Raw genomic sequence first — 72,089 nt, forward strand, 5'->3', positions numbered from 1 at the left:
AGTTAAATGAGCACATCAAAAGAATGTTGCAACTTGCGAAACAAAAATAAAGAAACCGTGAGTGGAAGGTAATGATGAAAGACGTTTCAAAATTAACTGAGCGTCAACGTCGAGTTGTGGAGAAAATGCAAGAGGAGCTTATGAAAAAATATAAATTTGACAAGTAGCATTATGTCAAGTTTTTAAGTGTTTAATTTTAAGTCTAGTATTTAGTAATTATAAAACCTTAAATTAGGAAAGATATCTCAAAATTTCCCATAATACCCCTGGGACTAAAACTGTCCCAGATTTTGAATTACTCCAACAATAAGAAGCTCATCTCTTCTAATTATCCCTCCGCTTATTGAAACACCCTTTTGATGTGTTTATGTAATGTGTTCATAGTTTCTAGAGCAATAAGGTACAACTTAGTGAGTGTGTGGTACAACATCTTTCCGATGCACGATGAAGAAGCAATTTCTTTCAAACCTAATCATTCAACTTGATTATAACATCAGTCTTTCCATCGAGTTTCTGAACCAATATATTCTTCCATTGGATTTGAAGTTTGATAGTCCTCCTCCACCATGGTACCAGAAGTGAAAGGGTTGACTGGATCAATTCCCCTGATTTTCGTATTTTCTATGTTGCTGTTAAACTCGTGACCTAGTTGTGGGGAGTTATTTTTCCTTTAATTTCTCATTGTTTGTTAGTGTGTAGGGTTATTAAAAGCCAAGGATTATGTCTAGATGAGTCGAAGGTAAGTCAATAATTCAACAATATATCCCATTGTTCTTCTCCTTATTCATCTTATTCACCTTCTCTATGTAATTGTATCAGTAATATGATACCATTTGTTCTTGTTCTTGTTCATCTTTTTCACATTCTTCTCTTTCTAATTGTATCAAAGTTGTGAAGGAGAAGGATTTAGCAAAGCCTCTATCGCTCATCCATGGCATCCACGGTGGTCGAGGTTGAATATGATCAAGATATGGGTTTGAATTTCATTTTTCTTTTTTGATTTTAATTTAAGAAAAAAATTATCTTAACAGACACGTGGACCAAATATGATGTTTAAGATGCCAACTAGATGCCATTAACCGGTTAACCCCTTCACATTTTGAATAATGGTCTTTTTAACACATAAAAATCAAGTTTATTCCCTTAGAAAGTCAAAAAATATCATGAGGGACCTCTTAAACCAAAACTAGTTAGTTCGTTGAGCTATAATGACATTATCCCTTTGCATCATCAAATTGTTGCAAAAAGTATGTGTTTTAGCCTTGTGTTTTTTTTTTCGATTTTCATATGTTAGTTTTGTTTCATAAAGTATGTTGCTATAACTAGAGAAAATGTCATAGAGTTATAGGTTGCATGTACCTATAAGTGTTTATGAGAAAATCTGTTGTGCAAATCTCTTTGATGTAACCTAGAAAACTCATCACGTAGGATGTCACGTAATAAAAACTTAAAGAAACTCATCATAATGATTGAATTTGTACAAAAATAAAAGTAACTTATTTTGCAAATAATAATAATAATAATAATAATAATAATAATAATAATAATAATTAAAGACTAAATGTGTATAAAGCGATAACTTAAGCTAAATTAGTCGGTCGTGAACGTGTACAAAAACAATAAATTCAAAGGTTTATTTAAAAATAATAATAATAAATAAAACTAAACATATGCAAAATATGTATATAAAAACTATATTACATTTTAAGGTCATTTTTATATTACAAAAATAGGATGACGATTACAAGTTTACATTTCCGGAAATAGTAAGAAACATGGGTCCCGTAATATCAATTGATTATTGTATACTTTTATGTCAATACTGCCAATACAAAATAGTAGGTACTGCCATTTTTTCTGTGCCTTCGAGACTAGATCATCATCACCGCCCCGACTATCATTCCGTTCGCTCATTTGCCTCTCATTCTGTAGTTTCTTCACAATCATTACCACCACTCCACCAGAATTACACTGTGATTCTCACCTTCATCTGCATCACCAAACATGAACAACTCTGGTTTGTCTCATCTATTCTTCATCGAAGCATTTCAATTTCACTTACCTGCTCTACTTTCTTGCCGATTCATTGTTGTGCAATTTAACTTACACTAAGTTCTGCTTTGCCTGTAATTCGTCGTCTATTCACCTTTTATGACCGGATTTATATGCTTTTTAGGGTTTTCTACTTGACGTTTGTTATTTATAAGTTACGTGAGCTTTAATCACTCGCTATTCACCCTAGCGTAGATGTGAATTGTTGTTTTACTTTGATAATCAGAATTTGTGTTGGTAATTTGTTGATGTTATGAAGATGAATCTAGTGCAATTGAGTTTGGAGATTGGCTGATGTTTTACTTGTTTCCCCTTTCGAAAATTATTGGAGATGAAGTGGGATCTATGGTGGTTTGTCCCAAATCGGGCAATGCATTACAGGGGTTTCAGAACCGTGCCTTTAATGTGTTATTTTTATGTATGCTCTTTAACATAATGCTTTTCTGTTTATGGTTGTTTGATGTGTTATATTTGTGCATACTCTGATACAGAGAGTCCCCAAGACATGGTTCCTCCAGTTGAAGGCGTTGCTGGGGGTGGGACAGCATATGGATGGGGTGATGGCAGCTTACAAGTACAGGATCAAAGTCTACTGAGAGGGACAATTGATCCTACCAGAGTTCCAACTTCTGAATTAATACATGTATGGAGTATGCCAAACACTGCAAATGTAGGACCTCAAGAAATGCCTCGACCATTAGAGCCTGTAAGTTTCTAACCACTGCTGATATCTAAAAAGCATTTTAAGTTTCTTTTTCTTCATAAATACTGTTATCTTGAAGGTATCTCTTTTAGCTGCAAGAAATGAGAGGGAAAGCATTCAAATTGCTATACGTCCTAAAGTTTCTTGGAGTGGAACCAATATTGCTGGGGTTGTACAGATTCAATGTACTGATCTTTGTTCTACTTCTGGTGACAGGTTAGTATTTCTTGAAATGTATATTTTAATATTAATCAATTTTTTTTGGATTAAAATTATTACTAATATTGGTTGTAACCAGGTTGGTCATTGGTCAATCAGTTACATTGAGACGTGTGGTCCCTATTTTGGGTGTTCCAGATGCACTTGTACCAATTGAAATGCCAATCTCACAGATAAATCTGCTTCCAGGGTATTGATTACATTTTTGTTGACTTTTTTTAGTCAAATGTCTTTTGATTCGACTATTATTTATTTATTTATTTTTCTGCAGAGAAACATCTGCCATTTGGATTTCTATTGATGTTCCAAGCACACAACCTCCAGGACAATATGATGGAGAATTTATAGTTACTGCTACCAAAGCAGATGCAGAGTGATTGCCTACCCTCTTTTTTCAGTTAATTATTAGTTGTTGAAACTTGAATGAAAATCTATGGAACTTACTATCTTTAATGCTAATACTAATCATGTAGCCGAGTTTAATCAATACTAGATTTATCTATATTTGTTTGGTTTAAATCTTTGCAGATATGCAGCACAATTTCTTGGTAAATCTGAGAAACATCAACTATACAGGGAACTAAAAAACTGTCTTGATGTCATTGAGCCAATTGATGGGAAAACAGTGGAAGAAGTGGTGAGATTAAGATTGTTTATCATTTGTGTTTAATAATTTTTGTAATGAACTGTTGATGGAGATGGAATCTTTTCTTTTTGTCAGGTAGAAAGAGTAAAATCTGCAAATACAACTTTGAGAAGAGTTCTTCTATCACCTTCATTTTCTGAATTCTTTTCAGAAAATGGTCCCCTAGATATGATGGATGAAGATGCAAACCTTTCGATACATGTGAAGCTAAGTTTGACTGTTTGGGACTTTGTTCTTCCAGAAACGCCCTCGCTTCCAGCTGTCATTGGTGTATCCTAAACTAAATTCCTTCAGTTTAGTTTCATGACTAATTTTTTTGCTAATGTCTACATCCTTAATGACATGTAAGATATCGGATACTGTAATTGAAGATCGTTTTGGTGTTAAACATGGAAGTGCTGAATGGTATGATGCATTAGAACAACATTTTAAGTGGCTTCTTCAGTATAAAATCAGTCCTTACTTCTGCAAATGGGGTAACAGCATGCGTGTTTTGACTTACACATCTCCATGGCCTGGTATACTAATCTTTCATTTAATCTGCTTTTTTTTAGTGTTATTTGGTGTTCATAATACTGATCCAAAACTATTTTGTAACTCTATTGTGTAGCTGATCATCCAAAATCAGATGAATTTTTCTCAGATCCTCGCCTTGCAGCTTATGCTGTGCCATATAGTCCTGTAGTCCCTTGGTATGTATTTAATTATTTATATCCCTGAACTGGTTTTTGGTGTTTCTTATCATGTATTATTGATGAGATTTTTGATTTTTAACAGTGGGGATTTGACAAAGGATTATCTGCAGAAGGAGGTTGAGATTTTGAGATCAAAAAGTCATTGGAAGAAAGCCTACTTCTACCTATGGGATGAGGTATTAACACTTGAAGCAGATATATATATATATATATATATATATATATATATATATATATATATATATATTTTAATGTTTTTGTCTCATTTTGGAATACGTGTGTTATTGTTGCAGCCACTGAATGTGCAACAGTATGATGCTATTCGCCACCAAGCTAGTGAGATTCATGCGTATGCACCCGATGCCCGTGTATTGACTACATACTACTCGGGTAGACTATTTGATAATTGATATAAAGATTGGTAAATTACTGTTCTACCCTTATGCTAGCTAGAGAGGATCTGAGACTAGTTTCTAGCTTTATTCAGGTCCGAGTGATGCCCCTCTTGCTCCAGACAACTTTCTCAAGGTACCAGGATACCTACGCCCTCATACGCAAATATATTGTACAAGGTAATTAATTAATAACAACATTCACTTATTTCCATTCAATTATATTCAACAAAATTGAGATTTTTTTTTTTTCAGTGAGTGGGTGATTGGTAACCGGGAAGAGATGGTGAAGGATATACTTGCAGAGATACAGCCAGAAAACAATGAGGTAATATAATATTTTCCAATTATTTGTATTGTCCCAACCATTTATTTATTGATGTTTTTTATTATTTATTATTAGTATGTGGATGATAAGATAATGATGATGAGTAAAGTAATGGGATGTATAATACTATATTAACAGGAATGGTGGACATACGTGTGCATGGGACCACCTGACCCTCATCCTAACTGGCACCTGGGTATGCGGGGCACACAGCACCGTGCGGTGATGTGGCGTGTATGGAAAGAAGGTGGGACCGGGTTTCTCTACTGGGGTGCCAACTGCTACGACAAGGCAACTGTCGCCAGTGCCGAGGTATGATGTCGGCATGCCACATCATCGCTAACCCTTTGTTATTTTCGTAAAAAAAGCACTTATTTTGTGTATATATATCTATCTACAGATCAAATTCAGGCGTGGACTCCCTCCAGGTGATGGAGTATTGTTTTACCCTGGTGAAGTTTTCTCATCCTCACATGAACCGGTTGCTTCTCTTAGGCTAGAACGCCTTTTGAGTGGCTTACAGGTAATAACAACAAATAACAACAGTATAATAGTGATAGTGACAGTGACAGTGAATTGTTTTTGTTGTTTGACAGGACATTGAATATCTAAAGCTGTATAGTTCAAGATATGGGCGGGAAGAAGGGGTTGGGATTCTAGAAAAAACAGGGATGTATTTAGGGCCAGAGAGATACACTCTTGAGCACACCCCAATAGACATGATGCGGGGTGAGATTTTCAGAACATGTCGTTCTTAGTAGTTGGTTAGTAGAGAAGATAGTCATGAAAAGTGTAGTCATATAAATAATAAATGTGAAGAATCAAAATCACAGCCTAGTCGCAGGTCATGTTGTTTTTGCTTAAGCCATGACATGCCATATAACACACATGTTAATTTTGATATGTCTTATAGATCTTCATCTTCATCTTCATAAGTGAATATAATCTCCCCATGGTTATTACTTTGTAAACCCATTTTCCAACTTTTGAGCTAGACCATACACTTTTTTCAACCGTCTCCTCACTCCTCTCAGTTTCTTTTCTGATCTTCTTGTTGCAAGTTGTGTCTGGATTTTACATCGTATTTATAAACTCACAGCTCTTGATCATAAGTCATATTTTACATACATAAAACATTTATTCTAATTAATATGGGCATAACTCTACATAATTAAACCTCTAGACATTATGAAAGAGTCATTATTATTGACACAAATCCATATGATAAAACTTATAGACATTTAGCAAAAATTGTATGCATTTTTTTCCATCGATTTTGCATGACCTCTGAGAAAGCTAATATGTTAATTATATTTGAAACTTACTCTAATGCCACCGTATATATATATATATATATATATATATATATATATATATATATATATATATATATATATATATATATATATATATATATATATATAAAGTGGTTCATACTTTCATACTCTTTCTATACGAACCAAGCTTTTAATTTTCCCAATATTAATTTCAAGCACAATATTTTGACGATAAATATCTTCTTTACGCAAATTCCATTTTACGCGTACAAAATATTAAAGTAAAGGTATTGTGTCCATAAACCATTTAGACCATAAGGTGTGGGCAACTAGATGCAATACCATTTTGGTACCACATCATCAATGGTGTTATAACACCAAGTGAGGAACTAGATGCAACACCATTTTGGTGCCACATCACATGCCACATCATCAATGGTGTTATAACACCAAGTGAGGAAATGAGCAACATGTTATATCTTGTTATGACACCAACTTTTTTTTTTCATTTTATAAATTATTTTATTTATTTCGATTTTTTTTTTAAATTGAGACAAATATTTTTTAAATTAAAAATAAATAAAACATAATGTTTAAAAAGTATAAAAAACAATTAAAAGTTTCTAAAAATTAAAATTAACATAAAGACTAAATTACACATAATATCCAAAAAAAAAAAAAAAAAAAGAAATAACATCCAAATTCAAAAAAAAAAAAAAAAAAAAAAAAAACAACGCTATTCGTTATCGTTATTGTTACCATAGAAGATATTATCCGCCAAGTCCTCTTGCAGTTGTTTGTGTTTATTTGCGTCCTGAATATCAACAACGCGATGCAAATAATCTGCTGTTCCTGGTTGAAACTGAACGTGTCTGGGCTCCGTTGGGATATAGTGTGCAATATTTCGCTCTTTATCTTCTACTACCATGTTATGCATTATGATACACGCATACATGATATATCGTAAAGTTTCTAAATCCAATGGTCGTGTTGCATGTTCGACTATATGCCACTTCGCCTTCAGCACCCCAAAAGCACGTTCCACATCCTTACGTGCTCCTTCTTGTCTTCTCTTAAAAAATTTGTCTCGTTCTTCAACCGGGTGGCGGAATGCCTTCACGAATGTGGAATACTGAGGATATATTCCATCTGTAAGGTAATACTCATATTTGTATTCGTTTCCATTCACCGTGAAAGGAGCATCTGAGGCTTTTCCGTTCAAAAGATCATCGAATATTGGCGACTGATCAAGAAAGTTGACGTCGTTGTTGGAACCCGCAACCCCAAAAAATGCATGCCAAATCCATAAATCTTGAGAAACGACAGCCTCTAACACCAATGAAGGTGATCCGTGATGACCACTTGCGTATTGCCTTTTCCATGCTACCGGACAATTTTTCCATTTCCAGTGTGTGCAATCAATGCTTCCGATCATTCCGGGAAACCCATGACGTTCTTCATGCGTCGCATACAATTCTTGCAAATCATGCAACGAAGGTTTCCGCAAATACACGTCTCCAAAAGTTTCAACAACACCCCTTGACAATGTATACAAACTCTATCTTGCGGTTCTTTCGGACATTCTCATATAGTCGTCCATGGTGTCGGGTGACTCCCCTATAGCCATAAAAAAAAAAACGAATGGCCGCAGCACATTTCTGCAACGTTGTAAACCCCCGTCTACCTCTAGCATCATATCTTAATTGAAAAAATTCGTACCTAAACATAAATTAACTATAGTTTAAAAATATATTGCATATGTTGTAAAATTAAAGAAACATGTAGTACATTTTTATTTATTTGGTATAAAAATATAGTAAAGAAATGATACCGGCTTTCCAAGGCGTTGGCGATTCGTAAGAACACATCCCTACTCAAACGAAATCTTCTTTTGAAGTCCTTCTCCCCGTATACACAATTATCCGCAAAGTAATCGCGATATAGATGTTCGTGTCCTTCCTCGCGATTTCTGTTTAACATCGCACGTCTTGTTAGTAGCGGGGCTGGGTCTGGTTGTAGCAGGTCGGTAGTGTAATAATGTAATAATGATATATCATCCTAAAGAAAATATCGTCATCTTAATCATCGGAGGAGTCGAAAAGATCCATATTTTTTTTGAAGATGATTGAAAGTATGTAGAGAGGATAAGAAAAAGTGTGTGAAAATTTTAAATAAAATGAGAGTATTTATAGGATAAAATGTTTTTTTTTTAATAATTAACTTTTTTTTTTTTAAACCGTTGCAAATCAAACGGTAATTTTTTTTAATTTAAAACGGTCATTTTTTTTTAATTATCTTCGTTTCTTCCCGTCGCCATCGCAACGAGATTCACCTCGACAAGAAGCAACGAGCAGGGGGGCGGTGTTCCCCGTGTTATAACGGCATTGAGGGGTGCCACCTCACCCCGCCGCTTCTCGTTGGACCCATACCCACTAGTCTTATGAAATATATAGCTAGAAATCAACTTTGTTTTCGGGTCCAACAATTAATTTCATACAAACTAAAAAAGCGAAAGCATAGCAAATATCATATAATTCTAAAATCGTTCATCTATTTTAATGGAATTCTATTTCAAATTCATAAATCATAACAAAAAATAAGGAAATCTCAAAAAAAAAAAAATATTTCGACTCTATTGATAAAAAAAAGTCACATCTCTCTCTCTCTCTCTCTCTCTCTCTATATATATATATATATATATATATATATATATATATATATATATATATATATATATATACACACACATACACGCACAAGCCGTTTACCCGAGCCAAACGACGGGCGCAAAATGAAAATATGTGTTCATGTATATATGTGTATATTGAATGACACCGTATTCGTAGAAAATATTATTTAATTTAAACATTTTGAATTAAAAATAATATTTGATTTTTTTATTTATAATCTTGACTTTAGTTGCCAAAAATATAAGCAATTTAAATTTCTCTCTCCTAATAAAATATAATATTTTCTATTATAATTAATTAAGTGTAATTATAAATAGTAATCCATGTTAATAACATGCACCTTAAGATCACATCCTTTCATTTTTTTAATCTGACAGTTAGAATTTTATCATACATTCACACAATATTTATAATCCACATTTAATCCTAACCTTTTATATATATATATATATATATATATATATATATATATATATATATATATTACTATTATTAAATTATATTATTAAGCAACTTTAATAAATACAAAAATCACATATTTATAGATTTATATCAAATATATCTTATCAACAAAACAAATTTAACAAAAATCCAAAGGTTTATTGTTTGATCAAAAGAAAAGAAAAAAGAAGAAAAAACACAAGTTGAAAAAACCTCCCCTGCCATAACGTTTCTTGGCACATATTGACTGACCTTGGCACACACTAGACATAACAACACAATCGCGTTTTTTTTTTGGACATCAGAGTTACACCTTGCCACTATGGAACGTATTGACATGCATTTTAGATCAATTCTTTAAGCCAACATAAAAATTAAATAAGTGAATGGAGATATATGAATTATGGTGTTAGATTTGATTTCTTAAAACTTAAGTAACACTTGAAATTCGTCACTAGAGATCCATTGGAAAACATGCTTTTAGGCAAAAATAACAAAGTCACAGGTCAATAGCAAATAAGAAGCTACAAGTTGTTGGATATTGAAAGCTCAAAACTTAAAAGACTTAGTTTATAAAATTTAGTTGACAATTAATCAAGTTCAAATGATCAAACTTAAGAATTTATTACAAAATGTCTTTATGTTAGATCAACGAAATAAATGGAGGTGGGAGTTAAAAGCAACGAGTAATTACACTGTGTTTTCAATAATACGGTTGATTGGAAGATCGACGTTAGTTATGGGAGAATATATGACTTGATGGAACAACTTTGTTCATATTAAGGGGGATGTGTTGACTTGGAGAATGAAGTTGAAAAAACTACAAATTAAGGCAGATTTAGACAAACGTAGAATTGGATTCGATTCTCTTTTATTTGTCACAAGTGACTCGTAAATCGAGAATTTGCATCATATTGTATTTTCGTGCCCCCTCACAGTCTCTACTTGGTCTCAAGTTGTTCGTTGGTGGAATATTGATCCGCCAGTTATTTATAATTTTATAAAACAACTGTATTAGGAGAACAACTAAGAGATGACTTCAATATAAAAAAAATTATAGTGTAGTTATATACAGGGTTTGTCAGGTGATATATAAATTTCAAAATGACTTAAGTTTTGAAACGACTAAACAAAGGAAAACCATTATATTTTAATACATAGTGTCACAATCATTCTTTAGTTTTTGCCTTTTTGGACAAGAGCATAAAATTGAACGTTAATTGCGTTTGGTTGATTTTAAGGATAGTAGGTGTGGACAACTAGTTAATGGGATGTTATCATACCTAAAAGTTATCACCTCCCATATCATGTCAATATGGTGTTATAACATTAAATTGAGGAAATGACCAACTAGTTAGGTTTTGTATATGTATTTACACATAATTTTTTTAATTAAAGGTAATTGTTTGAAAACAGTCAAAAGAAGCCTCGACGTTTGAATTTATCGCGTTGCCTTTCGTTACAATGATCGCAGACAATAATGTAACGTGCAAAAACGGGTAGGTGGGCGGTATTCACCCGTTTCCACGCCGTTATAATGCATGCCACGTCACAATAACGAGTATGGGCATTGCTCATACCTTCCCGTCTAAAATTCAATTAAATTTGTTACATCTAAGTAGTTTTCTTGTTATCTAGCATCTCACTAGATTATTCTTTCATAAGTTACATCGTTCCACAAAAAGTCACGTCTCGAGTGGTCATTTTCGTTTGACCTTTTAGATTTTAGAGGTCAAAATTGCATTTTAAACATGTTTTCAAACTAGAAAATACTGACATTTTTGTCTCATCATCTCTTATAAACAAATATTTATTATTTTAGAAGAACTATATTTATATAAGGATTTCAATTTTTATATTAGTATGTAACTTAAATATTTCAATAAATATTAACCGTTTATTCGTGCCAAACGACGAATTCGAATGTATCACTATTTATATTCAATTAATCGATTAGTTTTTTTAGGAAACATATCGTTTCAATAAAAGGCTACAATGTATTACCATGCATCACTAAACATTAGTTTTAATGTAAAGATTCGTTTTTTTTTTTCGAAAGACAATTTTTATGGTCATTTTTTGTGTATGTTGGATTTGTTTTCTTATGTTGGATCCATTGTATCGAAAATATATCATTTTGAATTCATGATAATATGTTAAAAAACCATTTAATTCATTAATGTAAATTTAGAAAGAAAAAAAAACATAGTTATTCCAACAATGCAACACATTTTTAAAGTGAATATTATATATATATATATATATATATATATATATATATATATATATATATATATATATATATATATATATATATATATATATATATATATATATATTTGTTTAAAAATGAAAATACATTGTTTTTGTTTAAATATAGAAGTATATTGATGTTTTGAAATTACAAATAGATGCTACATCAACAAATGTATCGACATAAAACAATGTGTTTGATTATTTCATTTTCAAAACTAATTATCTTTTTACATATACTTTAATGGCTATTACCATGAGGTGAAAATCCTTTAAGGCCATAAAGTGTTTGTTCTTTATCTTGTCAAAAATATATATAATTTTTTATAAACAAATAATATTATGGATTATTTAAAAATAATTTTAAATTCTAACTTAAATTGTACATTTCTTTAATTTTTTAAAATTATAATATGCATTTAATATTAAATAAATATAAATAAAAAAAACTAATTAAAGTATACTAGATGTATGCACAACGATAAATAGTATTTTTGACGAATAGTTTTTTTTACGGGAAATAATTATTAGATTTCATTATTAGTTATCATGTAATAAAAATTAACATTTTTAAATAAAATATGTATGTTTATATTGTCTTTTTATACTATTGATGTAAATTATTTAACGTTAGTGCTTAGTTTAAAAAATATAAATTAATTTATATACATGAATTTAATATTTTCAAAATTTTATTTTGCTCCAAATTGAATTTCATAATTACTTTCCTTAATTTAAATCTTCAAACTTTTGATAAGTATTAATAAATTATTTATAAATACTTGATTTGTATAGAAAACTGTATAACTTATAGATCTTAAAATTCAAGATATTACTGATATAGTATAATATAATAGTATGATATAAAATCAGGGGAAATAATAACATCCGCGATTATTGATGAAAGAATCTAAGGATGGCAGGACATCTTCACAATATTCATTTACTTGAATTCTTATGGCACATATATAGATGCAAGGACATGTTACCGAAGAAAGTCTTTAATCCTAAAAGATATTCGATATGATATCAGAGTTATAATCTTTATTGTTAAACTTCGTAATCACTAATCCAACAAAATATGCATTCAAATGAATCCAAACGTAATACATGGTATATATGGAAGCATCAATTTCTCAAATCTTTGTCAATTTATATTTTATTAAATGGAAATCTCCGATAAAGTTTTAATATTTTGGTTCAGTTTACGGTTTAATCCGATATTTATTTTTTGAACAAAAAAGTTCTGATTATCTAATTTTATTAGAAAATATGTCATTTTTTGTTGAAAAATAAGAGTTATTTCGTTAATTTTGACAAAATATAAAATAATCAAGACTTTTCTGTTTAAAAGATAAAAATTAAAATTAAACCGTTTATCAAAGATATTCATTTATTAAAACCTTTCACACTAGAATAAATGATTATTAAACAATAGGATAAAGCATCAAGTTTGCATCTTCAAAACAAATATGATGTAGAATGAAGCATTAATATAAGTATAAATATGCCAACAACCTTATATAAATCATTTAATGTAGCAATGTTATCATTATTTTAGTATTTTATGTAGATTTTCTTAATTAATGTAATCAACTCATCAATTTCACCATTTTATAAAGTTGTGTAATCTGGTAAATATATATTAAATGATAAGTTTGTAAACCCACTTAAAAAATTATATCTAATTAATAAACTACAAAAATATTATTTTGAGTAAATCATAGTTTTGGTCCATGCAGTTTATATTCATTTGTTGTTTTAATTAAACTTTTCAATTTGACATGGTACATTCATATAGTTTTTAGGAATTATATGTATGGCCTTTGAGATTGTTATTATCTAATGAATTTCGTTAATTACATATGAAATGACAAGATTTCTCCTTTTGTCTTTTCGTTTCTTTGTTTTTTTTTTAATTCTTTTTTCTCATTAAAAGATAACTGCTTTAGTAACCACACATACAACTTTTGGAAACCATATAGACCTATTATGAAAAATTAAAATATTAGACTAAAAATACAAATAGATGTAAACGACAAGGACCAAAACTGTAATTTACTCTATTATTTTTTTTTTATCAATTATGGTTTTGTCATAAATTAAGAAAGAGTGTTAAATGATAGGAGTACCTGAATGTGGGCTCCATTTCCATATGGAGATAGAATCATGATCTGCTTCTTTCCAGAAATGTATCAAGTACTCAATCTAATCTGCTTCTTGTCCACACCCTTAGATTTCACTCATCATGAATCACCAATATTATATAGGATTCACTAACAATCAAATAAATTAACATTTCAAGAAAACCACCCACCTCGTTAATATAACATTTATATATATGAATAGAAGTTTTGCGGTTTATATGAATTTGAAGCTTTACATAACATTTTTAAAATTATGAAAACTAAAGGTCGATATATCATGATATTCAGAAAGATTATCAAGTAACGATTACATAAATTTAATGTATACAAGAAATATTGATTTTTTTTTTTTTAGATATTGGAAAAGAAAAAAATAAAGTTAAACATTTAATAATCATAAATATGCATTTTATTGAAAGAATAATATATAATAATATTTAAATAATGTTATTTGTACAATACCCTAAACTTTAAAGAGTCATAGTCAAATAGTCATTTACTTTTTATTTCACTATTTTGATCATTTTTAAATATTTTAACATGTATATGAGAAGCTTGACACAATTCTTTATTTCTCTTCATTTATTGTTTGTAAAGCAAACAGCAACATTAAATTTGAAATATCTGTGAAAAATACTTTATTGTAAATTTATTAAGTTCAATTTACGTATAATATAAGGGTCCTACTTTACTTATCCTTCTCCTACCCCCATTCACACATAAACACATACTAACATACTCCATTTACTCACTCTTTTACACTAAAAAGGGGTACGTAAAATCAATCCATAATGTAATTAAGCATTAAGCAAATAATATTTAAAAGTAAATTTTTGTCAAATTGTATTTTAAAGAACAATATTTAAAAATATTAATAATATGTTAGAAGTTTATAATGGAATACGTTTCTGATCAATAAATAGCTTCTAAATATATCATAGTTTGTTATTTATTCATCAACTAATTAAAATCAAAATTGACATAAATATATGTTTATATATAATTTAAACAGTAGCATTTGTAGACTATAGTAAAATATATGTGTTATGTATTATTCGTGATAAAACCAAATAATTCAATCTTTATTTTAAATGAAAACAATACATGATTGATTTTTTTGTGTGTTTGACAAAAATAATTTATAATTGATACGTAGTAGTTAAAAACAAATAGCTGGCAGGTGAAAGTTGAAAGTTAAAAGCTATAAATTTTATTTGTATAGAATTGTTCGCTAAAAATCTAAAATTATGTAAAAATCATAAGCCAAAAGCTCAAAAAAAAAAAAAAAAAAAAAAAAAAAAAAAAAAAAAAAAAACTATGAAGTAGCTTTTGTCTTTTGGAATTGGACATTTTCCTTTAAAATTAAAAACTAAATATTTTATCGTTGATCGAAGCTTTTTCTTTTTCTTTTTTTTCAAAGATTTTTTTAAAACTAAAAGCTATCAAAAGCTTTATAGAGTTTACATATATTTAGAAAACCATTAGCCCTTTGATTCAATATTTCTAATTAAATTCTCTAATTTTTTTATAAATAAAATGTTATGATGAACTTGGTTTGAAAGAGTATTGTATTTCGTGAATTTTTTCATATGAAATTATTGATAAAAGTTATTATTGTTTGTAGATGGGATAATGACTTGTATCGTTAATAAACTTTGCCCTGTATATGCATTTAGTCATTTAAAGGGTTTTTTGTATGCGATTTACCATTAACATTGTTTGATGTATTTAGAAAACAAATACCAATATGACAGGTTATTGTATGTTTTTGATGATTTGACATCTTACTATGCTTCTGATGATTTGGCATCTTACTTGGTGTTTGAATGATTTGATAGGGTAATGTATTACATTCATTGTACACATTTAATAACAAAACTATCATTTGTAAACAATTTATGAAAAAACATTCATTTTGTTCAATTTCTTAACATTTTCAAAGTTTGTTTTACAACATATTTACAATGTTTTTATATCCCATTTATAACTATTCGGGAAATCTTCAGAAAAATCCTAAAATTTTAGTCCAATTTATGAAAAAGTCTCAAACTAATTTTTGTTTACAGAAAAGCACAGAATACAGGCTAAAACTTCGAAAAAACCCTTTTTGGCCGGTTTCGTAGATTTAGCCGGTATTCTGTCCTTTTTCATTAGTTTGTTCAAAATATTAGGACTTTTCTGAAAATTACTCGATAACCAAAATATTGGGACTTTTTTGAAAATTACTATGGAATTAATGGATATTATTATTAACAAATCATTTATAAACATAAAAAATATTTTTTTAATTATAAACAAGGAAAATACATTTGTTGTTAATTTCTAGAAATAGAATGGTCGACTATGTACTTCTCAATTGTTTGTTGACCACTTCAAAGTCTCTATGTTCTTCATATGTATCGTTGTCGGTGTCATAGTGAGAAGTACTCTATTAGGCGTGACCAATACAAGAGTTGATAATATTTATTAATACACAATCAATAAGTTTCTACTTGCTATTAAGCATGATGCTATATGATCATGTGTTATTAGAAAATATCATTACACGAACATATAGATCTTTCATTATGTTCTTTAATCTAACTACCACCTAACCTCCAAACATTACCCGGTAACAACCATAAAATTACACACATCTATCGAGAGTGAAAAGTAAACTTTGAATGACAATTTAAATAGATAATCACCCTTCACTTGTTTCCATATAAATTATCATTCAGGGTTCACTTTTCATATTTTATAGATGTGTGTTAGCCGATGATTGTTAACATGTAAGGTATGAATGTTGGTTGGTAGTTAGGTTAAACAACATAAGAAGAACACCAACATTAGAGGAATGCTAACTAACTTCATCTCACCATCATACCCACAACAATGCATAGGAAGAACGTAGAGAGTTTGAGTGGTCAATAAACAATAGAGGAGTACTTAGGCCACCAATATTTTGGTTATTATGTAATTTATAAAAGATTTGTTAATAATAATATCCATTAATTTCATGGTAATTTTCAAAAAAGTTCCAATATTTTGGTTATTATGTAATTTTTGGAAAGTCCCAAAATTTTGAGCAAACTAACGAAAAAGGATAAAATACCGGCAAAATCTGCGAAAACGGCCGAAAAAGGTTTTTTCGAAATTTTAACCTGTATTCTGTGCTTTTCTGTAAATAAAATTTATTTTGGGATTTTTTTATAAATTGAACTAAAATTATGAGGCTTTTCTGGAAATTTCCCTAACTATTCTTGTAACATTTTTTCCATCTTTTTTACATATGTATATACATATGTTTTTCACCTAGATTTGAATACTAGAGATGCATTGGACATCTAGAAGACTGCATATATTATGTAAACTTCTTTACTTAACTTTTAAAAAAAAAATCTAATTATTGCACCCTTGTATATGTGTGAGCATGAGAAAGATACTTGATTTTGGAATTAGAACCTGTTTTGAACAATTAAAAATGTTATAATTTTAAACGATTAAAAAAATTAATAATAAATCGTAGAAAAAATTTAATAACTAAATGTATATAACGATAATAAAACATTTCTCTATCAAGTCAACCTACAACAAACGATCATATTAATAAATGTGTTACATATTAAACAATGCAAATTCCTTTTCAATAACTAAATATGTACACCAAACAAAAGTTTATTTTTCTTAAAAAGTCATTATCCATTTATAAACTTACTTTTCTAAAGCACAAGGTAAAATGGTAAATACCACAGTGTAGTGTAGCTGTGTATTGGTCCTACGTCTATCCGACATATGCCAACCTGTCGCCGATTCAACCAGGTGGACGATCAGGATTTTAGACCCACTTCTGATGATGAGACCTCCTGTGGGCCAATGGCAGATTAAAATTAACCATAGTTAAATCCCTTTCTAACCATGGTTTACATCCACCGCTTTCATCTCTTTTCACTCCTTTCTCTTCGCACACAAGTGACTGACCACACAGTCAAACAACAGACGTATTAGACTTGTCTCCGTCGTCCTCCAGCCACGATTATGAACTCTCAAATTACCTGCAGAGATTGCAGTTTTATTTCGTTTTTCGCCGGAGGATTGTTTACTTTTGTTTAATTATTCATATTTACGCAATTGTCTGCGTGTCTATCGATTTTGTTGCGAAAATTTGTTGTTTCTGATTGATTTTAGCTTCCTGAAAGAGAAACTACAAACGACGAGGTGTAGATATGATACACAATTGAATTAGTGCTTTTATGTCGATAAATATGTTTGGTGTGAGGTAGTAGTTAGTAATCTACTGAGCTATTTGGTTTTTTTACTTTATTGTGCTTATGGTCATCGGTTTTGAGCATTCGTCGGCGATGGCGGTTTCTGGAACTTCAGTTGAAGCTACTGAATGTGCTTCCGGAGGAAATCAAGCTGAACCGCCATCGGAGATGCTACCGCCGAAACGAAAGCGAAATCTTCCTGGAACGCCTGGTATAATTTACTTTCTTTTTCTGTTTAATTTCCGATTTTGATTTCTGGAAGTGGTCGTTTACTTTTTGCTTCTTAAACAACTGATTGCAGATCCAGATGCTGAGGTGATCGCACTATCACCAAACAGTTTGCTAGCTACCAACCGCTTTATTTGCGATATTTGCAACAAAGGCTTTCAACGAGACCAGAATCTTCAACTTCATCGTCGAGGTCATAACTTGCCATGGAAGCTGAAACAACGAACGGGAAATGAAATCAGGAAACGTGTTTATGTTTGTCCGGAGAAATCCTGCGTCCACCACGATCCGTCGAGAGCTCTCGGCGATCTCACCGGCATCAAAAAGCACTTCTCGAGGAAGCACGGCGAGAAGAAATGGACGTGTCAACGGTGCACGAAGAAGTACGCTGTCCAGTCCGATTGGAAAGCACATATGAAGATTTGTGGTTCCAAAGAGTATCGATGTGATTGCGGGACTTTGTTTTCTAGGTTAAATTTTATTCAACATGTTCAAATTATGTGAAAGTTTTATGCAATCATTCTGATTTCGATTTTGATAATGAAGGAGGGATAGTTTCATCACTCATAGAGCTTTTTGCGATGCGTTAGCACATGAAACCGCAAGAGCTCAACCTCAAACCCTCGCTGTTAATAATTCAGATCAATCACAACCACTTCAACAGTCGTTTCCTATAATGGAAGTTGTTCTTCCTTCGCCGTGTAGTCCGCCACCACCGCCGCTTACTCCGTCAACAGACGTCCTTTCTCCGGTCAATTCCATCCAAAGTGGGTTCTTTTTAATAAAATCTGCCTAACACTTTGGATATTTTTTTTGGAATCTCCCTTTCATAAAATACTTTCAGTACTGTTTTCCTCGTGTGTGGTAAATGATTTGTCGTTTACTGCATTTGTTTAATTTCTTTTTTTCTGATATGAGCTTTTTGGCCGGAGAAAAATGCGTGCAATACATAGCTCCATGTTTCATCGCTGGAGCTCATTGAAGAAAAAGCTGATTAAAAAGAGGAATATTTTGTTTGTAAAAGTCGTCATGATTGTCTCCTACGAACTTTTTTAAATCCAATGCAAAAGCTTGATTGTATTATATTTAATTTTGTATCTAACTAAAAAGTTAAAATGTTATTCACAGAACTGCCGGAGAATGCGACGGCAGTGAACGGGTCTGGAACAAAAAAGGCGACAAGCTTGGCCACAGCAACGCCAGCTACCGCCACCGTTAGCGGTGGCTCCACCTCAAATAACACAAGTGTATTTGCTAGTATTTTTGCGTCGTCGGCGATAGTAGAACCAATCTCTCTTTCTTTATCGTCGTCGCTGTACTTGTCCAACGCCGCCAACCCTTCTTTATTCCCGCCGTCAGATCACGACCTACAAACCAAACATTACCGTCAATATCTACCGGCGTCGCAACCGGCGCTCTCCGCCACGGCGCTGCTCCAAAAAGCAGCACAAATGGGTCCAAAGTCTTCGAACACCTCGTTCCTCCATGCACTCGGTTTGGCGTTGCCGTCGTCTTCCACCGGTAATAATCACCACGACACCACCAATGGTGGTCACTGGAGTAATGTTCAGATGAAGCAAGAGAGAGATGATAACGCCAGGCTTGGACTTGGCCTACTCACCGCCACCACACCCACCGCCAGTCTGACAGAATTGATGATGGGACCGCCCGCTCCCACCACGTTAGACTTTCTTGGGGTGGGGATGGGTGGCGGAAGCCGTGGTTCTTCCGGTGGGTTGTCGGCATACTTAACTTCAATCAGAAGTGGCCTCCATGCATCTGGTGCAGCATCCGCCGTTCCTTTTTTCAGGGGATTGAACTCCGGTGGAAACGATGGTTGGGATGATTCAGATGATAGGAAGCCGGCTCCACTTTAGGTCAATTTCTTTTCTACTAAATCTAGAGAATAAATATTCAGTTTGTACTTTGTAATATTAGTGTATTTATTCTAGGAAATTTACGATGTAATTTTAGGATTCCAAGCTTAGCTTAAATGTCTGTTTGGGATGATTTTTTTGAATATCACATATTAGATTTAAAAAAGATAATTTGAAAAAAGGTTTCATGCTTTCATCAATAAATTTTAGTTTTTATTTTAAATAAAAAATTTATAATCCAAATCTATTTGAACAGTTTTTTGGGATTTTTAATTTTTAATTTAATATAATTTTTAATTTTTTAATTGTTGTCGAACTAATTTGTCAAACACTTGTAAAACAGTAAAAAGAAAAAAAATCTACAAACAACTTTTAATTTGCAAACAGGGTCTAAGATGATTTGTTTTTTGGAAAAAAAACATATTCCGACTTTTTATTGTTGTACGGCGCAGCACACGCACAACACTTTTTATTTCGCAGCTGTTTGTTTTTCAAAAGTTTTCGGATTAAAAAACCTTTGCGCGTGTTATTCTTGACGTAACATTTGTTTGACCTCTTCCAACCTTTTTTTTTTTCTTGCTAAAATATTGATTATATATTTCTAAAATCTTATTTTACATTTTTTTTGTTTACTCTTGTTGATTGTTTTATATTGAACAATAATAATTTGTTCATGAAATATCATTATTTTGTGCTAAAATATCATTATTTTTTGTTAAAATGTCATTATTTTTACTGAAATATCATAAATTTTGCCGAAATGTTATACATTAATAAATTTTCGGTATTAAAAAACTATTTTCGAATTATATAATCAATCTATTTTAATTGCAGCAGCATGCAGATGTTAAAAAAAACAAATACGCTTCTTATTATGATCTGCAGCTATTTGGTCCATCTCTTCTACTGCAGAGGGTTGCAGAGGTATTCCGCAGACTTTATGGATTTTTGCTTCAAAAAAAACAAACAGCACCTAAGTAAAATTAATGAGACGAACGTATTAAAAGATCCCTTTGGATCTGTACAAGTGTAACCTTTATATATAAAATCCCTTCATACTTTAAAAAAAAAAAAAAAAAAAAAAAAACTTTTTGTTATAACTAAAATGGCATATCAGATTTGATTCAAAATTTTAAAATGACAAAATTTCATAGAAGGTCTATAGGTTAATAAACCAGAAAGGTAACTAACTTTGTCTTTGATCATATTAAGGTAACTATGTTTTTTTCGTATATATTTGACCATCGAACTTATTTGACCTGTTCAAAATAAAGTAATATGGTTGGTAATTAGAGGTAACATTACCCTGTCATAAACAAGTCAAACAAGTTTATTGGTCAAATGTGTACAAAAAAACATGGTTACTTAAATATGAACAAGAGTAAATTACTGAAATCATCTTTATGGTTTGGTCAAAATTTCGCATTTGGTCCATAACTTTTGTTTTGCACTCGGATCGTTCCTATGATTTGTTTTTATTGCGTTTTTCGTCCCTTACAGACATAAAATTAGGGACGAGACATGAAATTTTAACCAAACCATAGGGATGAAAAAACGCAACGAAATCAAACTATAGAGATGATCCGAGTGCAAAAAAAAAGTTAGGGACCAAACGTGAAATTTTGACCAAACCATAAAGACGATTTCAGTAATTTACTCTATGAACAATAACAAAAGTTCCTTACCCGTTTTGATGATATTTGATTATTTATGTTAAGTGCAAGTAGTCATACGACCCATTGATGTGACATGAAACTGGGTTGTCTGATCATTGTGTATGAGGAGATGGTCAGGCCTTAGGCCAACCCAACTAGTTAGGGGTTAGGCTGCAAACGTATAAGGGGCTAGGTTGTATGTGTTTTAAAAACCTAGCAACACAGCCTAGCCCATGATCGAGATTGAAGTGGGTTAAACCAAGCCAAACCTAATTGTTCATTGACTGTTGGAGCCTGATCCCAAGACACAATCCTTGAGACGGTTCTTTACAAATATTACAAAAACGGGTAAGAAACCTTGGTTCTTGTTCATATTTAGATAACCATATGTTTTTTTCGTATACATTTATCCAATAAACTTGTTTGATCTGTTCATAATAATGTAAAATCTAACTTTTGACAACACTAATATTTTTAAACCGACCCCTTTGGATGATTAGATCAACTATGAAAAATGTAATATAAAAACCATTTCTATAATTTGATTAAATAAATAAAATATCACATTTTATATACGTTTTAAAAAGAAAAAGAAATACACAAATATTTATATTTTATAAAGTCTGAGCTTCCTTAACCTCATTTGGGACTAGTTTCTCAACGAGATATCATCTTATTTGGTCAACATGAGCATCCAATTTTTGTATCTATCCACCAATCATTTCCAAGTAGGGTTCCTTCACACCTCCTCAATCTATATCTAAAGCTCATGGAACCGCCGAACCGAATGTTTTTGGTAACAACCTATCCGACGCCATTCTCGACGGCTTAACACCCTGTTCTTCACTATAACTACTTGATGTCCCTCGTAAAATAATTTCTCCGGTGAACTACCTATTAAAACCCTTTAGGAAATTAGTAACTTGAAGACTTTATGTTATGGATTTCATCAGGTTATTGCCGGAATCTTACTCGAAAATGACCAAGTTAGAGACTTCGGATTTGAGTTCCAACAAAATTTCCGACGAGATCCCTTCTGGATTATGTCAAGGTACACTCAACCTCTCCAAAATCTAATTCTTGATGTCAATTATTTCATAGACTCAATCCTATCGACGTTAAGCAACTGCATCAATCTTAAATGGATTTCTCTTTCAAACAATAAATTACCCGATGAGATTCCGACATCACTTGATGGCTTATCAAATCTAGCCATTTTAAAGCTCAGGAACGACTCCTTTTCAAGTAACATTCTGTCGGATCTTGGCGATTGTAAGAGCTTCATTTGGTTAGATCTTAACACCAATGAGTTATATGGTACAATCCCATCTGATTTATTCAAATAATTCGGCCAAATTGTTGATGTTTATCTCACCGAAAAACCATATGTTTACATAAATAACGATGAGAGCAGCCAATGGTGATAAAAAATCTAAAACCCAATAATGGGAAAAAAAAAAACATGCGCCTCATCGTTGCAAAGACGTCAACGTGGTGATGCAAAAATCGATTGACATGTAGTTAAAGTAAAAACAAGTTAGAGTTACACACCCATGGAAATGATGAACCCTACCTGCTAAAAAAGACAATCGATGAGCAACCGATAAGAACAAAATGAAGTTTGAGGTCCAAAAATCAATGTTGGTATAGTTGTACCTGCAAAAAAAAAAAAAAAAAAAAACAATGTCTATTATGACGGAGCAACCCAACACCGTAAAATCGATGGATACACCGTCGATGGAGATGGAGCATAGTGGCGTGGTGGAGGGAAAGAGTTGTTGTGTATGGGTGGGAGGTCGAAGATGAACGATTTTAGGCATTAAGTTAGGGTTTTATTTATTTTTTCTTTAGTTTACATTAATAAATAAGATATTACGCAAATGGTTCTTAAGGTTTATCATATTCATATGGGTCCAAAAATAAAATGGTCATTTTAAAAATAAAAAAGTAACAAGTCAAAAGTTAGGGCCCAAAATATCCTGAAAATACTACTTTTCAAAAACCCATAGAGTCCATTTAACGAAGAAAAATCTATTTAAAAACTTACTTGCACATAATATTAAAATTCAAAATATTAAATTCGTTAAAAAAACGTCTTTTTAAAAATATTTTATAGTTATTTTTACATTTTAGAATAAATGTAAATAAAAAAAATTAGTCGACTATATTGTCCCTGTTTCTATAAACCCTTTTCCTATCTATCAAGATTTCCAATGTGGTTCTCTAGATTTTTATTTGAATTTGTTCATTACTATTTGTGGGTTCCGTCGAATGCAATTAATACGGGTTATTGAATTCATCATCATTTATGGGTCGTTGACAGTTGAATTTGATTCGTGTTATCACTTTCGCTAATATTTGGCTATCTATGTTCAATGTTTCAAGGAAGTTGATGATGAATTCTGATAGAGATGGTTCTTTTTTAAAGTTTTTTATAGCCTTTGATAACTAGGTTTAGTTTATCTATTTATATCTCAAATGGGTTCTCTTTAGCATCGACTTAATAGATGATTCGCAAGCTAAAGTATTCAACTTGTGTGCTATTTAATATGGTGGCATTAGTCATCAGTTTTTTCTTAATATGCTTAATCTATTTTGTATTAGGGGTGAACTTTGGAACCAGACTAGAACCGAACCGGTTTGGAAACGGAAACGAATTTAAAAGTTTACAAGAACCGGGAATACGTAACGTTGGTGCCGGGGCTTGTCCCGGTCTCGATATTGGTTTTTCGGTTATTTTTCAAATTAGAAGTAGTTTTGGAATCATGAATAGGAATACACTATCAAAATGGAATCATGAATCTCAACGCACATTCAAAATGGAACCAAGAATAACAATGCAGTTTCAAAATTGAACAAAGAATGGCAATGCATTTTCAAAAAGGAACCAAGAATATCGATGCACTTTCAACCACTACAAACTGAAAAACTAAGTTTAATACAATTCAAATAACCAAGCTTCAACCATAAAATCCAATAATTTCGACTTCATAACAATGAGTTATACACATTTTAAAAAACATGACATATTTAAAAAAAGACAAAACTACAAAAATGGTCCATGTGGTATGCATTTTTTTTCGGGTTTAGTCAAAACCTCAACTTTTTTAGCTTCATGGGCATTTTGAGCATGTTTGTATGTGGAAAAGGTCCCCTGACTTAATATCCATTAGATTGTTGTTGTTAACCCCTTCATGTGCCCCCACGTGAGGGAAAATCCATCTTTTCGGGGGACTATTTTTTCCAAAGAAAAAAAATTGTATATCTAACATGGTGAATTCAATGATGGAGGAGGTTGGGTATAGATCACCATTATCATATTATTGATTCCACATGTATTTCCTAAGTATCATCATTTTGTAATTTCTTTGTTATAATTTTCTTAAATGATGGTTATTTATCACTACTGTCTAATTTGATGCAACTAAAAACTTGTGTGTTCAATCGTTCATTTCTTGGCTTTGGAAGGTGATGCTTGGTTCATTATTTGGTTCCATTTTCACCTCTTACACTCCTACTACCGGGTATCTATAATCATAATCGCTTTAGTTGCTCCATTGATAATCTATATTTATATTATATATAATTCACACCCGTATGCCAATTCATTGTAAACTCAAGCCAATTCAATACCAAGTGTAACACCCGAAATCTTGAGAAGCAAGTGTAAGGAATGAATCCCATTTTGAGGGCTGGACACGGCGTACTGGAGGAACCAACACGACATGTCTAGTTGAGGAAAAGTGCGGTTCTTCTTAAGGTCAACACATCGTGTTGGTGTCTAAACACGATACGTTGGAAGTTAGGAAGGAAACCCTAATTTTTAGGATGTTGCACCCTATATAAAATCTTTAAGCCCAAAGGGTTGGTCTCCTTACCAACCTCCATTGACACTAAAACCCTAAAATCGATCTTTAAGTCTCTTGTTGGTGTTCTTGAGCTAGTAAGAAGTTCTTGGTGCTCATTATTGGTCTTTATGAAGGAAGAGGAGATCTTGAAGTTGCTTTGTTTGGGGAAAAGGCTTTAGATTCAGAATCATCATCTTGTGAGGAAGCTTTCTTAGGTATCAAGTTTGCATCTTGTCTTGAATATGTTTAGATCTCTTTTTTTGTGTTTTGTTGTGATTTTGGTCCCTTTTGGGGTTGATGAGAGACGTTTTAAGGCATTATTATTCAAGATATGAGTTTGTTTTGGTCCCTTTGAGCATAAAGGTGCAAGCTTTATGAGATTTTAGGTGTCATGAATGCATTAAGTCAATTATTAAGTCCCTTTTAAGCTTAAGAGCTTCTTTTAAACATGCATGAACGTAAATTTGGCAACTTTACGTGGTTTTCCAGCTCAAGGAAGTTAGCTCTATGTTTTGGGGCTATGTCTTTATGGATTAAGGATTAAGTGCTTATTGGTTAAGCCCTTGCACTATTAAGTTTTATGGATTTGGTTTGAACCTTTTTGGGTAGTCCCAATGGATAAAGATGGAAACTTTATCCTTCTAGACCATGTTTCGGACTAGATCCGAGCTTTCGAGTTCTTGGAATCGAAGAAAACAACTTATTGTATTAAGCTGTTGAATCTCGGGCAAACACTGCGTGTTTGCAAGCCAACACAGAGTATTGGCTGGGGTTTTCCTGATTATCTGGATGATGGCAGAATACAACGTGTCTAAGGGGTTTTCCTGATTATCTGGATGATGGCAGAACACAACGTGTCTAAGGGGCAACATGACATGCTTGGTCAACATAGGATGTTGACTTTGACTCTGACCAGAAGTTTGATCAGGGTTGACCATGGGATGTATTGGGCAATATTTGGGCCTCAATCTTGGGCCGAGCTAGATGAGGGATAAAATGGTCTTTTACCCTAAGTCTGTATTGAGGATATAGATTCGATTCCAATTGTTAATTGGGTATTATTGATTATTTGATAGCTCGAGGGATTGTCCGACCAGCTATCAAGAATTATTAGTGTGATTCAGTAGGACGAGGTGAGTCTCCTCAGTAATCTATGGGTCGAAGGCACAACTGCCGACCCTATTGATTTATGTATTGAAGGAAGACCAGGGGTGGCCCTTGGCAATTTTATTAAAGACCCGGAGGTGGCTCCTGGAAAATTTGTATGCAAGACCAAAGTATGGACTCTGTAAGACCCAGGGTTTTAGCCCCAGCCTGGCAAGGAAGACATGATACGACTCATGGCATAATGGCAAGGCTATAGTTGGCACATAGCATCTCCTATCACATGTTTGATATGTATGATATGTAGGACTCACATGTTATGTATGGTATGTGGTATTTTGGGGAACTCACTAAGCTTTGTGCTTACAGTTTATGGCCTATGGTTTCAGGTACTTACGGTTCGAAAGGGAAATGCCTGACTTGATCGCAGGCTCGCAGCGCATACACCCGTGTGTTTCCACAACTTGTGATTTTGTGAATGTACTTTGATAATTGTTCTATTTTAAATACTTTCAAATGTTTGAATAAATAATAAATGAGTGTTTTGATTATATTAAAAATGAAATTTTATCCTGTGATTTTCAGGATATTACACCAAGAACCCAATTATCCTCATTCATTTCATTGAACACTTGGTAGGAATTCAGAAACTTGAAAATTTGTAGACACTACAGATCTTCATCATCACATTAATCAACATTGTGTTACGTTATATCACAAGGCAAACCGAAATTCGATGCATATGAAATCGACCCACCTAAGAAATTCAAATGGACAACAAATAAAAAACAAAAGTTTCACAGAAAGAAAGAGAAGCACAAGAGAAACTTAGCAAACAAAAAGGACCCTGGTCGTCTCACCATTAAAGGATCTAAAAGGAAAGTTGGGTTTGCCAATATCGAGGAACAAATCAAATATTAGCTTGATATTGATTTTAGTCGGGCTTATTGCATCCAAAGAATAGATCTGGCCTCCTAGGGTCGATATTGATGGGTTTTAGCCATAAGAACTTTCCTATGTGCACATGCAAACCCTAATGCTTGGATCTAGTTTTCTTTAATTGAACATGCTTTGTATCCAAGACTTTGAATCATAGATCTAGTGTAAACAAACACTTTATAACATAAGAAATCATATCTAGAAGAATACCTTAAGTTACTTGCTTGAAAACTTCTTTTTTTCTTGGAGCTTAGAGTCACAATTATCACTCCTCTAATAGCTTACAAACACCTACTAGCAAGAAGATGATTTGAGAGAAGGAGAGAGGTGAGAAATCGGCTCTAGGTTTTCCTCATGCATAGAGTGGCCGATTTCTCCAACCCTAAGGGTTTATTTATACTATGAGCTTTTAGGGTTTTACCTTAAACCCTAATTGGATAACTTAGCCTCAAAGTAATCCAAAGATCCTTCTAGATAAGGCCTTGGACGATTTCTAGGATATCCATATCCTTAAAATCACCCCTTCCCATATCCATAAGGATTCATAGCCTAAAACTCAACTATCACACATTTGACAGTTTATGCCCATTTTATTAATTAATCTTTTTAAGTCACCAAATTAATTCTTAATTAATTTATGACTTATATCAATCAAATAATATTATTATTCCTTTAACATATTATTCTTATAATACATTAATAATAATATCTCTTCTCTCTATTTAAATCACCTTGTCAAGTTGCTATGGTGAAGGCAACCCAAAAGGACCATGCACAACCGGGTCAAGTACTTACCAAATATAGTTACAGCCGTAGACACTGATCCAACAGATATAACACGTAAAGTTAAAAAACTTTACATGCATGCATGGGTGTTATGAAGCTAAAACACCAAAACTAAGCCATAAGGAGTTCTAATGCATGGGATAGGGCCATAGCTCAATAAAGGTGGCAATTTTAAGCTTCCTGAGCTTAAAAGTTCTCAGATTTGAACTTATTACTCTATTAGGCACTCAAATCCCGAGAGTGACTTAAGAATGACCCAAAAATGACAATATGCAAGCCCTAAAGAAGATCTAAGTGATGGAAAGCCAAGTTATAAGCTTTATACCTCAAACAAGCTGGAAATGCAACCCAAGCTCTGGATCTACTACCCTCCTTTTGAATCTCCAAGCCTTTCCTTCCTTCTCCAAGCTTCAAATCACTAAAATGGCACAAAATAGCTCAAGAACACTCACAAGCCGATTAGGGATTCGTGAATAAGCTTTGAGGGTGATGGAGGCTGGAGTGGAGGCCATATAAGGGGTTTAAATAGGGTGCAAACCCTGAAAATTAGGGTTTCACTTTGGCAGACCTACTCGTCGAGTCGGGGGCCTCCGACTCATTGAGTAGACTCTTCCACCCGCGACCAAGATCCATCCTTACTCGACGAGTTTGGGGCCTCCAACTCGTCGAGTCCCAGTATATAAAAGTGCAAAATTCTTATTTAAAATACGTACCAGGAACCGGACGTTACACAAATAATTAATTTCACAGTGGAAACATCATAAAATCTAATTTATGGGCTAATGCAACCTAGAGATATATGTATTTTCTATTTATAGCAACATACTTATGAAACAATCTTTTAAAGTTGGTATAATCGAAATCAATTGATTGGAATACATACATTTATGTTATAATCGTGTATAACACTCTTGAATCCTCATATCTACTTCAGATGGTTGGCATAAAAAATATGGTTGCCTCTCATGGTTGACACCCAAAACATACGAAACTAAGAAATGATTTGGAGAGAGGATACATAGGAAATTTTCGGCTATGACTTCTCTAAAAGGTTAGATCGAAAATCCTATGCTAAGGATCCTATTATAGTTGTTACGATACCAGGATTGTTGGCGATTTTATATCACTAATATTACTTAAGTGTAATGTGGTTAATTTGTTGATCAATTTCACTTTAACAATTATCAAACAAATTAGTATGGTGCGGAGTGAACGTTTGTTTGATTTTGTTATTGTTGAAAGTATACTGTTATTTAAAGGCGAAACCTCTGAACTGACGGATGTCCGGGGGCAGCACCCCAGGGAGGTAATATAACAGTTTGTGACTCAGTTTTATGTTAGTATGTGACAGATAATATGATAGTTTTTAGATAGGAAGTTGTTTTCCTATAACTACCATATGACAGTTTTAAGATAGGAAGTTAGTTTATGTTATATGATCAATTTCGGATTCATTTTGGGTACATATTTCATAACATCTTCTTCATTCACTATTCTAGAAAAAACAGTGAGTTTCATCTGATTAGAGATTTAGATGTACCCTCAAAATGCTTTAATCTGAAAGTGTTTCACAACTCTTACTGATCCAAGTATATCTATACCCCGATTTTCTAACAAGGATAAACCTTAATTAGAATATTAAAATAATAATATTTTAAACTTATTCAAATTAGTTTCCTTATCAGCTAAAGGAAGTTTTCAGAAACTTTCTGGAACCCTAGCAAAACCATCCAAGGCTAGGAGGTTCTAGAATTGCCTCATTTTATCAACTATTGAACAAATGCAATTTAACCCTTCCATCTTTAATTAATTATAATTAATCCAAAATTAATTTCTAATTAATTTTGATTAATTCTAATCAATTTCTACTTAATTTACTAATCATATAATAAATTAATAAATCATTTCTCTCTCTCTCTCTCTCTCTCTCTCTCTCTCCCTCTCTCTCTTTCTCTCTCTCTCTCTCTCTCTCTCTCTCTCTCTTTGTTAATATTATTTCTAGCTATTTTAAGTTATGATGGTAGTCAAAAAATAAGTTTGTTTTTATTTCACAAAGTTATACCAATTTCGGTATGACCATAGACACCTAATCCAACAAGAAGTTCTTATCCTTAATGTAAACTAATGAACAAAATAATGATGAGGTTTCATTATTGAATCATAAAAAAGAATACACTAAAAAAGAAAAAGAAAGATTTAACTAGGAAAAACTAAAAAGATTAAACCTAGCTATAAGTCTAATGGGTCAAATGTGACAACCCGATATTTCGATTCTATGTAATGACTTAAAAAGCCAAGTATTGTAACGACTTTCGAAAATAATGAAGTTATCTTTAAAAATAAAATATACAAAAAGTCTCTATTTTGTTACCTACTATGTTAGATATCATTAAACCGTGAGCGTACATAAAAAAGAACGTCCAAATCTTACTTCGTATAGCGGTCGACAGTTAAAAACAGAGTCGAAGGTCTCAACAATGGTATTTCATCGGTAAAAAGTCTGGCAAAAACAGACACCGGATATAGGAGTTATGGATTTCTAACGAAGTTTTCTTACCCCGACCTTTTAAAAATAAATAATAAAAATAATTTCAAAATTTGCCGATGGAGTTTAAACGAAAGTTGTAGGGCGTAGTCTCACCTGTGTGGATATAAAGAACATCGAAAACGGAGTTCGTATGAAGAAGATATGAATTTTTGAAGTTTACTAAATAATAAAAATATAAATTTAAAACAAATTTCGGTATTATCCAAAGGGGGAGTCACCGGCACAATCCAAGTTACTCCCGGCGTAACAGCGTACGCGAGGACTAGGCCTCGGATCGTCCACGTCGCCCCCTATGCAACGCTATGCCCCATCCCATCCGAGCTCCGAGGCAATCGAGGATGCGGTCATGCATGACGCACGCGTATGCCCAGCGTAACCGCGTACGCCCAGCGTATCGAGGCGGTTCCCAACCCCTATAAAAGAGATGCGAGGGTTCCGGGAAATTACTCATTTTCTCTCATCTTTCTTGCATTTTTGCCTAGTTTTCTGTGCACGTGATATCCCGAAGCCCCGGTGTCCATACTCAAGCCCCGAAGGTCGTTTGTGCTCCCGAAAATCCCGAGAAAAATCCGTTTTCTCGAGTCAAAGTTCTGCTCGGTTTTCATCTCGCAGTCTTTGATCTTTCAAGTGAGTTCATACCCCCTATAAACTACGCTTTTAAATGTTTTATAAATACTTTTTATACAATATTAAGGGGGGGGGGGGGGGGGGGGGGAATGCAAGTAAAACACGCGGTTATTAGCGTGTGTAACTTAACGATTCACTATATAAACTTTTTATCTAAGTAATCATATGTGATTCATAAACTACTACATGAGTATTCTCGTATGAAATATTTATTTTCAATAACACCTTGTCTTGTGGAAATAAAACGTCTTTATATACATACATGTATATATATATATATATATATATATATATACACACACACACACACACATACACAAAATCAAATGCTCCATTTTACATTTTTACATTAGGTATATGTGATCAGTTAAGTCACTTTACGTGTTATACTTTACATAATGAGTAAACATTACACTAGGGTTTACTAGATGAATGAAACACACTTTGAAAAACTATAATGGGTATAGTTTACGAGGAAATCATGAACATTTACATACTAGGTACACTAAATCAAAGAAGATATTTTTATATACAAGAACAAATGGATATTTTCATACGTTAATCTGTTTTATACTAAATTTTGTGAGATATTTCACGTACTTTTAAGTATGCATTTTAAGTCTTGTATTATATACCATAATCCCATGTAGGGGGAGCGTGATACTTGTGTATAAATCTATACGGGATTGACAATCCCACACCTAAGCTGTTAGTTACAGCTAGGCCGGCAGGCCTGGGGTGACAAACGTCATAACTTTCCAACGCTTGAAGAACATTGATATAGGCATCCTGGTCAAATAGCATTCTTAAAAGACTCAAATGGAGTATTAAAAACACATTGATTTACGGGGTTTTTCAAATGCCTTAACGATTTGCATATAAAACTACAATTTTAGGCATGAAAAGCACTATTGCATAACAGTTTTGGAACAAATCAAACAATCATCTACTATGTAGGAAATATGAGATTTTCTTGGAACATTTAACGTGAACAAATCATTTTCATTCTTTTTCATATAAACATTGTCACTAAATACTTATGAACTCACTAGCTTAAATGTTGACCAACTCTTTCAAAACCACTTGTATTTCTCAGGTATTCAGTAATACATGTAAACTGCAACTTTTGAAGAAGGGATGCTGAGGCGTTAGTTTAATTTCATTTTAAAACATCATATTGTAATTTCTTTTGAAACAAGTACTTTTCAACAGTGTAAACTTTTAAATTATATATGTGATGTTAATATTGCTTTCTTTACTATGTATTCAATTGTTACGATACTACATGAAGTCATCCACCCTCGAACGATTCTGCCGTTCTGATTTGGGGGTGTGACATCAAACATAATCCAAAAAAAATCTCTATACTAATAAAAGAGTAGCTCTTTTGCTATGTGTCACCATATTAGACATTTTAATTAATGTGTTGCCACTTGTCAATCTATTAGTTTTCCATTTTAAATTTATTAGACCTCATCATTAATGTGATTCTATTTTAAATTTTAAATTATTGTTTTCATTAATTCACAAATAAAAAAATATCTAATATATATTAACAATTAATTTTATATATTTATTTGAATCAATGATTATAATTTCACATAACTAATAAAAAATATTTCTTAAATTAATAATTTATTTAAAATAACTTATTAATAATTTTGAATTTTTACTATAAAAATTTGATTAATTTTATAACTGTGGTTCCCACGGGTTATAAACTAGTGCTTAATAAATTATGCTAACACTTGTGATATCTTCCGCCTAGTTTCTGAGTTGTAGCATAGAAAGGAAAAGATGATAAAAAAAAGTAAGGAGAGAAAAAATGTAAAATGGAAAATAATGTCATTTGTGTTCGTGAGTTTAAGAAGTGGAAGAAAAATTAAACATTTTGTTATTTCTCTTCGAATCCTTCTAAATAGGAATCAAAATTACAAGAGAAAGTGACAATTCTATTTTCTTTCACTTCATTCCTATTATTTTTTTTTAATGAAATTCAGGATTACCAATTTTTTTTATTTTGTTTTTTATTTCCACTAACTCTTTTTCTTTTATTTTATTAAATTCAATTTGGAAACAAAGAGGTTTTATACGCCAAACGATTGAACTTTGAAACAATAAAAGATAATTTTTTTTAAAAAAAGGTAATTTATATAAAAAATTCTAAAGATATGACTATACCTGCAAAGAGTGTCAACTATAGGGACGAAAAGAGTAATTTACTTAAAACAAAACAAATCACTTTGCACAATAGTCAACGGCCATTGAAGGTCCCTATTTGCAGGTCACGAGCAAACATCTCTTTCACGCATAACCAAAACAATGAGTCTGTTCTTGCTTCTTCTTCTTCTTCCTCTGTTCTTCATTTCATTTCGTATCCTCTACAAATTCATATGGATCCCACTTCAGATCCAACGCCACTTCCGTCAACAAGGCATCAGAGGTCCCAATTACCGCCCACTTTTCGGTAACTCCGCCGACATCCGACGGAGGATGATCGCCAAGGCAGAATCATCACGGCCAGTTTCTTTCAATCATAACGGAGTTGTTCAGAGGGTGATGCCACACTACCACAATTGGTCGAAGGTTTATGGCGATACGTTCCTGTATTGGTTCGGGTCAACGGCCCGTCTGGCCTTGTCCGACCCGGATATGATCAAGGAGATACTGGTGAACAAAAGCGGGTCGTTTGGGAAGATCCGGTTCAACCCGGTTTCCAAAGCTTTGTTTGGGGAGGGACTTGTGGGGTTGGAAGGTGAAAAGTGGATTGTTCATAGAAGGATCACAAGCCACGCCTTTAACATGGAGAGAGTTAAGGTACTTTTTCATCACCTTTTATATTTTCTCATGTTGGTGTATATATTTTGAAAGTACAACGTATCTAAAATGTAACTCAATCTTTACTTGTTTAATTTAACTTGTAACTAAATCTGTACATGCAAAGGCATCCTATAAACTAATGGGCCTACTTTTGTTTCAATTGGGCTATACAGGAATGGATACCCGAAATTGTGGATAGCACTCAAAATATGATGAACAAATGGGATGCAAAAATTGGCGGAAGAAACGACGCCGAATTGGAATTCGACGTGCACAAGGAATTTCATGATCTCTCTGCAAACATTATATCACGCACGGCTTTTGGAAGCAATTTTAAAGAAGGAAAACGAATATTTGAGTTGCAAGAGCAACAAGTTGCATTAGTATTACAAGCCTTGCGAAATGTCTACATCCCGGGTTTTAAGTAAATATCTAACAATATATTTTCACGTGTAATTTGTCATGTTGTTATTTCATAAAGATATATTGTTAATCACAAACAATCTGGTGTAGGTATATACCGACAAAAAATAACAGGAAAAGGTGGAAGCTTGATGAAGACACAACGAGATTAATAAGGAAATTGATCGAGAAAAACAAAAATAAACTAGAAGATAGTGGAACACTCCTTGAATCGTTGATGTCTCCATACAAGAAAGAGGATGTACTTAATCTAGAGGAGATTGTGGATGAATGCAAGACATTTTACTTTGCAGGAAAGGAAACAACGGCTAATCTTTTAACATGGACATTTCTTCTTCTTGGATTACATCAAGAATGGCAAAACAAAGCTCGAGAAGAAGTTGTTCGAGTTTGTGGTCACAATGCGTTTCCCAATGCAGAGAATTTGACAGACTTAAAGATTGTAAGTTTATATATAGTATTTTTTTTTTCGTTTTTACTTAATGGACTTAACAATGACACGAGTCACATGACTTAATTTGTAAGCTATGACTTAATTAATTGTACATTTTGAATATTAACAGATTAACATGATATTGAATGAGACACTTAGACTCTACCCTCCGGCAGTAATGATGATGAGACAAGCATCGGAAAATGTGAAGTTAAAGGGTAGAATTGACATTCCGGCTGGAACGCAACTTTTTATGGCCATGACCGAAGTTCATCATGATGCAAGAATATGGGGAGAAGATGCGAATGAATTCAATCCAATGAGGTTTGTGGATCCTAGGAACCATTTAGCTTCGTTTTTCCCATTTGGTTTGGGTCCTAGAGTTTGTGTTGGACAAAATCTAGCAATGATAGAGGCGAAAATTGTTGTGGCTATGATTGTTCGAGAATACTCGTTTGGGGTTTCACCTACATATGTTCATGCTCCAATGCAATCCTTAACTTTGCAACCCCAATATGGAGCTCAAATAATATTTACCAGGAGAAAATTAAGTAGTTTGTCCAACGGAAACTTATAAATCGGTATATTTGGATATCTTTTTTTGTTCCGGTTTAATGTTTAATGAGAAAGAAAGCCCGAGTACCAATTCTGCGACAAAAGCAAGTAGCAAGTAGTAGAAAAATCATAGTAAGCAGCAGTCAACAAACATAAGAAAGAAAGCAAGAAGGAGCATGCATCAAGAGCGATCAACTTTTGATCAAGGATAAAAGAAAAGAAGCAAGACCCAAGCAAGGATAAAAATATAATTTATATCTTTTAATTCCTTTTTTTTTTCTCTTTTATTAAAGTCGACAACATAAGGGAAATTAAAATAGGATTTAAATGAACATGTCGCTTTCTATATGAAGCATTTAAATGCATACGTCGCTTTCTATATGAAGCAATGTAAACAATATATTATCGATAAAGTTTTGTTTTAAAATTTACCCATGCATCGTCAAGTTAAATGAAGTTATCATCAATGTCATCATTCATTCATTTGAAAATTAAATACCGTAGAATCAATATTATTCAAAGTTACAGAAAAGTTCAAATTTCATATGGTTCATCAAAAAATGGACCGCATTAAAAAAAAGGTTAAACAAATTAACCACATAAAAACAATTAAAAAACTTATCTATAGTAATATATTAAAATAGATAAAGGTTTCTACAAAATCCATTCTGTAATATTTTAGATTGTTGTAACTAAACTAGATAAAGTTTTCCGATATGAAATCAAATTATATTTTTACTATTGTTTTAACATTAAAACGTCATATAGGTCGTAATCTTAGTTTTCTTCTTTCATTACTGATTTACCTCCAAAACACATGCCAAATTATCCTTTTCTGATTTTCTCCATATCGTTTTTTGTTATTTTATATTTATAAATAGTAATTATCAAATATTAAAAAATAATCTATTAATTTTTTGTATTTCTATATCATATAAACTAGTCCATTTTATTAAAACTTCTTTTTATACTATATAAAATAATAAACATTTTTATTAAAAAAAAAAGTTATCTTAAGTTATCAATCTTTTTTTTTTTTTTTTTGAAACGGAAATTTATTAACGCTACTGCCTAAGGAGCAAGGCCAGGCAAAAGAGATCTAAACAAACGAAATTACAAAATATTTAAAGGGGAAGAAACCCAACCCGCCGCATTACAATTCACATAATTCCCCCCGATCACTAACCCCTTTAATTCACTGGCCCCTTTAATACTTAACTTAACAAAGTGTAATGCTTTTAGTTAGTTTTCTATTAGAAAAAAATAATAATAAAGAAAGAAAAAGAAGTGAATTTAATGATATTGACATATTTTATATTTTAGTGTAGCTATTGTTACTATTGAGACATATTAAATTCAATTTATTATCCAATTATGCATGACTTAATTATGTATGATTGGAGTGATAAATATGGACTCGAAAATTTGGAGGTCCGAAGATAGCACCTTTAGCAGAGTCTAAGAGCAGGGCAGAGCCCCTGACAGTGGTTCCGCTAACAGAAGTTATTCATATGTTATTACCATAAACTATAATATAGTCATATTTATATGCATCCAAATATTTACAAAAAAAATGTATACTTATTTTATTATAAGCACATTATGCGAACATATATTTACAAAAAAAATGAATACAAACACCAATTTCATAGTAAACCTATACATTTCTTTTATAAAATCATATTTATATGCATCCAAATAAGTGTTTGTATACATTTTTTCTGTAAAAGCATATTTATATATTTTTTTATAAACACCTATTTTGTATTCAAACACGTTTATATAAAAAATGTATATAAAAAAGTGTATATAAACTTGTATTATTATAAAATTTTGAGTAAATTACACGAATGGTCCCTATGCTTTGGGATAATTTGCGTATTTGGTCCTTAACTTATTTTTTAACTCGAAAGGTCCCTACTATTTGTTTTTGTTACGCATTCGGTCCTTATCTTACCTAAAAAGACTAATATTTAAATAGGAAAAAACGGTGGGGTAGGTAAGGTAATGTGAGGAGGTGGGGTTGAGGGTGTGTTTATTTAAATAAATTAAAAAACCAAAAGTAAAATTGTCTTTTTACGTAAGATATGGACCGAACGCGTAACAAAAACAAACAATAGGGACCTTCCGAGTTAAAAAAAATAAGTTAGGGACCAAACGCACAAGTTATCCAAAACCATAGGGACCATTCGTGTAATTTACTCTAAAAATTATTCAATCACGTTTTTATAAAAAAAAATATACCATTGTTAAAGCCGATGAACCACAAAGCTTGACAATTATGTTAGATCTTCAAAAACATTAAGAAAGGTAAAGCCTTTTTTACTCTAAAACATTAATGTTCAATATTTCCATCAAACTTATCATAAAATAATCATGAATCTCACTTTTATAAATCACATGGGCCTTTGTATTGTGTTTTTAGTTAAGATTTGATTGGATTACATAATATGTTAATATGTTGTGATTTAATATTTGAGACTATATTTTATTAGATATATTTTTTGGTATCTCATAATTAGGTTTTGATTTTTGCATTTGTAAAAATTGGATTTTGTTTAGTTATGGATTTCACACCTGCGATTTAAGGGGTCGGTTGCATGAAAAGGGTTAAGTTGGGATTTTTTTTTCATATTAGAATGCAAACATATGTTCATTCTATGAGAATATAAATATTACATAAAACATGTTTTGCTAATAATTATGACAAAATGCATTTATATATTCTATGTTTTAGAATGTTTATAATATAGAAGAAAAGAATATGACTTAAGTGCATTCTATCAGAATTTATTTGTATACATGTATTCTGTTAGAATGTCTTTGAGAATGTTTGTTAACAACAAGTATATTTACTTAACTGGTAATAGTAACGAATAATGCATGTTATTCTTTAGAAATACCTTCAAGAAGGAATCAAATATTGATCATACAAGAGAAAGATTTGGAATTGAGTTAAAAAAAAACAAGTATATTTGCGAAGAATTACGTTCTTACAATAATACATCACATTTTCGTAAGAATAGTTGGAATCAAGTCTATTACTTGGATCACTGAAGAAGATTAAGGACATTTGTTCAATAATTGTATATTTAAGAATGCAATTTTATAAGAATTTTATTATTTTTTTTATGACATTCTGTTAGAGTATGTGTAATTATGTTAAATGTATAAGGATGCTATTCTTTAAGAATATATATTAATTTGTATTTAAGTTCGAATGTCTATGAAAAAAATACAAGAATGTTGTTATTATTCAACTCAGGGTTCAAAAAAATTAATCTCTAATAATATTCTAATAGAATAACATTCTGACAGAATCACATAACATCATATTTATAGGATTGTGCAAACTGATTCCTAATTTGGGAAAAAAGGATATATTTTGGATCAAATTTGTAATAAAATTTAAAATCTGAGCCAAAAATGTATTTTTGGACCAAATTTGTAATAAATTTTGATAGCTGGGCCAAAAATGTGATTTTTAAAAGTTGAATGACCTGCTGACCGAGTAAAATGATTAAATTGAATATGATTACCGGTTTTGGGAACTTAATTGAATAAAGATATAAGGACCAAATCGATTATGAGGCCAATATGTAAGGACTTTATTGCAATTTTCCTTAAAAAAAAGTAAAGTTATTGAGTTTGTTCGGCAATACGTTTCCCCAAAAATTGGTAATGAAATCATGATGATGTCAGAGGTGATTTTGTTCTATAACCACCATTCAAACCGCCATTTTGTTGCCAACATATTATATATGAATGGTAACTACCTTCTAATCGATATCTTCCTTGTATAAAAGGAAGGTGGTTGTTCCATGCAAATGTTACAACTTTCATATAACTGAAAATTGATTTTTACAGATATATGTCTCTCCATAACACAAAATAACAATGTATTTTTCTATGTTTCAGATTTAAAAGTAGCATGAATTCCAAATCGTTTATTCCAAATCGTACATATAAAGAACGCCGAAATTCGAGTTATAACGAAGAAGTTATGACCCGTCGAAGTTTCGCGACGGAACCGACATGACATCGGGAAGCGTAAATAGTGAATTTACAATAGAGCGGCTTTTAGCCTTAGTTATCTAAATGAAATTCGTTGAATATGTTAACCGAGAACAACAAAAACAGAACGCCCAAATCTGACTTCGTATGAGGAAGTTACGAATTTTCTAAATTTGGAATAGCAGTGCACGACCCGAAACTCGAATTTTAATTCAAGTGGTTTTTGGCCTACGCGACCTATATGAGAGTTAAAGATCTCATTAATAGGAACTCAATGGTAAAAAGACAAACGAAAACGGAGTCCGTATGTAGAAGTTATGAATTTTACGCGGACATTGAACAGTATAATCTCCTCGTACTGTTAAATTTAAGATCCCTTGAGAATTAGCCGGTGGAGTCTAAATGAATGTTGTAGATCTTGTTTTTACCTACACGTGGATATAAATAACGTTGAAAACGGAGACCGTATACGAAAGTTATGAATTTTTTGAAAATCGGCTGATTTCCACCATGTGTGCGATGCCACGTGTCAGCACCAGGCTGTGCCTGGGTGTCTCCAGCTGGCTCACAATGTGAGCATCATAAAACTCACGACGTGGGTGACCCTCCAGCCCCCTATAAATGAGAGGTGAATCCCTCTTTATTCCTCACACCTCCCATAACTTCCCTCTCTCTCTCTCTAGAACTTCTCTATAGCCCCGAAAAGCCTAGGGAACCTCCCTAGCACGAGGCGGAAGCCCCGGAGGGCCCAACGACTCCGATAAGAAGAGCCTTTCGGCTCGAGAACGCTGCTCCAGTGGAGCCCATTTTTGAGAAAAACTCGATGTAAGTGAGCTACGCCTAACCTATCTCTAGTATAGCTTATGATTCAATATAGTAATGTAATTAGGACCTTATAAGGAGTATTTGGGCTATTATTTTGGGTTATATAAGTATTGTTTAACACTTATATAATATTAATAATAGTTAGACTATTAATTAGTCTCGGTGAATAATAGACTAAACTCTAGTGATAATGATGTTAGGTTTTGTCAAAGAAAAAATTGTGTTAAGAGTAACGAAGTGTTGTCCAAGTGCCGAGTCACCACCTTTTCAAGTTAATGCATGGTCCCTTTCATCTTACACATAGATATGAAGTAGTTTATATAAACTACGTGCTATGTGTGCATATTATTTGTATACTTGCTATCTATGTTGGATGAACAATTTTATACAAGTTTTATATGATTTAAACTGTATATGTATTTATATCTACATAATATGTTGGGTGAAACATGGGTAGATGAAATAGGAGTTGGATGATGAGTTGAGAGGTGATATAGACCATGAGGTAAGGGTGAGAGGTGGATGATATAAGAAGCCTTGTTCCCAAATGCTAGCCCCGTCATCTAGCAGAGTATGGATGACAACCACGGACTATTCTAAACAGTCCGGTGGAACACTAGCAGGCTCGCAACCTGTAGGTGTTGTGAACGATGTGTTCACCAATGTACTCTAAAAACCCATTGACATGTATTACAAGTAGACTCTCGAAAACGGTACTGTCAATAAACGAGATAACCCAAGCAGTTGTGCTCGAAGGACAATATTGACAGATGCGCCTCATAGAGAATGTCACAATTCTGGTAGCTGCGCCTAAGTGATATAAGTAGCAGTTGTGTTTGAGAGTTGTGTCATTGACAACGATGGACTTCTTAACTATTCGTTAGGATAATCCTTAGGAATTAATGAATGAATGAGAAATAGCTGATTCTTAGGGTAGATCCTTAAGAGTAAAAAAGATAATGGGGGATGGGTAATTAGGTTAACTGTTTGATGATTAAACATAATAATTATATTATTGTGGGTTGAAAATCCTATGTACTCACCAGGTTTCCCAACCTGACATACTCAGTTTATTTATATCACAGATGTTGATATTAAGTCATATTACACGGAGAGATCAAGGAGATATAAATCACTAGTGATAGTGAATGTAAGTTCTGTTTATGCTTATGTTTCTGCATTGACAATGACATCCCAAATGTTTTAAAATGAATAAAATACTTTTCTACGGAAATGCTTTGATAACGTATTTATCATGTTTTACTGGGAACAAATTATGTAACATTTTTATTAAAAGAGGCACTCTGATTTTTATAAAGCATAAACAAAATTGGTCTTTTCTGGCCGTGAAATGGGGATGTCACAAATTCCCCAAGGCACGTCGCGCCTAGCGGAACAAACCCGACAAAATTTAGCTCCCCTAAGAGCAGAATGCTTGCAGAGACGGTCCGACTCCGCCAGGGGCGCCTTTCACTTTACGACAAAAGTGTAACAGCTCTAGGCGACAAGGCAGATGCTCAGAGCATTACCACCTGAACCAATCGTTGGCTCTTACAGATTAAGGAGCACGATTATCCAATCAACGTCCCCGATCATGTCGGGTCTGATGTCCTTGTCTTTTACGGACTAGTAGAAGGATTCAATATAAAAGGTCATCTTCGGTGCCTTGAAAAGTAAGTCGGTATCTCCCAATTCACTCTAGATACACCCAAGTCTATCTACTGACTTGATCGTCAGAGTGTTTTTCCGGGAGCCTTCTTCCGGAGAACGGATGACATTTTTCTCTTGCTGTGACCTCGCAGGTTCATCGGAATCATCGAAGGCACAAGGCATGCACGTCCGGTGACATTGTCACATCAATAACTATATTCCTAAACCCAAATATCTAAGAGAAATTACTCATATATTACTATCATTAACTATAATATGGTAAAGTTATTGAGTTTGTTCAACAGTTTTTTCAATTTTGTATTATTAAACACCATTTGAGAAATGAATATTAATCGAATTCTTTTTTAATATACACATAAAATGATAAAATAAAATAAAGTATTCTTTAAAAAAGCTAATCAATGTAAATTTGTTGTATCCGTTCAATGTGTCAATGTTACTCATTTAACCAAAGTTTTTCGAGATTTGCATTGTCTTAAGATAATCGCCTTGCCTTTGTACCCACTTCTTGATCTTTAAAAACAAGTTATTACATATATTGGAAATTGTGACATTCATATTTTAATGAAAGAAAATTTGCCAAGAATTTAGTACTGCTTTAATTTTATATGAAATTCTTTTAAACAAGTGATGGTAAAATGTAAATAGAGTTATATATTACTTTACAACGATTCATCCATGAATCTAGCACCGAGTCACCAACACATGACCATGATTCACCTTAGCCACCATGTACCATAATCTGTATTTGAATCCCTACGGCAGAAATCAAAGAACAACACTTCTTGACTTCCAAAACCCTGGCTATGGCTAGTATGGAGCTTCTGGGGAACCAACAAGTTATCATGGCATGAAGGACATGTCGTGTGTCTACAATCGAGCCATATATCCAAGCAACTTCTATGGCAGACATGATCGCACCTCAACTCACTAACCTCATCATCATCGTCAATTCTTCTTAAGCACACTGCACATTCAACCTCGTCAAATGACGATGTGTTGCCACCATGGAAATGCTCCGGCAAGAAGAACATGCGGTGGTTAAAAAAGGCATGGCTAATCAAGAAATCGAGAACCCATTTCAAATGAGCAAAAAATGATAATATTGTGCAAATATTAGCCATGCTTGATCCAAAAAGACGAATGGAATGAAAAAAGATGGTGAATTTAAGGGCAGGATATATATATATAGTTCTTTCCCAGTTCCCACTGCTTGATGGGATGTGGTACTGTGCTTATTATGGTGTATATATAGGAGTTGGACCAAGCTCTGTCTTAACAGTTAACTCACGTGTTATTACGGATCTTTTGGAATAGTGATGATGATTTTATTTGTTTAATCATTTTAAATGTGAACTTATAAGTTACTAGTCTAAATATTACTATTTTTGTTTAGTAATTGCTAAATGTTTGGTTAAAAAGAATTGTGTTCGAGATTTTTAATAGAAATAACTTGTGTTATATAAAAATGACCATTTTTTCCTAAAGGATTAGTTCATGATATAATTCCTTACAGATCATAAAAAATGTATATTTTGTGTTTTCTTTTTAATTTGTACATTGTTTTTTTAAGAAAGTATTTATATTTATATATGAAATGTCTATTTTGAAGTCTAACATAACCATTTTTCAATTAAATATCTGATTTTTAGCCCTTGTATTGTATATAATCATCGTTTGTTATGTTTGTTTAATTTTTTATTACATTTTAGTTAAAAACAAAGTTTTTGTATTATTAAAATTTCAGAATTATTTATTCGATTTCAAATTTGTTTTGAAATTTTAGAATATAAATTTATCTATTTATTTTTCTATTCGGAATCCAAAATTTCGGTGTAGAATTCGGAATTTCAGTTCAAAATGTGCTTTTTAGTTACAAAAATTTACTTTCAGAATTAATCTTTCTGAATTAGTTGATCATTTTTCAAAAACAAAAAAATAGAACTATAGTTTATTTTCTTTAATATTAATTAAAAAAACTATTTTAGTTAACGTCCCTTAAAAATAGGCACATAAACACAAATTGGGATAATCAATAAATTGATTGTGCAAAATTATTTTCTTATTATAAAAGATGTCCATATTAGAATATCTAATAAAAAAGAATTCCAAAGAAAAATTAGAAGGTTTTGTAAGGGAGACTAATCACAAAGATTATGGCAAAAAAAAAAAAAAATCATTTTGAAATAAATGACTACTTTTTTAGAATATTGGAGATGTAATTATGGTTGTTTGAATTATTGAAGGGTTGTTTCTATTTTATTTTATCAATAATTAATTTATAACTCACACCAAAAATGACATATAACCGACAATATGTTGTCGAGACATACTATACTGATGACATGTCGTCGATACTAAATTACATTTTTGGTCATATTCAATGTTTTAAAACCCGGGTCAACCCGGCCGGTTCAACCGGTTGGGCCGTGACCCGGGGCAGAAGGCGGGTCGATTGAGACCGGTTTTTTGTAAAAATACGAACCGGATCGAACCGGCCGGGTTTCCCTTAAACTGCGGTTCGACCGCTTATGTTGAACCGGTTAAACCGGTTTGACCCGTTTCAATAGAGTTTGGATAGTTGGATACAAGTAGCGAACGCCAAAACAACGAGCCGTTTGCGGTTTCTTCAATGTTTTTCAATGTTTAAACTTTGTGGACATCAAATTATTGGTTTTATATGTTTATACATTATGCATGAAAGTAAAAATATATAGAAATAGAAAAAGACTATAAACCGGGTTGACCCGGCGGTTCAACTGGTTGAACCGGTTGACCCGTGAACCGGTCATCACACTGGGTCAACTAAAAACCCGGGTTTTAAAACATTGGTCATATTAGACATGTTTCTAAAACCATGTTAAACTTAATTCTTGAAAACAATCCGTTCCTAGCCCAATACAAACTCTCCGTTTGTTACTTTGAAAACACAACCAATCTTTTTGGTCATTTCATCTAACACTTATTCTTCATTTTAAAATCATACACAGAATCGATTAAAGAATTTATGATTGGAAGATGATGACATCTTTAACAACTACATTCTACCAATTTGAATATGAGAAGAGAGAAAAAGGGTAGATGACCGGGATGTCGAACCAAAATTTGAGAGGAGAGAAAAAAAAACATATGATTGATTAAAGTCTTAATTAGCATGATTAGATGTTCAGCGAGTCAAACGGTGACAAAACCCACAATGTTTTACATATTTTTAGAACACCTATACACCACATCATGGCCACATGGACTAACGTGGTAATTTGCAACTAGGAAACCAGATGGAACCTGTTTTACTGTCAAGATTATGACAATTTTAAGAGTTCAATGACTTAATTAGCATAAAATGAACTTAGATGGCTATATTACTTTGATCCATGAGGAGGGCATTGGATCATATTATGATTGGGTTTCAATGTAGATGCTTAGTTTCAAACCTTGATCATGAGGTTCAAAGGATATAGCATCTGATTTGTGTTAAGATTACTCCAAACTTATTTATATTATGTACTTAATAAATATATTTTTATATACATTTTATAAAATCGAATTCGGTTCGGTTTCGTTCGGTTTTACCAAACCCAAAAACTGAACACAAACCGCAAATTTCGATTTTTGGATTTTCAGGTTCGGTTTTGCTCACCCGTATGATAATCATTCGTGCAAATATGCTTTCTATAATTATCCATAAACAAAATTTGGCTTATAATGTGATCGTTTAAGTCTTTGTAGAAAGTTGCAAAAACCTATTGGACAAGTATGATTTACCAAAGAATGTATTTGCATTTGACAAATCCCTATAGGATCATATAAGTTGGACGAATTGACGAGGAGAATAAGATGCTTTACATAGAATTTCTTCAAATGCACATGTTCAACGAGCACAAAAACCAAATATTTAAAGGAAGGGGATGAAATGATTGTTGAATTATTAAATTGAAAATGGAAGAATATTTAATTACAATTGGTGTCGAGTCAATAGTCAACAAGGAGCAGCTCCTACGGATCCACCTAAAAAAACAGAAAATATGGCATCACAATATCACGCAAAATTTGTAGTGGCCTTTAAAAGAACGTGAAGTGTAGCAAGTGGATCAACCAATCAATTATTTTCTAGTATTGTATTTGAAAAATGTTGTTTCGATCTTATTTGTTCATCTTTTCTTTTAGGTATTTCAACTCCCTAAACATTTTTACAAAAATGTAAAAAATGTCATTATTTGAAGGAAAAAGGGAAAACTCGTTTTAAAGGTGAACCTTGTTAGAAATTTGGGTTTTCAATTCTATTGAAAAACTGAGAGTCGAAAAAACATATTCAGATCAAAGTTTTTCAAAGGTATTTTGAAAATTTTCAATCGGATAAAATTCAATATATGTTTCAAGAGCACATAATGAAAATGAAATTATGATCTTGTGTATACCGGTGTTTACACGAGAACGAACAATTAACAGGGAAAAATAACCTCATGACTAAAAACTGCAAAATTTGTAGTTACTGGGAATTAACCTCCTATCTGAAAACCGACATAAACTGTCACTAAACTACCATAAAACCGGATCTAGAACTAGGGTAAAAAAATTGGGTCAATTTTCTCAAATTTGAATTTCTCAACAAGGAGTTGTCACCCCTTGGACCCTATTCTTAGTGGCGTTGCCCCTAGGACCCCCGTTCGTTCAGGGACTTGGTCTTAAACGACAATGTACTTTGAATCTTGAATAAAATCAAACGAAGGTGCACTCCACATCATCCTTAGTTCTTCAATGTTTATCAAAATTATACTCATAAACAAATTAATGCATTACACTTAAATAATATTAGTAATACTAATCACCAACAAACCTGACACTTTGTTTAACCACACTTGTTTATATTATGTTTATATGGCTTTTTTTGCTATATTTGCTTTGAAATTATTTATTATTATTATTATTATTATTATTATTATTATTATTATTATTTAGTAATGGTAGTGGTAGTTTTAATTTGTCTAATATTTAGCGATTTAAATGTGTTCATTTCAGTTGTGTTCTTGGTGATGAAAAATTTGAACTTATTTTTTTGAACTTTTAAGTAGACCTAACAATCCGTGTGTATGTGTTGTGTATATAAATCAGACACAAATTTACATACAAAAAATTGTAAAACGTGTCTTGGGTATCAAACATGAACACGACATATAACAAATTTGTGTGGTACATGACACAACATTAATAGACATGTTTTTAAATGTATTACATGAAAACACAAATTTACACGAATAGACACATTTCACTTGTAAGACAAAATTTTGATTATATGTGTTTATACATGTCACATGTCAACACAAAATTGTTGATATGTGTCACGTGTCAGCCCGAATTTGTTTTGTGTCTTACATGTGTTCAAACAGATAACTTTGTGTTTGACACATCTAAGACACAAAACATGAATTTAAAATAGGTGTCAGACATGAATAAATAGGATACATGAATTTCTAAAACAAATACACATAAAATTTATATTATGCTCTTGTTGTGTATTAAGTTGTCGGGTCGACTTTTAAGTATAGTTTTTTTCTACTAAAAATAGGAGAAGGAAGAAAGCGTGTCACGGTCCCTCACTGGATGCACTGCGAACCCTGTGGCAGAAAACATAATCAAAATTTTGTTTTTCATTTTGCCATCTTACTTTCAATAAAACTCTAAAACAATTCAAATGACTCTATGGACATCAAACATAGTTTATGATACTTCAAAAGAACCTAAGAGAGGATCTTTAATTGGTTCATATCCTTAGAATAACCTTAAAACGTCTACATTTTTATAAAAAAAACATTTTTAAAGATCAATTCGAATCTAAATTCCAAAAATGAAGGAATTGCTTCAAAAGACCTAATGGTATGAAAGGTGCTCAATACTAATTTATAATACTCTTACGAACTTTTAAAACCATTAAAACACCATTTGTGACACTAGATGAACAATTTACTTCATAATTCATCAAAGAATGTTTGAATTGTTGGATTAAGGTGTCTAAGCTCATAAATAAATTGTTATAAACTTGCAAATAGAAGCAAAGTCCTTTTTGGGTTGCCATCATAACTAGAAATTGCTATAAATGATATTAGGAGAAAAAGAAATGATTTGTTAATATTATGTAATCAATATATTAATTAGAAATAGATAGTTGATCTGTTAATTTATTATGTGATTAATAAGTTAATATGAGATCAATAGTTAAATAATTGTTTTGTTAATTTATATGGTTAATAAATTAATAAGAAATCAATTAGAAATAATTAATTAATTATTAATTGGGATTAATTTTGGAATTAATTAAAGGTGCAAGGGTGAATTGTAATTGTTCAATAGTTGAACAAAAGAGGCAGTTCTAGAACCATCCAAGGGTGGACAGTTTTGGGAGCTCTTCTAGGGTTTCCAGAAGCCTCATGGATCTTGATAAGAAAAAGATTTGAATTGGAATAAAATCCATTATTTAATTATTCAAATATTGGTTTGTCCATAAGTTACCTAAACTATAAATAGGACCCCTTAGGTTTTAAATTTCATGGCTACTCTTTCCAAGGAACATATAAATGAAATTTCCATCATTCTCATCTTTTTCTCTCTTTATCTCTCTATCTCTCTCTCTCTCTCTCTCTCTCTCTCTCTCTCTCTCTCTCTCTTTTTCTCTCTTTTTCTCTCTCTCTCTCTCTCTCTCTCTCTCTCTCTCTCTCTCTCTTTATTCTAAAGTTTCTAGGGTTTTAGGTGTGATCCATTAGAGACTTCATACTTTTAAAGACACAAAGGAAGGGATTCAAGGAATTGTTTACAATAATAATTATAAGGTGTGTAAACCTTAACTCTTGTATGATTTCATAATTAACTAGAGTTTATGTTAGATTTTGTTATTCAAAGTATGTTTCCTTGAAAGTGTAAGACACAGATCATTTTAGGTTGCATGTGCCATTTTCTTAATTGTTAAGTGATTTTCCACATTGAGTATTTTGTTGTAACCTAATAAACCCATAAGTAGTATCAGAGATACTTGGTGTGTCTAACATTGAAAACACATTAGTTGAATCAAACAAAATTTTCCTGTTAAACTGTGATCACGACATGACAGAGGCTTTGTCACAACGTAAACTCAGTGCAAATCCAGATTTTTGGGATTTTCGCTCTTAGGGGAACACTTTCCTAGGCTCCACCTGATTGTACACATCGCAGCCTTTTTGTCAGCTTTTTGAGTTAATTTTGAAAAATATTTTGTAGATCCTTAGTTTGAGTTTGGAATGACATATGTGTTCATCCAATTCTCTCAAACCTGGGTTCTCATACCAACTTGTGACGTCCCAAAAGTTATAGTAAAAATTTTCATTTTCGAAACCATTTTATAATCGATAACTCATACAAAACAGTGTTTTCAAAAAAAGGTCATAATCGTAAATGAGATTATCCCAAAATCATGTATCAATAAACTATCCAAGGCTGATATGCACAATTAAGCCTTCGCCTTGCCCCGATAATTTGGTGTACCTAAAACCATGAAATTAAATTGTAAGCCAAAACTTAGTCAATTTTGTGACAACAACCAAATCTGGTCAAACAAAGTCAACAAATGTCAAACCGGTCAACTTAGCATGTATTAGAAATTTAGGATAAAAATGATATCCTCTAATGTTTCTAATGTACTATTAACAAGTTTTAATACAAAGTACCTCTCTGGATTGCCAATTATCACATGTAAACCCTAATTAGGGTTAGTAATGTAACAACTCGAATTAGGGTTTACATTTGATAATTAGCAGTTTAGAGAGGTAATTTGTATTAAAATTTGTCAATAGTACATTAGAAATATTAAAGGATATCATTTTACTCCGAAATTTCTAATACATGCTAAGTTGACCAGTTTGACATTTGTTGACTTAATATGACCATATTTGGTTGTTGTCACAAAATTCACTAAAGCTTTGGCTTACAGTTTTATTTCATGGTTTTAGGTACATCAAATTATCGGGGCAAGGCAAAGGATTGATTATGTACATCATCCTTGGATAGTTTATTGATAAATGATTTTAGGATACTCTGATTTACGATTATGGCCTTTTTTGGAAACATTATTTTGTATGACTTATTGATTATAAAATGGTTTCGAAAATGAAAATTTTTACTATAACTTTTGGGACGTCACAAGTTGGTATGAGAACCCTGGTTTGAGAGAACTAGATGAACACATATGTGATTCCAGACTCAAACTAAGGATCTACAAAATATTTTTCAAAATTAACTCAAAAAACTGACAAAAAGGATGCGATGTGTGCAATCAGGTGGAGCTTAGGAAAGTGTTCCCCCAAGATACCTACACTTGTTCTGTGTATTGATGATATGATAGAACTGCATGCTATTTTGTAGGCTAGGGAACTGCAGGAACTGCATGATAGAATTTCTGATGGGTTTTGAGCATCCTAACACCCTTAAGGTGCATATACAACCCTAAATGCTATGGATATATGTTTTCTCTAACTATACATGCAAAATGATTTTCCAAAGCATTTCCCTAACTAGCATACAAACATGGGTACTAGTATAACAAAAACTACTTAGAACACATACCTTTTCTTGTAGCTTGATTCCTTGGAATTTTAAGAGCCTAACACCCTAAATGTGATGCCTCAAATGCTTCACACAACACCACCAACAATGGAGGACTTGAGAGGGAATACTTGTACTAAAAAATAGGCTATGGATCTTCCAAGAACGCTAGGGTGTTGATTTTAGGAGCCATAGGGTCTCTTATATAGTGTGGCAAACCTTGGGTTACACCATGTAAACCCTAATGTGCATGACCTTCCATATTCCTTATGATCCATGGGTTTAAACCTCCATGGATCATTCATGGGTTGTCACATGGGTTTAGTCCAACATAAGGAATCATTGATCATTGGCCCACACCATAAGAATGAATGATTTACCAAATCAACCCCTTATATTTAATTAGTCTCTTTTGATCACAAAATTAATTCTTGATCAATACTAATTAAATAATATGATTTCATATTAATATATTAGAACTTATATTATATTAATAAATTATAAATATCCTCTTCTTATAAGTCCATCCTTACAAATTGTTACGGTGCCATGCAACCCAAATGGACCATGCTACTCTCAGGTCAAGTACATACTAATTATAGTTATGGGCTTAGAAACTAAATCCAACAGTCTCCCACTTGGATAAGTCTAATAACTATAACTGCAAGTACGATTTAAAACACCAACTAGAAATCGTAGCTCTTAAAAGCCTCTATCGAACTGAGATGCTCCATTTTAGATAAGTGATCATATAATCCTCTGTTCCCAAGATATCAATCGGACAAATAGATGGAACAACGTCATACTTATTGTCCAACAATTTATTTCTCGATCTCCAATTTATTTGACATAGAACTTAATCGAACACATCAATTTAGTTTCGACCAGGCCCGAAACATACGTCAAAACAAAATCATCGAGGGGCCCAATATATCGCTTTTAATCCTCCAAGAATTAAAGGAATAGATAAACTTCGACTCATATGATTGTAATAACTACTCATCAAATTGTACACAACAACATGTTTTATAGCATTAAGTTACTAAATCGGTTTCGTACTATCAATGCACAACCAACTCATAGTCAATGACTCATATCTATTGGTTTGAAGACTTATATGATATTATCGTCTCACGATCACTCGAGATGAATTCCATGAAGTGATACAAGTGAGCGTGGGTTTAATCCAATAGTCAGATCTTATGAGCACTCATGAATGTTGCAACAAACTTTGCTATGTCTAATACAATTCAGACAAATCTACAAGCCAAATTCATGACAGTCTTGCTTCAATACCTACTTCCAACGTATGATCGACTGTGGATAGTTTAAATAATATAATTATTCTGGAATTCAAAACATGCAAAGTGAAACAATAGTAAATGATTGACATAAGACAGTACCATACTAGTAAATAAAAAACACCTTTTATTTAAGCATCAAATGTCAATTACATTTCAACTATTACAAGTTTCGAAATCTATCTAATCATTAAAACTAATATCATCCTTCAGACCGATGCGCCTCGTATGCTGTAAGTGCTTAACCCTACTCAGTCCCTTCGTGAGGGGATCTGTTGAGTTCTTCTTAGACGATACCCTCTTTGTCACGAGGAATCCTTCTTCTATTCGATGTCTAACGAAGTGGTATTTTATGTCGATGTGCATGGATCTGCCATGATCCATTGGTGTGACATCCCCAAAATCACGGCCAGAAAAGACTGATTTTGTTTATGCTTTATGAAAATCAGAGTACTTCATTTTATAAAAAGGTTGCGGAATTTGTTCCCAGAAAAACACGATAAATACGTTATTAAAACATTTTCGAAGAAACGTATTTTTATTCATCTTAAAACGTTTGGGATGTCATCGTTAATACAGAAACATAAGCATAAACAGAACTTACAAGTATTTACATTAGTGATCTACATCTCTTTAAATCTCTCAGTGTAATGTCACTTCATATCGCCACCTGTGATGTAAATAAACTGAGTGGGTCAGGTTGGGAAACCTGGTGAGTACATAGGGTTTTCAACCCACAATAATATAATTGTTATGTTCAATCAGCAAACAATTAACCCAATTACCCATCCCCGTTATCTTCTTTACTCCTAAGAGTCATCTATCCTGCATTCGTTTATTCCAGAGTCCCTTACTTCCCGGGTTATAGGACTGGCACTAAATCCATAGCTGCCGATGTTCGTTCATAAAGCACTAATTCCATAGCTGCTATAGTCTATTCATCGGGTACTAAATCCATAGCTACCAGTCTTTATCTAATAGGCACTAAGTCCATAGCTACCAATGTTCAACAGGTACTAAGTCCATAGCTACCAATTCCTACAGGTACTAAATCCTTAGCTACCAGCGTCTAACTAATAGGTACTAAGTCCATAGCTACCAATTCCCAACAGGTACTAAATCCATAGCTACCAACGTCTAACAGGTACTAAGTCCATAGCTACCGGTGTTTGTCCCATAGGCACTAAGTCTATAGCTGCCAATGTATACTCACGTCATCTTCTATCTCTCATCATTCATCTACCCATCATCATACCCAACATATTCGTATATATAAAATACATATACAGTTTAAATCCTTTAAAACATGTATAAAACGTTCATCCAGCATAGACAACAAGTATTCAGATAATATGCACACATAGCACGTAGTTTATATAAAATACTTCATATCTATGTGTAAGATGAAAGTGACTATGCACTCACAACACGTAAATTATATAATAAATACTTCATATCTATGTGTAAGATGAAAGGGACCATGCACTCACAACACGTAAATTATATAATAAATACTTCATATCTATGTATAAGATGAAAGAGACCATGCACTCACCTGATAGGTGGTTACTCAACACTCGGACAGCGCTTCGATACTCTCAACACAATTTCCTTCGATAAAACCTAGTATCAACACCACTAGGGTTTAGTCTGACGATAACCGCGACTAATTAATAGTATAGCTATTATATAAGCGTTAAATAACACTCAATATAACTCATAATAATAGCCCAAACAATTATTTTAAGGTCCTAATAATGTTACTATAATTAATTAGAAGCTATATTAAAACTAGCGTAGGCGTAGCTCACTTACAGCGGGTTTTTCGCAAAACCGGGCTTCGCTGGAGCAGCGTTTCCAAGCCGAAAGACCCTTTTTCTCGGGACTCCGGGAGCCTTGGGGCTTCCTTCGGGTGCTAGGGGGTTTACCTAGGCTTTAGGGAGGGTTTGGGAGGCTAGAGAGAGAAACTAGAGAGAGAAAGAATGTTGGAGAGGTGTGAAGAGAAGTGAATGCCCGACACCTCTATTTATAGGGGTGCTGACTGGTCTACTCGCCGAGTTGGTCCATGTGGTGGCCTTCTGGTGGTGCCACGTGTCCAATTCTGGTGGTGCCACGTCACCCCCTATCGCGTATCAGCCTTCAAACTTAGAAAAATCATAACTTTCGCATACGAGCTCCGTTTTCGACGTTCTTTATATCCACGCGTAGGTAAAATCAAGATCTACAACTTTTGTTTAGACTCCATCGGCTAATTCTCGACCGATCTCAAATTTAACAGTAGGAGGCGTTTAGACTGTTAAATGACCGCGAAGAATTCATAACTCCTTCATACGGACTCCGTTTTCGTCTGTCTTTTTACCGTTGAGTTCCTATTAATGAGATCTTCAACTCTCATTTAGGTTGCGTAAGCCAAAAACCGCTCGAACTAAAATTCGAGTTTCGGGCCGTGCACTGCTAAGCCGAATCTTAGAAAAATCATAACTTCCTCATACGAAGTCAGATTTGGGCGTTCTTTTTATCAACGCTCTTAGTTTAACATATTCTACGATTTTCATTTATATTGCTAAGGATAAATCTCGCTCAATCGTTCACGAATCTGAACGATCTTCTCTGTTGTTTCACGTATGATCTCCGGACCGGTGAGAGTGCTTTCAGGAACTCTTTTTCCAGCTAACTGGGTATCGCCAACTTCAGTCCAGCACATAGGGGATCTGCACTTTCGACCATAGAGGGCTTCAAACGGAGCAGCCTTTATGCTTGTATGATAACTATTGTTGTATGAAAATTCGACAAGGGGTAAATGAATATCCCATGCCTTTCCAAAATCAATCACGCAGGCTCTCAGCATGTCTTCTAAAGTTTGTATCGTTCTCTCACTTTGTCCGTCTGTCTGTGGGTGGTAGGCTGTACTCATGTCTAGCCTAGTTCCCAGGGAACTTTGTAGTGACTGCCAGAACCTTGAAGTGAACCTACTATCTCGATCGGAGATAATGGATATCGGAACACCATGCAGTCGCACTACTTCCCTTAAGTAAGTTCTTGTAAGCTTCTCCATTTTGTCAGTCTCTTTGATGGGTAGAAAATGCGCGGATTTGGTCAGTCTGTCGACAATGACCCATATGGTATCGAGTCCACTTGTCGTCTTGGGTAATTTGGTTATGAAGTCCATAGTAATCCGCTCCCATTTCCATTCCGGTATCTCTGGCTGTTGTAGTAGTCCCGACGGTTTCTGATACTCGACCTTAACCTTAGCGCAAGTAAGACATTTACTCACGAAGGTAGCAATTTCTGCTTTCATGTTAGGCCACCAGTACAGTTTCTTAAGATCCAGATACATTTTATCTGAACCCGGGTGAACGGAATATCTTGAGTTATGAGCTTCAGTCATGACTATGTTTCTGAAACCACCATGTTTTGGGGTCCAGATTCGGTCCATGAGATAGTAGGCTCCGCCACCCTTGACTTCTAAATTCTTCTCCATTCCTCGCAGGGATTCACCCGCCACATTTTCGGGTTGCAAAGCTTCCATTTGTGCTTCCTTAATTTGTGTGGATAAGTGGGAATGGATAGTCATGGTCAGAGATTTGACCCTCCGACCAGTGTATTCCTTTCGACTGAGGGCGTCGGCTACTACGTTGGCCTTTCCAGGATGATATCGAATCTCACATTCGTAGTCATTCAGTAACTTGACCCATCGTCGTTGTCGCATGTTGAGTTCCTTCTGATCGAAAATGTGTTGAAGGCTCTTGTGATCGGTGAAGATGGTACTCTTTGTTCCGTATAAGTAGTGCCTCCAGATCTTCAGAGCAAATACCACAGCTCCTAATTCGAGATCGTGTGTCGTATAGTTCACTTCGTGTGTCTTAAGCTGTCGGGAGGCATAAGCGATAACCTTCCCCCTCTGCATAAGGACACAACCTAATCCTTGATTTGAAGCATCGCAATACACAACGAAGTCTTCTATCCCTTCGGGGAGGGATAGTATCGGTGCGGTGCACAAGGCCTGCTTTAGTGTCTGGAATGCCTTCTCTTGTTTCGCTTCCCAGTCAAAGGTCACACCTTTCTGGGTTAATGAAGTAAGAGGTTTCGCAATGCTCGAAAAGTTCTTTATGAATCTGCGATAGTAGCCAGCTAGACCTAGAAATTGACGAATTTCAGTAGGTGTCTTTGGTGTCGACCAGTTCTCAATAGCCTTAATTTTGGAGGGGTCAACGTGTATTCCCTTTTCGCTAACAACATGACCTAAAAATTCGACTCTTCGAATCCAAAATTCGCATTTAGAGAATTTCGCATAGAGTTTCTCCTTTCGCAGTGTTTCTAGGACTTTTCGTAGGTGTTGACTATGCTCTTCCTCACTTCGAGAGTAGATAAGTATATCATCGATAAAAACGATGACGAACTGATCCAAGTAAGGGCGGCATACCCTATTCATTAGGTCCATAAATACTGCTGGTGCATTGGTTAATCCGAACGGCATCACCACGAATTCATAGTGTCCATAACGAGTTCGGAAAGCTGTCTTTGGAATGTCCCCCTCTAGAACTCGTAATTGGTGATATCCGGATCGCAGGTCTATTTTGGAGAAGTAGTTCGCCCCTTGAAGTTGATCGAATAGGTCGTCAATACGGGGTAGAGGATAGCGGTTTTTGACAGTAAGTTTGTTTAGCTCTCTGTAGTCGATGCACATACGGAACGATCCGTCTTTCTTCTTTACAAACAAGACCGGTGCTCCCCAAGGTGAGAAACTTGGTCTTATGAATCCTTTGCGAAGGAGTTCATTAAGTTGACTGGAAAGTTCCTGCATCTCTGCTGGTGCAAGACGATAAGGCGACTTCGCTACTGGGGTAGCTCCTGGAATTAAGTCGATTCTGAACTCGACTTGGCGTTGCGGTGGTAATCTTGGTAGTTCTTCTGGAAAGATATCGGGAAAGTCGCGTACTACCGAGATGATCTTGATGTCCTTCAGTTCTTGACTTGTATCGACGATGTGCGCTAGGAATGCTTGACAATCCTTCCGCAAGCACTTTCGAGCTTGGATGCATGAAATGATGCGAAGGTTTGTACTAGATTTATCGCCGTAGATAACTAATGTTTCGTTATTCGGGAGGTTAAGACGGACTGCTTTCTCAAAGCACATGATGTCAGCGCGAAGGAGACTCAACCAATCCATGCCGACTATGACGTCGAAACTTTTAATTTGTACCGGCATGAGATTGATTGGGAAAGAATGGCCGTCCAATGTTAACGTACAGCCCATGTATATGCAATTTGTGCTTTCGGTTTTTCCATTGGCCATCTCTACAGTGAATGATTCTTTTAACTTGCTAGGTTTAGGTTTAAGTAAATGGATAAAGTTTTGACTCACGAAGCTTCTCTCCGCTCCACTATCGAATAATATGCATGCGTATGAATTATCGAGAAGAAACGTACCAGCAACTATAGTTGGGTCAGTTACAGCTTCGTCGTGACCTATTGCCAAAACTCGTCCTACACCTCCGGTGCCTGCTGCCTTAGGACAGTTTCTCTTGTAGTGGCCCACCTCGCCACAACCGTAGCAAGCCTGCCCTACACCCGCACCGGAAACTTGAGTGATCGGCTTTGCGGGTTCTTTGCAGAAACGAGCCGTGTGTCCTTTCCTGTTGCAGTTGGCGCACTGCATATCTCGGCAAGGTCCATGGTGGTGGAAATTGCACTTGGTGCATTTTGGGAGGTTGCCTACATAAGGCTTTGTTGGGTAGGTATTCGTAGGGACTGTAGTAGGTACAATAGCAGCATTTACTGCCACAAGTTGTTTCTTTGCGGATTCTTGGGAAGATCCACCCTTTCCTTTGATCCACGCTCTCTTCCTGCCATTGTTGTTGTTGTTGTTGTGGTTGTTGTTTCCTTTCTGTGGTGCTGGTGCAGAAGTGGTTGAGTTCTGATGACCTCCGTAGTCGATCAGAGATTGTGCCAGTTCCTTAGCACTTTCAAAGGTGTCAGGTTTGGAAGCTAACACGCTTGACCGCATCTGGGGCGTCAGTCCCCAGATGTACCTTTCTATCTTCTTGCTCTCGGGAGCAATCATGTCTGGACAAAGGATTGCTAGTTCGCAGAATCTGTTGGTATAAGTAGCGATGTCGGTACCCACCATTCCGAGAGTCCATAGTTCGTGTTCAAGCTTTTGAATTTCTCCCCGCGGGCAGTATTCCCTCATCATCATGGCCTTCAAGCTCTCCCAGCTTATGGAGTTTGCCACGATTAGGGTAAGTACTTTAATGTGACCATTCCACCAAGTTAAAGCTTTATCAAGAAGGGTGAAGGTTGCAAATTTGACTTTGCTGTGCTCGGGGCATGAGCAAATTTCAAAGACTGCCTCCGTCCTTTCAATCCACTGCCTCAGGGCCATCACACCACCAGTACCATAAAACATCCGGGGCTTGGCATTGGTGAAGTCCTTATAGGTGCATTCTCGAGGTGGCCCATGACTCTCGCCATGGTTGGACGTGTGTGCGCCAGATCCCGAGACATTAGCACTTGAGTTATTGATCTGTGACATGGCGGCTGCCACTGCTGCGGTGACTGCTGCTTGAAACATTACAGCATCAAATTGGGGTGGTGGAGGTGGTGGTATAGGTATTTCCTCACTGTTGTTTCGCCTTGGATTCCTACGCGGAGGCATCCTTCAACTATAGATGGAAAGAAAACAATGATAAGAATTTCATGAAATGGAAAATGTATGTGTCTCATGAATTAAATCGCTATAATTCAACAACAAAAGATAGTATGAGTCTTAAAATAGAAGAATGAAAGTTATTTGTAAGACTGAAGGTATGAAACAAGTATTTGGGTTCCCAAGGACCATTCAAGGTTCGAACGAAATACTCAACATAATAATAATAGTGCCACTTATATTAATATAAAAGTTGTTACAACGATCAAGAAAATTTGTCCCCTATAAGGATCTCCGTTTACCAAGTTCAAGAAATTTAAAGACTTTTAGCCGAGGTCCTAAACTATACCAAAATTTGGGTTCTTGACAAGCACTACTTGCGTCGAAAGTTACGTTTGGAGCTTGACTCCGTATCTGATTGCTTCGACTCCATTAGACGCCTATCCAAAGCGGCTTGTTGTTCCCTTAGTTCGGCGAGGGCTGCAATAATTTGCGCTTGAAACGCTTCGGTTTGGAACTGAGCGTTGTCTTGCCTTTTGTTCAACTTACGAATGTCAGAAGTGTGAACCTGCACTTCTACGTTGATATCCCGGAGTCGACTAGCTTGTACTCCCGACTGATAGGACTGATTGGCTAACTTACCCACCATTACCGGGAGTGCTCGATCAGCCGAACCTCCGCCGCGGACATCATAGAAGTTCCGGCACATGCCGTAGGGAGGGCGTAGGTTTTGCTGTTGGCTCTAATGGTGGAGGTGACTTCCCCAGACGGGAGTCGGTCCTTGAAAGTTCCTTACGAAGACGGGAGGTTGAATGGGTGGTGGATCGATAACTTCCGGCTCTGAGTCGGTACCGGAGTTATCACCCACGTCTATGGGTTCCTCGTCCTCTTCGGGATCATCTTCGATCCATCCTCCATTACCTTGGTTGGGAAAGTAGGGGTCGCCAGGGTGGTGAAATCCAGCCATTTGACTATACGAGAATTAGGGTCATAAGAATTGAATAAAGCCGGAACATGTAAAACATGTAAGTTAAACTAGTTTAGATAGCAAATACTCCTATAGTATTTAAATTCTTGTGTTTGATTTTTGTAATGGTTTGGTACGGTTTGACTAGTTGCTTACTATGATCATTCCTCGATTCGTGCATGTCAATTTGACTATATACTTGTAAAATAACATGAAAATAGTTTGTGGTATGCATGTAATTGTACTTAAATGAACTATCAATTTAAGTTGAACGAAATGCTGCTTAAGTGTAAAAAGGAAAACTTGTTTTGCCAGAGAGTATTAGTCCCTTAAGCATTTATAGTTTGTATATCTTATGTGGTTCGATATACTTAGTTCACTATAAACATTGCTCTGATACCAATCTGTCACACCCCCAAACCTGAACGGCGGAAACGTTCGGGGGCGGATGACTTCATGTGGTAGCGTAACAAATGAATACATAGTAAAGAAAGCAATACAACCATCATATATATAATTGAAAGTTTACATTTGTCAAAAGTTACATGTTCAAAACCAATTACAATATGATGTCAAAAATATGAGATTAAACTAGCGCCGCAGCATCTCTTCTTCAAAAGCATATTAGTACCTGAAATTACTGAATCCCTGAGACATACAAGTAATTTTGAAAGAGTAGATCAGCATTTAAGCTGGTGAATTTCATAAGTATTTAAATGACCATGTTTAAATGAAATGAAATGTTTTATCTTTGTTTGTATATGTTTAGAAAATCCTATATTTTCTACTAGCATAAAAGTAGTCTTCATTCAAGACCAATGTTTCTTTCCAAAATGTATGTAAAGGTAAAATAATAAATGAGTTTGAAAACCTTGTAAATCAATGCGTTTTTAATACCCCGTGTGAGTTTTATAACCATACTATTGACTCGAAATGCCTATACACAACGTTCTTCAGGCGTTGGAATGTTATGACGTTTGTCACCCCAAACGGTGGATTGTAGCTAACAGTCAGGGCGCGGGTTGTCAAGCCCGTATAGATCTATACACAAACACCATGCTCCCCCTCCAAGGGATTCTGGTATATAATACAGGACTTGAAATGTGTACTCGAACGTACATGAAGTTAGTGTCTCACAAACCCGTGGTATAAAAACAGATCTACTGGTTAAAATGTTACGTTTGTTCTTGTATACGAAAGTAAACTTCTTGAAATATATGTTTCTAGTACATAGGAGTTAGAAATCTGTTCGTAAAACTATACCTATTATAGTTTTACAAAGTGTGCCTTGTTTGTTTTTAGAAATACTTAGGAAAAGAATCATTTGTTTATGGAAGCATAGATTTTTGGTGTAGAGTCTACGATAGAAAAGAATAATTTAAGAACAGTTTAGTTTTATACCTGCATTACAACAACTTTATAGTTTTAAAAGATTAAATGCTATTGTAACATATGATATATATTTATATAATTAAAAGTTCCTTTAAAGATTTATAAATCGCATGTGATTTGAATATCTAACAGTATATAAAAGAGTTTCCTTATGTAACACACGATAATACTCGTGTGTTTTACTTGTAATCCCCCCCATTGAAAGCATATAAAAGTATTTAGAATAATTAAAACGGTTGATTAAGGGGTATGAAACTCACTTGAAAGTTTTGGAGATAGCGAGATGGAAAACCGGGCAGAGTTTCGTCTCGGGAAACGGATTTTCCTCGGGATTCTCGGGAATCTCGGGAGTAAAATCGACCTTCGGGACTTGAGCCAAAAAGACCAGAGCTTCGGGTTTGAATGGACACGGAAAACGAGGCAAAGTAGAGTGAGAGAGAAGAGAAATGAGCCCTTTCTTTGGAAACCCTCGTATGCTATTTATAGGGAGGCTGGTCTGCCTCAGTACGCGGGGCGTACGCTAGTACGCAACGCGTATGCGTACGTCACGCATGACCGGAGCCTCGACTGCCCGGCCTCGGATGGGACGGGTCCTTGGGTTCGCGGGTCGGATGGGACGCTTCGCTGGCACGCGGGTCGGATGGGACACCGGGTCGGGTTCTCCGGATCGTGCGACGTGGACGATTTGAGGCCGAGCTTCTCGGGTACGCGGGGCGTACAGGAGTACGCAGCGCGTAACTCGGATGCTGACTCCCCTTCGGATAATACCCGAATTTTGAATAAAATAAATAATTAATTTATTTATAAACTTCAAAAATTCATATCTTCTTCATACGAACTCCGTTTTTGATGGTCTTTATATCCTCGCGTAGGTGAGACTACGCTCTTCAACTTTCGTTTAGACTCCGTTGGCAAATTCCGAAATTATTTTTTTATTAAATATAAAAATCTATCGTGTTTAAGGAATATCTTTGAAAATTTGTAACTTCTTTATCTGATGTCGGTTTTTGCCAGACTTTTTACCGCTGGAATACCATTGTCGAGGCCTTCGATTCTCGTTTAGGTCATTCCGGCCAAAAGTCGCTCGATTTCTGATTCGAGTTTTTAGCTGTCTGTTGCTGAGTCGAACTTGGAAAAATCATAACTTCGCTAAATGAAGTCAGATTTGGGCGTTCTTTTCACGTACGATCATGGTTCAAAGACATTAAATCATAGAAGGAAATTAAATATGACTTATTTGTACATTTTATTATGAAAGTAAATTTTATTACTCAGAAGCGGTTACAATACTTGACCCACTTTGGTCGTTACAAAGAGTTGAAATATCGGGTTGTCACAGAAAAGGTTCCACAATGTGGCAAGGGCCAGTTTTGCCCTATAAATAGATTTGAAGGGCCAGCCGAGTTTGGTTGCTCATTCTCTCATCTCTCTCCCATATTACATCGTTTTACGTGCAATTTTAACCCCCCCAAAGCCCCGGTATCAACCCCGAGACCCGAAGAAAGTTCCGAAACCCGAAGATCTCGAGAAGGAAAGAGTTTCCGAGCCGAAGCTCTGCCCGCGAGAAACCCGGTGTGTGAAGTGATCCCTGTTTCACCGAAGAATACTACTTCTACAAGTCTTAGGGTTGTGCGATCATCTTCTGATCAAGTGAGTGTGTACTCACTTTCATCTTATACATAGATATGAAGTATTTTATAAAATACGTGCTATGTGTATATATATTGTTGTTTATACATGTGAGTGTGTGGTCACTTTCTTTTAACACATAAATATTTAGTATTTGCTATGAAATACGTGCTATGTGTTTATATATTGCTGTTTATTTGATATGAGTATGGAATGGATGTTTTATATAGGTGTTAAATGAGTTAATATGTATTTTTATCTTATATCTACAAATATGTTGGGTAGAACATGGGTAGATGAATTAGATGATGTGTGATGATAATTAGGTGATGTGAGATGAGAAGAGATACCATCACCTTGACCGGCGATGTGGCAATTTGGCGATGTAGTCATCTAACAGAGTATAGATGGCGATCACGAACTATTCTAGATGACCCCGTGGAAACACCAGTAGGCTCATAACCTGTAGGTGATGAATTACGAGTCCAGGCGATGTTGTGGCTACGTATTCATGCGATGATACTCTAACCCTTACTATGAATTATGAGTCCAGGCGATGTTGTGGCTACGTATTCATGCGATGATAGACTAACCCTTACTATGAATTACGAGTCCAGGCGATGTTGTGGCTACGTATTCATGCGATGATAGGCTAACCCTTACTATGATTTCCGAGCCCAGACGATGTTGTGGCTGCGTAATCATGCGATGATACCCTAACCCTTACTAGACATATATTGAGGGAGTGATCCCCGAATTAGTATTGTCTATGCAATGTAGGCGATGATCCTTAGGAAAAGTTCTTAGGAACAAGCATATAAGGATATAAAATGTAAGGAGATGAGCGGTAAATATGATATAGGAGATGACCCTTAGGATAATATCTTTAGGGAAGATTAAAAGAAGATAATGGGGATGGGTAATTGGGTTGATTGTTGATGATTGAATATAATAGTTATATTATTGTGGGTTGAAATCCCTATATGCTCACCAGGATCCCAAGCCTGACCCACTCAGTTTAATTGTATCACAGGTATCGATACGAAGCTGCTTTGCACTGAGAGATTAAAGGAGATGTAAATCACTAGAGTAAATGAATTTATGTTCTATTTATGCTTATGTGTCTGTATCGGAACATGACATCTCGGGGTTTTATTATTTAATGAAAATACATTATCTTTGAGAAATGTTTTAATAAGTTTTTATCATATCTTGTTTTGGGAACAAATTCCGCAACCGTTTTCTTTAAACGATCACTCTGATTTATAAAACAAAGCATAAACAAATCGGTCTTTTCTGGGCGGAAAAAATAGGGATGTCACATTAAAACATCGAACCTTTGAGTATACATTGTATGATGTTTTTACAACTACCGAATGGTTTAGTTAACACGTAAACATTCGACACTACTTTACCCATTTTTAGGAAACAACATGGTTTATAAATAAAAAATTGTGTTTTACTTATAAATACGCATACGATTTCACGCTAATAGTGAGCATTTCAACTACAACATTTTATATTCACAGGAATATATACATTACTACTATGGTTTTGGCAATACTTTGAAAAACGATAGACTTTGCGAAAACAAACATACACTTATGATACGTAACATAATTGAGAATTCGTGAGACAACATCTTCACTATACCCAATGGGGTGATTATAGTAAGTCCTGTCTTTTAACCAGAATCTCCCATCCGAAGAGCGTGACAAGTGTGTATAGATCTATACGGGACTAATGATCCCGCACCCTGACTGTTAGCTACAGTCTGCGGGGTGACAAGTGTCATAACGTTTCGACGCCTGAAGACCATCGCATGTAGGCAAATATGATAGTATGGTTATGAGAACTCACCGAATATACGATTAATGCAGTATCATGTCTTTACGGGAAAAGTAGTATTTCGATTTACTTTTACGCACCTAAACGAACTTCACATGGTTTTACTTTTATAATAAGACTATACAACAACATTCTGAACGTGGTACAGTGCTTACAGTTTACGGTCTTGAACATTTAAAGACTACATTTATACATTTAGGAAAATAAGGGATTTTCCTGTTTCGAAACATACATTACACTTGTAAAACGATTTACTACACAACTTGTAGGAAAATATGAAAATTTCTGAAATTACATACACGAACTTTCGAATGGCATACATTTATTCAAACCACTGCTTATGAGCTCACCAACTTAATTGTTGACATTTTTTTTTTGAAATAACTTCTGTTCTCAGGGAATCACTAAGGCAGGTTGTCAGCAATCTTTTGAAGCTTAACGCGATGACATTACTTGCATATTTTTGAATCATGATTTGTGTAATCAACTTTTGAACTTGTATTGATACAATCATGTAAACTTTTCAACTAATGTAATATGGTAGTGTGTACTTTCTTTACTATACAATTGTTGTGATACTGGACATGACGTCATCCGCCCCCGAATGTTTCCGCCGTTCAGGTGTGGGGGTGTGACAGTAACATTCGCTTCTTTGACGGTAATGGCTAAAAATAAACATTTTGTGTGTGCTCCTAGGGTTTAACGATTGCCAATTATAGAAGGTATCTAATTACATTTTAAATTGGACCTAATCTAGACCCACTTCATTTGTTCTCCCTCTCGCTGTGCAATTTTTCAAAGGAAGAAGAGATCAAGTAAATGTGATAAACTTTAACTTCAATATTAACCATCAATTTCATCAAAATCATAGGAAAACATCAATAAAACAAAATTGCAAGGTTAACATATCTTTACCCTGAAATTTACTTGTCTCAATTTCAAGTTTCGCATCTTAATTGATGAATTGCAGTTAGGAATTTTGATTTCAAATTCAAGTTTAGCTTCTAATTTGTCCTACCCAATTGTAATGTATTTATGATGAAGTGGGATTTGAATAACCCATTTATACAGAATCAACCTTACTCCTCTATAATGTTGGTTGAATTTTTTTTACTAATATTATTTCAAAATTTACACTCTAAACCTAATTAGGATTATCAATGGTATATTTTATCAGTATATTTTCCTTACAACTAAAGAACATTACTTAAGGTTCTAATTGACTAATCTTATTCCATGTGCTCCAGTTGAGGACACAGGGGATTGTTGTGTCACATTAAAAAAGATTTTTTTGGGATATAGAATAGAGATGATTGTTGAATTGCTTTTAATTTCAAAGTGTAGGTTTAGTTTCTATTGTTGAGTTCAAAGTAATGACCAGAATTTATTTGTTTAATGTCATCGATGCCATCTTCCATTAAGTTACTTTGATTTGGTAAAATTTGTTGTTATTGTTTCTTCAATTTCAAGTCATATGGTTGTCTTTGCTTTTCAATTTTAGCAAAAATAAGCCATATATTTAGGTATAAATGTATAATAATGATGAAATTATTTTAGCCTTTTAACTTCTAAAATGTAAATGTTGTTATAATCTTATATGTTTTAGCTGTTTACAATGAAGTGATGTTTAAAGTGGAGAACATAAATTGATAAAACCATTTGCAACTCCTTTTCTTTTCATACTTCATATTCTTTCTGGTATAGTGTTGCTTCCAGATTAATAATTGAATTGTAGAAAAAAAAAATGACAAATTCACATGTCATTAACTCTTAAATTTTGCTCAAAATCCGTAGCCTATATAGTATGTGGCTATGAGGTGTAAATTGACCAATTTATTCCCTATGTACTAAAAATTAGATATTTTTATAAGATTTCTCGTATGAATAGAATGTTGAAAAATTTTGTGCTACCCCTGACAAAAACTTCTAGTTCTGCCCATAAGTGGCGGATAATGGGTGGAGTGTCAGTGTACGCCACATACTCTGTCATTGCACGCAAGCACACGTGAGGATATTCTGTTTCTTCAAAAATTCATGTCTTCTTCATATGAATTCCATTTTCGACGTGTTTTATATCCACACATAGCTATTAACGAGATCTATAAGTTTATTTTGACTCCACTAACTAATTTTGACTTTATTTTTAAAGTTATATTGTTAACATGCTTAAACTTTTAAAGTCAATTAAAAATTCATAACTCTCTCATATGATATCTGTTCTCAACTGTCTTTAAGTCGATAGATAGATGTTGACGAGATCTTCAACTATCGTTTAGATTATTTTTCCTAACAATTGACCAATTTCAATTTCGGTTTCTGAGTCGTATAATGTTTTGCTGAAATTTTGAAAAATCATAACTTCTTCTCATGAAATCAAATTTAGGCATATATGTAAGAAATCCATGTCACATATATATTATAAGTTTGGTTAATATTATTTATCATAATTTTCTATCAAAACCTCGTTTTTATCATTTTTAATATCTTAATTGGCTAGTCCGAATCTACGAGTTTTACAGTCGTGAATCAACAAATAGGTCGCTTTTAAAAGGTCTAAAATATGACCGTTTGAGAAAATTACACCCAAATGTCTATGTTCCCTCTCGTTACCACGAACACGGTTAATGCCATAACACCAGATAACGCCACCCGGGAGCAGTGTTTCCGGCGTAATGACGCCGTTATTTGGTCGCCACATCGTAATAACGTAGACTCCCTTTACCCTTAATTAATGACTGGTCTTAATTTTACTTCACGTGGTTTAAGATATTTAATTATTTGTTATCTTAACCATAAGACAAGAATGTTAACAATTATTATATACGCTATTTGTCATATATTTTTTTTAATATATACGACTTATATAATGTAAAAGCAACCTACTACTATATTTTAGTTTGAAAATATATCTCATAACATATAATATAAGAAAAAGATAAATCGGTATAAACAAATGAAGGATTGTGTGCAACTGTGCATGTTTTTGTTGAAAATTTTTGGGTCTCTTTTAATGATCTCTTATTTAATATATAAAATATGTTATCTTCGTTTGTTAATATTAATATCTCTTAAAGATTGAAACTTTTGGATGTTTGAGTGGTGTTTTATAGTGTGATGAAGTTTTTCTTTCCATATTCCTTTGTTTTCTTTTTGATCGAATTTTTTGTACGTGATGGATCAAATAATATTGCTAGAGGAGAGTTTTTGGTTTTTTGATTATTATTTTTTTTTTGAAACAACATTATTTTATACATAAAAGCAAGAAACTGATGAAAAAGAATACTACAAAAAAGATTGTTAAACTAGGGTTATATATCAAACTAACCAAATTAAGTTTAATCTCAGAACTTCTACTGCAAATCCAAATTAAAACTTCTACAAATTAAGTTTAATGAAATTTGAGCTATAAATTAAGATTATAGCAATATATGTTGAGACACATTGAAGCAATCTCACTAAAAGCTTTACAATTGCAACCAAAACATTGCATGGTAGACGGCAATTTAGTTTTGATTTTTTGCTCTAAAAGTACTCAAACTTTCTTACAAAGCCCTGATTATTATGTCTGATTATTATGTTATAATAAGGAAAAGTGCACCAAAGACACTAAATTTTCAAAAAAAAATTGATTTTAACATAGTTTATTTATAATTAAGTCATTATTTTCTTTTTAATTTTGGCAGCAAAAAAGTATCAAGTCATCATGTCAGATCAGTGCCATTTCGTCAAAGACCGACAACTCGGTCAAATAGTCAATAAAAATATAATGTCAAAACCAAATGTTTGTGGTGTCTTAAATGCAAGAAAAAATAACAAAGTGTCAAGATTGATTTTTGTGAAAAGTTAGTGTCCTTGTACAATTTATCATACATAAGTTACAAATCATACAATATAAATTAGTTATCATTGTAGGATTTTTCGATCTCAATATCACCTTATGATCATGATTTTGGAAAGTAAAAAAATAGATAAATAATAAAAAGTAAAAACATATGCAAGTAAAATCTTAATCTTGACAAACTTAATCAAAACTAGGGGTGAGCAAAAACCGCACCACAATTAAAATTAACTGTAAAAACTGCATAAATCGCAACCGCAATATAAATCGATGGTGAAGTTTTCTGTTTTACAAAAACCACAAATTTGCGGTGCGGTGCAGTTATTAATTTTCAAAACCACAAAAAAAAAATCACACCGCACTGCATATATTATATACAATTTTTAAATTAATTATTAATATATTAGATATTAAAAATAAAACAAGTTTCATGGATGAAAGATGAATAAAATATTATAAGACAAAATATTGGTTTTTTGTAATGTTTAACTTTGAAAATTGATGAAATTAAACAATTTTAAGATATTTCTTGTTAAATACAATTGATTTGATGTTTTTAAGATATTAGTTATTTGTGATTTAAATTAATTGTTTTATACTTTATGGTTTTTATTATTATTACAAGTAATATATTTGAATTCTTAAAACCGTTTTGAGTTTTAAACTGTGATTAAAAACCACACAAAATAACCACACCAAATCCATGGGGTTAATAACCGCAACATAGAAAAAATAAAACCGCATCGTAAAAATAACTGTCTAACCGCACCGCAAAAATAATCGTACAAAGCGGTTTTGAAAATGGATTAACCACATTTGTTGTTAATGTTGAGGTTTAGACTAATAACCGCATCAAACCACACTGTGCTCACCTCTAATAAAAACTACTATTGTGGGAGCTTTTTCAGTTTAAATAAAGAAATAATATTTTTTGTTTAACATTGAGACTTTTGATTTATTTTTTAATACAAAACTATTAAGTAAGTTTCGAATTTTACAAACCATTATTTTGGAATGTTGTTGGTTAAACCATCTATTTTTTTTTATGATTTTATTAGAGAAACTTTAATTCTTTTTCAAATAGTTTTTTAACTAAAAAAAAATTGTTCTTTGGACTTTGTGCAATTCCTTAGCAAAAAAACATTTAAAATGATTTACTATAATAAATGAAAATCAATTTTGCCACATGTTAATCTCTCAGAAATCTTAACACTTGTCAGTTTGTGATATTTTTTAAATAAATAATAACTACATGTCAATTTATGGGTTTTTATTTAATGTTAAAATTAAAAAGTTAGATAATAATTTTACTTATATATGTACAGTATTAAATGCAATAAATATGATAGTAAATTGCAACTAATATGTTTGTTCATTCATTTTTTTCAAAACTTTATTAAAAAAAATTACTTATTATTTAAATTTTAATATTTAATTTTTTAATCAACTCGTATAATATACGGATCTTATACCTAGTTTTCGAATAAAAGACAAGCGTAATATAATTGATTAAAACATATATTTTTGCAGCGGTTAAATAAAATAAAATAAAAATTATAAACCATAACTGTTTTTTTATGAAATTTTGACATTAAAAATTTGTCTAACATTCTAACTCCACAGTCCTCACGGACACATCTACTTGGTATGATCCAACAAGTAAATAGGTCCAAGTAACGACCAATATTTTCTTGAACTCGTACCATCAAACTAAGCCCAGTGCCCCACTCCAAATTTGGAACCAACAACAGTATATTCATTTTGCTACGAGCTACTGTATTTATCAATTGACATTTGGCTTATTAAATAGGATATCTATAGGCTTTGTCCCAATTATATTTATGCCCCCATTTGAGCCGAGGTAACCATTAATAATAGGAACGGAGCTTCAATATTTGATTTGGGAGCCGAAAATATAATATGTATAAAAATTGATGAGTAGGAGGTTACAACCAAAATTTTATATTTTTGGGTCTGATATGAATAAAATTAAAACATATGGACTATTTCTAACCAAAAAATCAGCAGGGGCCACAGCCCCTCTCGACCCTAATAAAGCAACGCCCATGACTAATCCACTACTTTATGATCAACGACTTTATAAAACTAGATCAAACAAACAATGATGCATTCTTACCCTAGAGATCCCTAATTTGAACATTAAAGTGGAGTATTACCCATGAATATACATATGCCAATAAATCAATAACAGGGTTATATAACCCTACTAGATCACTTTCAAGTTTCAATGCTAACACTATCTTTTATATTATTTATAATTATAATGTAAAATAACACTTTCAATGTTAACACAATATACTTAACAATAAAAAAATATTTTAGGTATATTTTATTATCAAACTTTTATAATGTAAAAAACAGTGTTGATGAATAGTATAATATTATATTTAGTATTATATTACTCATAAACACTATACAAACTACAAAGTGTTAGGTTTAGTGTGAGGTCAGAGCATTTTAGTGTAAAAATGAGTTTGATTCGGACCCCCAATCATTTTCTTACTTGCAACATGATAGACTCAATAATAAATGTTGTTTTTACAAGAATAAGTTAGGAAGAGAGTGATGTTAAGAAATTGTTGTATTACTTGCTGAAGAATGAACGAGTACAAGAAGCATTTATACATAGGAAAAATAACAAATCTAACTAATAGTGTAATAGGTCTAATTGACAATAACTAACTAGAGTTAAATTATGAAATTGCCCATGGAGAAACAATTTACTAAAAGGCACTTCTTACACATTGTTGTCCTAATAGTTATGGTACAAGTTTACTTGCGAACAATTCAACAAGCAATTGGAAAAACCATGACCAATAACTATTTTGGGTGCGGTCTAAACAAATTTGAGCAAGTAATTTGACAGCATTTTTAGGAATTAATTAAGACCTCATGATGCACTTTGAATGGTTTCCCAACTAAAATGTTAGTGATTTTTATCATCGGTATTATTGAAGTGTAATAGAATTAATTTGTTGAATGATATAATCTTAATAAATAAGAATGCACAATTGTTTGAGTTTATTCTGATTTAAAGTGCGCATGTATCTAAGGGTGAAATCTAGTAGTGGGGTCCAAGGGATGGCAATCCCTGGCGAGGTCCAAAAGACAAATCCCCTGTTTGGGTTTAATAATAGTTATGTGGTGATTTTGTAACTCTCATATGACACTATTCACAAGTTTTTCAAACACTTGATCATTATTTCGTTTTTGGTCCTTTTTGAATTTGGAACAACAATCGTAACATTCCTCATTTTCTGTTCAAGAATCATTAAGTTTTTTCCAATTGATTTTTTGTTTTACTATCGAAATATTTCTATCTGAAAGTGTATCCCGACTTTAGTGAAAAAGCAAACACCAAAAATTTCTAACATAAAACTCAAAGAAGATAACCTAATGGTTAAGACTTAAGAGCAGTGTAATACCTAACTAA

The 72,089-nt window shown here is 33.4% G+C and overlaps 3 protein-coding genes and 2 long non-coding RNA genes across 6 annotated transcripts; 4 read left to right on the top strand and 1 right to left on the bottom strand.

The window, feature by feature from the left end:
- Positions 1–1,822: 1,822 nt before the first annotated feature.
- LOC145016231 (alpha-1,6-mannosyl-glycoprotein 2-beta-N-acetylglucosaminyltransferase) lies at positions 1,823–6,006 on the top strand. Its single transcript, XM_078974638.1, has 16 exons — positions 1,823–2,017; positions 2,544–2,758; positions 2,835–2,971; positions 3,054–3,164; positions 3,246–3,347; positions 3,503–3,611; positions 3,696–3,890; positions 3,970–4,138; positions 4,231–4,312; positions 4,398–4,491; positions 4,609–4,705; positions 4,803–4,887; positions 4,963–5,035; positions 5,174–5,347; positions 5,436–5,558; positions 5,632–6,006. The coding sequence occupies exons 1-16, from the start codon at positions 2,005–2,007 to the stop codon at positions 5,791–5,793; spliced, it is 1,941 nt and encodes a 646-aa protein (XP_078830764.1). The 5' UTR covers positions 1,823–2,004; the 3' UTR covers positions 5,794–6,006.
- An 11,769-nt stretch (positions 6,007–17,775) lies between these two features.
- On the top strand, positions 17,776–20,338 carry LOC145016313 (zinc finger protein GAI-ASSOCIATED FACTOR 1-like). The gene is made up of 4 exons (XM_078974688.1): positions 17,776–18,301; positions 18,392–18,788; positions 18,865–19,085; positions 19,447–20,338. Exons 1-4 carry the CDS (start codon positions 18,154–18,156, stop codon positions 20,193–20,195), a joined length of 1,515 nt encoding a protein of 504 aa, XP_078830814.1. The 5' UTR covers positions 17,776–18,153; the 3' UTR covers positions 20,196–20,338.
- Positions 20,339–22,372: 2,034 nt separating this feature from the next.
- Positions 22,373–23,869, bottom strand: LOC145016458 (uncharacterized). The gene is made up of 2 exons (XR_013666213.1): positions 22,823–23,869; positions 22,373–22,744 (listed from the first exon to the last, which is right to left on the bottom strand). It is a non-coding gene; the product is annotated as an uncharacterized LOC145016458 (long non-coding RNA).
- LOC145016388 (uncharacterized) lies at positions 22,717–32,956 on the top strand. Of its 2 annotated transcripts, none has more exons than XR_013666202.1 (2): positions 22,717–22,901; positions 32,799–32,956. It is a non-coding gene; the product is annotated as an uncharacterized LOC145016388 (long non-coding RNA). The 2 variants fall into 2 exon arrangements; XR_013666195.1 differs by lacking the exon at positions 32,799–32,956 and adding an exon at positions 27,192–27,375.
- A 1,007-nt stretch (positions 32,957–33,963) lies between these two features.
- On the top strand, positions 33,964–36,364 carry LOC145016510 (cytochrome P450 734A1-like). Its single transcript, XM_078974820.1, has 4 exons — positions 33,964–34,519; positions 34,696–34,946; positions 35,036–35,387; positions 35,509–36,364. Exons 1-4 carry the CDS (start codon positions 34,025–34,027, stop codon positions 35,953–35,955), a joined length of 1,545 nt encoding a protein of 514 aa, XP_078830946.1. The 5' UTR covers positions 33,964–34,024; the 3' UTR covers positions 35,956–36,364.
- The last annotated feature ends 35,725 nt before the right edge of the window (positions 36,365–72,089 follow it).

Source organism: Lactuca saligna, chromosome 1 (assembly GCF_052625555.1).
Source record: "Lactuca saligna cultivar CGN05327 chromosome 1, ASM5262555v1, whole genome shotgun sequence".
NCBI classification, from domain to species: Eukaryota; Viridiplantae; Streptophyta; class Magnoliopsida; order Asterales; family Asteraceae; genus Lactuca; species Lactuca saligna.

What these genes read in the sequence shown, in the direction of transcription:
- LOC145016313 (XM_078974688.1), top strand. Translation starts at nt 18,154, where the DNA reads ATGGTCATCGGTTTTGAGCATTCGTCGGCGATGGCGGTTTCTGGAACT. An exon ending in TGCGGGACTTTGTTTTCTAG is followed by an intron (nt 18,789 to 18,864) that starts GTTAAATTTTAT and finishes TTGATAATGAAG; the next exon opens with GAGGGATAGTTTCATCACTC. An exon ending in TCCGGTCAATTCCATCCAAA is followed by an intron (nt 19,086 to 19,446) that starts GTGGGTTCTTTT and finishes TGTTATTCACAG; the next exon opens with AACTGCCGGAGAATGCGACG.
- LOC145016231 (XM_078974638.1), top strand. An exon ending in TGTTCTACTTCTGGTGACAG is followed by an intron (nt 2,972 to 3,053) that starts GTTAGTATTTCT and finishes GGTTGTAACCAG; the next exon opens with GTTGGTCATTGGTCAATCAG. An exon ending in ACTTCTACCTATGGGATGAG is followed by an intron (nt 4,492 to 4,608) that starts GTATTAACACTT and finishes TTATTGTTGCAG; the next exon opens with CCACTGAATGTGCAACAGTA.
- LOC145016510 (XM_078974820.1), top strand. Translation starts at nt 34,025, where the DNA reads ATGAGTCTGTTCTTGCTTCTTCTTCTTCTTCCTCTGTTCTTCATTTCA. An exon ending in GTCTACATCCCGGGTTTTAA is followed by an intron (nt 34,947 to 35,035) that starts GTAAATATCTAA and finishes AATCTGGTGTAG; the next exon opens with GTATATACCGACAAAAAATA. An exon ending in ATTTGACAGACTTAAAGATT is followed by an intron (nt 35,388 to 35,508) that starts GTAAGTTTATAT and finishes GAATATTAACAG; the next exon opens with ATTAACATGATATTGAATGA.